General features: G+C 41.8%; 1 protein-coding gene across 4 annotated transcripts; it reads right to left on the bottom strand.

The window, feature by feature from the left end:
* Positions 1–17,552: 17,552 nt before the first annotated feature.
* Positions 17,553–39,723, bottom strand: SH3BGRL2 (SH3 domain binding glutamate rich protein like 2). Of its 4 annotated transcripts, XM_075202685.1 has the most exons (5): positions 39,346–39,721; positions 38,757–38,807; positions 29,940–30,125; positions 19,698–19,772; positions 17,553–17,979 (listed from the first exon to the last, which is right to left on the bottom strand). In XM_075202685.1, exons 2-5 carry the CDS (start codon positions 38,781–38,783, stop codon positions 17,965–17,967), a joined length of 303 nt encoding a protein of 100 aa, XP_075058786.1. In that variant the 5' UTR covers positions 38,784–38,807; positions 39,346–39,721; the 3' UTR covers positions 17,553–17,964. The 4 variants fall into 4 exon arrangements, with proteins under 4 accessions (XP_075058786.1, XP_075058784.1, XP_075058785.1 ...); XM_075202683.1 differs by lacking the exon at positions 38,757–38,807 and having other exon boundaries at positions 39,337–39,723; XM_075202684.1 differs by lacking the exon at positions 38,757–38,807 and having other exon boundaries at positions 39,346–39,713.
* Between the last annotated feature and the right edge of the window lie 24,105 nt (positions 39,724–63,828).

Below are 63,828 nucleotides of genomic sequence, written 5' to 3'. Positions count from 1 at the left end.
TAGTGGACTGGAGTAAAATTTTTAGTATCCAGCAAAAAGATAGGGAAAATGCAACAGACTATTTTTGCAGAGCTCTGATAGCAATGGGCAAATATACTGGGGTACCAGACATAAAAGATAATGTATATTACAGAGAGGTTGCTGTTAAAGTTCTAATGGATGGCCTCAGGGAAAACTTAAAAAGAAGGGTGCAAACTTCATTACCATACTGGAAAGGAACCACTGTAAGTGCTCTCAGGGAGTCAGCTATAGAACATGATAAAAGTATAAATAAACAGAAAGAGACACTAAGTGATAGGGTAATAATGGTAAGTATCCCAGCACTAGAGGGACTGCACACACGACCACCAGCATACAACCCACATAACAGGAAACCCAGAATAGTGAGATGTTACAATTGCAGAAAGAAGGACACATTAGGAGAAATTGTAAAAAGGAAGAGAAACAACATGAGTTGAGGAAGTGTTTTCAAGGCAATAAAATAGGACACCTAGCAAAACATTGTGTAGACATGACAGGGACGTGCTTCTACTGCCATAAGAAGGGACACATGAGTAGGAACTGTGTAGAGAGAAGAATGGATACCTGGGTTGGAAATCACATAGACATCCACAAAGGAGGCGTACACTTCTCTCAGAGGTTCCCCTACAATTGATTGCACACTCTGTAACAACTAATTTTCTGGGGGAGAAATATAGCCGACTCTAGAGTTAAACTGTGGTAAGTATTAGTGTGCAGGGAACGGATTTAAAAAGGTAATCTTTGTTGATTTTGTTTGTTCGTTTTATGTTGTCACATGTTTGTCTCCCTAAATCGCTAGCCGATGGCAAAGAATAGAAATGTTTGTTTTGTTCGCTGTTTTAAGATAACTATCTTGTTTTTCTTCTCACAGGTAAAGGGGACACAAAAGGAGCATAGACTTAGTGATCAAAAGGGGAGATAGGGAAATAGAAGAATCACTCTTGAAAGACAAATTAACAATAGACAATTGGAACACTCTTTTGTTTTAGGCTGCAGTGTCTCGTGATAATTTGTTTGGCTGAGAATCATTATCCAACAATGAAGTATGTACATACTTAGCTCCAAAATATAGTTTTATGTATTTCAGAGAAAATATGAGTCACTAAGAGTACATTTTGACATTTCTCTATCATAAGTTAGAAAAGTCCGTTGAAAAGGTATGTAGTCAATGAGATACCGAGTTCTTAATGAACAAATGACGGACGACACTGGATTGCACTGTTAAGACCCCCTAGTCAAGTATGGGGAGGTGTCATAGTTAGCAAATAGCTAAGGGGAACAGTGGAATGAATACAGCCATTTCCCCATAGAGTCAGAGTCCAATCCAGCTGTCATTTTGTTGTAAAAATCTCCCTTTCTACATGTATGTTTGTATTCAAACCTTTGTATTCCCATCATTCATTGCTTTCCTATTTCCCATTCTTTACACAAATGCTAGTCTCTCTCTTCTCTCTCTCTCTCTCTCTCTACCCTCTCTCTCTCTCTCTCTACTCTCTCTCTCTCTCTACTCTCTCTCTCTCTGCTCTGGTAGAGATAAAATCAGACACAGTCTCAACAATGGGGCTAAAACATATTTTTTTTTTTTACATAAGACAAATTCAGAGATACACACACTAGATTGACATGAGTTACAGAAACAGTCAGGGGTTTTGTTTTCATGTGTATAGAAACTGCTGATTTTTAAGCAGAAAGGTTCTGTTGTGGAAATACGATTCATGTGTTATAGATTGCATATCTGTTTTGTTTTTTTTTTGTTTTGGTTCGTGCCTCCTGTACAAAAATGTGCCTTTATATGGATGCACAAAGGGTGGGGAGGACAGAAGAATGCTAGAGTTTAGGCATACAGATATGCATCTCTGTATAGAAAATTGGAGTAGGATTTTTACTACAAGATACGACATAATGGGAAACCCTAGAAAATGTAGAATTTTCATGTTTTATATTTTTCACTGTTAGACAGGCATGTACTGGATACTGTTATATTTGAAGAAAGCGTTATAGAAAGAGACCTCTTTGCCTTTCCCACTTAGTCAAGTAGCTGAATATGAGGTACTGAGAATGACATGTGAGTTGGCAGAGGGAAAATCGATTGATATACATTGGTCTTTAGCATTTTTCTAGTCTAGAGGGCGATGTTGAGGTGACTGAGAAATCGTTTTATAGCAATACCAGCACATGATTAGGACACTACATAGAGGACTTTATACAGTGACACAGTTACCAACTGAAGTAGCTGCTAGTAAGGTCCACACTTACACGCACAACCATACATGGCTGTCACACCAGGGAGAACATAGCTGTCAAATAGACAGCAGGGTTTTATGTGACAGCTAACAAATCTATGTTTTGTTTTGTTTTTCGTTGTATTGTTTAGTTTAAAAATGTGAACACACACACATGCACGCATACACATATTGGTTAATATAGGAAGATTTGTGTTACCTGAGGGATAAACTGTCTAGAAGGTGAAGAGATGTGGTGAGGAGTCTGGTGGACTCTGGAGAGATGGACAAGGTAGATCAATAGAGCCATCCCATATCCCTCCTGCTGATGGGTTTTCCTCCAGGTAAAACAAATACACGTCATCCAATTACCACCATGCAGGATCCTCAAGTATACACAGGTGTACCAATGAAAAATGTCTGGGTAGAGGTGTATTGAAATGTGTCTAATGTATTACTGTATCATACTCAAAGCTTTTGTTATTTAATGTGATAGTCCTAGAGTTATAATAGATGATAGGGGTATTCATGTTATTGATAATAGATGTATAATGTATGAGTAGTGGTAACAAATCACATACTTTCAGTTAGCCATAAACCAGTGTGAACATAAAGTAATGGTACTCGGTAGAACGAATTGAATAGATTAAGAGTTGGAACTTGATTGATGTGACTGATAGCTTTGGACACTAGTCATTTCCCGCTACCAAAAGATCACTCCTGGGCAGACTCCTAACCTGTCAGTTTTTGAAATGTTCTTGACCCCTCATGAGATGAGATTGTAACTGGGAGGCTAGGTTAGACCTTGAGAGAAGGTAAATAGTGAGACAGCAACCGAGAACGTCCAAAACACTGTTTCCTGAAAAGTCACACTAACTGTCAGGATGTTGGATCAGGAGAGTAAGTTGTGGAGCAGTAATTTCTTAAGCTTAGGTTATTTGACAGACCGGTACCAGGTGTAGGCTACCAGCATCACGGCTTCAAGGGTAGCAGAGACACACTGGTGCCCATTCCACCCACTGCAGAGGGGCCAACACTCAGAGAAGGGTCCAAGGGCACTCATGAGTTTGTACTGGAAGGCCTCGAATGCAGTTAGTAGCACCTGAGCCAAAGGCTAAGACTGTTGTCCAGCATGAAGTTGTAGTTTTTCCTCTTTTGTGTTCTCTCATTTCATTCTCTTCTCAGGACGGTTAATTCTTTTGATTATTGGCTGGTGACAGAGACTGGTTCAGGTAATGATAAGGAGGTATTGGGGAGGAAGAAGTTAGTAGCATAATGAGTCCGGCCAATTACTCTATTCAATTCAGGGGTAAAGGAAAATTTAGAAACCTTGGAGCTTGGAGAAAGTGCGAGGGGCTATTGTCTGAGTAGCATTACGCCCGTAAGTACGGCTACCCCATGGTTAGAAAAGAGACACACCCATCGATGCCAGTCCAGTAATATTCGGACTTGAGCAGGCATCCTTGAGAATGATTATCATTCTTGGGAGGGTAAGGTTTTAGACCAAACAAAGTGCTGGGCGTGCTCACACATGCCTCAGTGATTATATCAAGTAGGATTAGTTCTCTTTCCACTAAATATTCTTGAGGTACCCGAACTATGGGTGGGAGGTAACTAGGGGAAAAAGTAGGACACCTAGGTCCCTTAGTCGGAAGTCTCCCAATGCTTTGCAAACCGATCACTGTTAAATCTGAGTATTGAGAGACTGGGAAGAACGAACAGACAATAGCCCACCCACAAGTGTTGATGAAAAGAACTGGTGACATTATTAGATGTGTGTATATTAATGCAAGCTGAAGGAGATCCTGCATATAACATCTTTAAGGTGATAGTTTATTGTACTATCAAAGGGCGTGATGCGATCGCACGGTAAAATACGCACGCACACACTCGCATTACAACAGTTAGTTATTTATATAATTTCATATTGGTTCTGTTACTCTGTAATTCAGGAGCAGATAGTATTCGGTTTATTATTAGTCTATATATATATATATATATATATATATATATATATGCATGCATGCGGGCGGCAGTTGGAGAAGGCTGCACGTTAGATCAGCTCTGTGTCTTTCCTCCCACACAATTATCTGTCCACAATTATAAAACATCTAAAAACTTGTGAAGACAGTGGGAAATTATTGTGGGGGTACAAAGGAGTGTCATCATCACTCCAAAGACAAGGCCATACCATCTATCCCTGGCTTATCTGCATCAACTGACCTACTGTGTACCGAACCCCGGTTTGTCAGTTGGCCCTTCTCCTGCTGAATCCCTGGTTTATCTGCATCAACTGATCTACTGTGTACCGACCCGGCTTGTCAATTAACCCTTCTCCTGCTGAATCCCTGGCTTATCTGCATCAACTGATCTACTGTGTACCGACCCGGCTTGTCAGTTAACCCTTCTCCTGCTGAATCACTGGCTTATCTGCATCAACTGATCTACTGTGTACCAACCCGGCTTGTCAGTTAACCCTTCTCCTGCTAAATCCCTGGCTTATCTGCATCAACTGATCTACTGTGTACCGACCCGGCTTTTCAGTTAACCCTTCTCCTGCTGAATTCCTGGCTTATCTACATCAACTGATCTACTGTGTACCGACCCGGCTTGTCAATTAACCCTTCTCCTGCTGAGTCCCTGGCTTATCTGTATCAACTGATCTACTGTGTACCGACCCGGCTTGTCAATTAACCCTTCTCCTGCTGAATTCCTGGCTTATCTGCACCCACTGATCTACTGTGTACCGACCCGGCTTTTCAGTTAACCCTTCTCCTGCTGAATCCCTGGCTTATCTACATCAACTGATCTACTGTGTACCGACCCGGCTTGTCAATTAACCCTTCTCCTGCTGAGTCCCTGGCTTATCTGTTTCAACTGATCTACTGTGTACCGACTCGGCTTGTCAATTAACCCTTCTCCTGCTGAATCCCTGGCTTATCTGCACCAACTGATCTATTGTGTACCGACCCGGCTTGTCAGTTAACCCTTCTCCTGCTGAATCCCTGGCTTATCTACATCAACTGATCTACTGTGTACCGACCCGGTTTGTCAATTAACCCTTCTCCTGCTGAGTCCCTGGCTTATCTGTATCAACTGATCTACTGTGTACCGACCCGGCTTGTCAATTAACCCTTCTCCTGCTGAATCCCTGGCTTATCTGCAACAACTGATCTACTGTGTACCGACCCGGCTTGTCAATTAACCCTTCTCCTGCTGAATCCCTGGCTTATCTGCACCAACTGATCTACTGTGTACCGACCCGGCTTGTCAATTAACCCTTCTCCTGCTGAATCTCTGGCTTATCTGCATCAACTGATCTACTGTGTACCGACCCGGCTTGTCAATTAACCCTTCTCCTGCTGAATCCCTGGCTTACCTCCATCAACTGATCTACTGTGTATCGACCCGACTTGTCAGTTAACCCTTCTCCTGCTGAATCCCTGGCTTAACTGCATCAACTGCATATAAAACATTATTTTATATGCCATTATTTTGTTTTTCCTGATTGTACATTTACAAGTTTCTACTTTTTACCTGTTATTATTCTACTATTTATATGCCTTTATCTTGTTTTTCCTGATTTTATATTTACCAGCAACTAGTTTTACCTGTTATTATTCTTGCCTATTTCCATTGTCCTTATTACCTCTCCTTCTATTATTCTTTGCCTTCCATGCCCTAATTGGTTATTGTCCTCCATCTTGCTATTGTCTCCCTGCTTATTCTTACCTGTTATCCGCTGTCCTTACTATCTTACTGTTCTGCTATCATTCTTACCTGTCTTCATTGTCCTTATTATCTCACTGTACTGTTGTTCCATGCCCTCCACGCCCTAATTCGTTATTATCTTCCACCTTTTCATTGTCTTCCTGCCTTTGTTCTTACCTGTTTTTCACTGTCCCCACTATCTCACTGTTCTGTTACTCTCTCTCCCTACTATGCCTCCCCGCTCTCACTCCATACCCATACTCTCCCCCCGCCCTACCTCTCCCGTTCCTCCCCGCCATTCCCCGCGCGCTGCTCATCTTGCTAACCTCATCCCCATTTCCCCCCTCTCCTCTCCCCCTTTCTTCGGTGCCCTCTGGAATGCCAGATCCGTCCGCAACAAGCTGACTGCTATCCACGACCTCTTTCTATCCAACTCCTTTAACCTTCTTGCCGGTACTGAAACCTGGCTCTCCGATTCTGATACTACTTCCCCCGCTGCCCTCTCCTATGGTGGCCTCTCCTTCACCCACTCCGCCAGGCCTGGTGCCCGCCCTGGCGGTGGAGTTGGCCTCCTCCTCTCCTCCACCTGTACTTTTCGTGTCATTCCCCCTGAACCCTCCCTCTCCTTCTCCTCTTTTGAAGCTCACTCCATCCGCCTCTTCTACCCCATCCATCTCCGCGTCACTGTCATCTATCGCCCCCCTGGCCCCACCTCCCTCTTCCTTGACAACTTTGCTAGCTGGCTTCCTCACTACCTCTCCTCCGATCTCCCCTCGATCATTCTCGGTGACTTTAATATCCCTATCGACAACCCCACCTACCCTGCTTCCAGCAAACTGCTCACCCTCTCTTCCTCCCTTGGTCTCACCCAATGGACCTCCTCCTCTACCCACTGCCTTGGTCACTCCCTTGATCTTGTCTTCTCCTACCTATGTAATCTCTCCGACTTCTCCATCTCTCCCTTTACTCTATCTGACCACCATCTTCTCTCCTTCTCTCTCTCCTCTTCTCCTGCTCCCCTCCCCCTGCCCAAACCTACTCTGTCCATACGCAACCTCGATGCTCTTGACCCTGCCTCTCTGTCCTCCTCTCTCGATACCCTCCTTTCTCCCCTTTCCTCCCAGGCCTGCCCCAACCAGGCGGTCTCCCTCTACAATCACACCCTCACCTCCGCTCTGGACGCGGACGCCCCTGCCCACTCCGTCCACCCCCGCTGCTCCAAACCCCAACCCTGGCACTCCAAATTTACCCGCTTCCTCCAAAAATGCTCCCGTTCCGCCGAATGTCACTGGAGAAAATCCCGCTCCCTGGCTGACTTCCTCCACTTTAAATTCATCCTTTCATCCTACAGCTCTGCCCTCTCACTCGCTAAACAATCTTTCTTTAAATCCCTCATCTCTTCCCAGTCCTCTAACCCCCGCCGCCTCTTTGCCACCTTCAGCACTCTCTTGGCCCCCTCCCCTCCCCTCCCCCCCACCCCCTCCTCCCTGACTGCCTCTGATTTCGCCTCCTTCTTCTCCTCTAAAATCGAGGCAATCCGACTTGAAATCTCCTCCTCCACTCTCTCTTCCACCCCTCCCACTCTTCTGTCCTCCCCCCCAACCACCTTCCCCTCCACTCCTTCCGTCCCACCACCGGCGAGGAAGTCCACTCTCTCATTTTATCCTCCCCCCCACTACCTGCCACCTGGATCCCATCCCCTCCCACCTTCTTCGCTCCCTTTCCCCCACCACCTGCTCCCACCTCGCTCACCTCTTTAATCTCTCCCTCTCCACTGGCATCTTCCCCTCCTCCTTCAAACATGCTCTCGTATCCCCCATTCTTAAGAAACCTAATCTCGACCCCACTTCTCTCTCGAACTATCGCCCCATATCTCTTCTCCCTTTTGCCTCCAAAATTCTCGAGAGGCTCGTCTGCAGCCGTCTCACCTCCTACCTTTCTGAATACTCCCTCCTTGATCCTCTCCAGTCTGGTTTCCGCCCCCTCCACTCCACTGAAACTGCCCTGGCTAAAGTCACCAATGACCTCCTCTCTGCAAAAGCCAGGGGCCACTTCTCCCTTCTCATCCTCCTTGACCTCTCTGCAGCCTTTGACACCATTGACCACCCCCTCCTCCTTCACACCCTCCAGTCTTTCGGCCTCTCCGGCCCAGTCCTGTCCTGGTTCACCTCTTACCTTACTCACCATTCCTTCTCTGTCACCACCTCTGGGTCTCTCTCCCCCCCATCCACCCTTCCAGTCGGGGTCCCTCAGGGCTCTGTTCTGGGACCCTTACTCTTCTCTCTATACACCTCCTCCCTGGGTGAACTCATCAGCTCCTTCGGCTTCAGCTACCACCTTTACGCTGACGACACTCAACTATACCTCTCCTCTCTAGGGTGTCCGCCTGCCTCTCTGCCATCTCCTCCTGGATGTCCTCTCGATTCCTCAAACTTAACCTTGCCAAAACTGAGCTCATAGTTTTTCCTCCCTCTCATACCCCATCCCCTTTTGACCTCTCCATCACTGTCGACAACACCTCTATCTCCCCTGTCCCCCAACTTCGCTGCCTTGGTGTCATCCTCGACTCCTCTCTCTTGCTAAATCCTGCCGCTTCCAGCTGCGCAACATCGCTCGCATCCGGCCCTTCCTCTCCCAAGATGCCACCAAATGCCTTATCCACTCTCTGATCATCTCCCGCCTGGACTACTGCAACCTCCTCCTCACTGGCCTCCCCCACTCTCATCTCGATCCCCTTCGATCCGTCCTTAACGCTGCAGCTAGGCTTATTTTCCTCTCTCGCCGCTCCTCTTTTGTCTCCCCCCTCTACCTAGCCCTTCACTGGCTCCCATTCCCCTTCAGAATCCTCTTTAAGCTCCTCACACTCACCTACAAGGCCCTCGCCAACTCCACTGCGCCCTACATCTCAACCCTCCTCTCTATTCATGCTCCATCCCGCCCTCTCCGTTCTGCCTCTGACCGTCGCCTCTCTTCCCCCCTTATAACCTCCTCCCACGCGCGTATCCAAAACTTCGCCCGCGCTGCCCCCCTCCACTGGAACAAGCTCCCTCCCTCCATCAGAACTTCCCCTAATCTGTCCAGCTTCAAACGGGCCCTAAAAACCCACCTTTTTCTTAAAGCCTTTCTGTCTCCCACTTAACTTCCTACCTTATCTTCTGCCTCTGTCCCCCTACTCTCTCTCTCTCCCCTGCGTCTCTCTGTCTGTCCACATCTCCCCTTAGATTGTACGCTCCTCTGAGCAGGGCCATCTCTCCTCCTGTTTCCACCTCTTCTAACTCTGCTCTCCAGCTACTTAGCCCTCCTCCTCGAGGGTCCTCCACCCCACGTCCACTCTCGCTCCCTCCTCCCCCCTGGGGGTCTCCCTGTATTCCGCGCCCTTCTTCTTGGGCCCCGTCATTTGCGGATCCTCCCTCCCCTTTCCCCGCCCTCTCTAGCTGTGCATTGAGCGAACTGAGTTGCTGTGTTTACTGTACTGTGCTGTCTCCCATTGTATTGTGATTTTGTTTGTCTCTGTACGGCGCTGCGGATGCCTTGTGGCGCCTTATAAATAAATATTAATAATAATAAATATATATATATATATATATATATAGTGATTATATGTACATTGTAGTGTTATTAAAGGTTTAGGTAATAGGAAAGGTGTCATGCCTGATATCATATTGAAGCCCTAATCATCAGCAGCTGTCCGATGCAGTCGGCGAAGAGATCGCACATTGCATACTTTAGTTATTGATATTAGAGAGTAAACCTTTATATGATACTGGCTATGAAAAGGAGCAGACCCCCTGGAGAGAAGACCCCCACCTTTGGATTCCATAGATTGAATCAACCTATTACCTGTCTGGCCTGGACCCACCCAACGTCTGGACCTATAGAAACAATCTACGTAATCTCTATTGTTCACAATGAAACACTGACTGTATATATATTAGCTGCATCTCACTGGGGCCTCAGTCAACTCTGACACAATATTCTAAACAGAATATTGTCCATCGGGTCCCGTGGTGGCGCAGCGTGCGCAAGCGATTGCATTTGGTATGTATTATCTTTTGGTATTGGCTGTGCTATACTGTACTTTATCATGATATAATAATGTATTGAATTGTTGACTATTTACATCTGCTAAAATAAATCACTTGTGCTTTGGACACACATACAATTGATTGGGCAATGCTTATTTTAAAACGATAGAATTACTTTAATAACATGTACATAATGATGGTCATTGACCGCAGTATAATAGGTAGAACACTGATAAGTACAAAGATCAATGTCCAGAATAGAACTGCATGAACAGATCGATATTGACTTGGTTACAATCCTGGAAGATGTCACGGTCCATTGTAACTTGACTATATGTCCAAGATGTAAAGTGGGTTACAATACTTGCGCTTAGTAGCGGTCCATAGATCCTGGGGTTGTCCTGTAAATCCAATGTATAAAGTTGATGGTGAGCGGGCGGTCCGAACGATGGTTAGTATATAATGTCCAAAGTAGCGATATTTAGAATAACGGAGTCACGGTTAATCGAATCTTAAGGGCGGCGTGTGTCCTAGCTTGGAACACACGCCTGACCGGATGTGACGTATCGGGTGTGAAAAATCCGGAAGTGGATGCTGATTGGCCGACGCGTTTCGTCACCTAGGTGACTTTCTCAAACTGCCTTGAGAAAGTCACCTAGGTGACGAAACGCGTCGGCCAATCAGCATCCACTTATGGATTTTTCACACTCCGTTATTCTAAATATCGCTACACTGGATTTTGGACATTATATACTAACCATCGTTCGGACCGCCCGCTCACCATCAACTTTATATATTGGATTTACAGGACAACCCCTGGATCTATGGACCGCTACTAAGCGCAAGTATTGTAACCCACTTTACATCTTGGACATATAGTCAAGTTACAATGGACCGTGACATCTTCCAGGATTGTAACCAAGTCAATATCGATCTGTTCATGCAGTTCTATTCTGGACATTGATCTTTGTACTTATCAGTGTTCTACCTATTATACTGCGGTCAATGACCATCATTATGTACATGTCTTAATCAACATATGGATTTATGTATTTTATTGCTTATGTTTGCGCATTTCAACACATGACATATTGTTGTATTTTCTTATCAATGGATTAATTTGATATAGCACATTTACACTGCAGTTATGATTAGGCCTTATTCCCCACAATTATGTTATTGGTTAATACTTCTAGCTGTAACTCGTCTCTGTTCAATACACTGTTCAAAGTGGACAACACCTTTAAAACTTATAGGTATATATGTGGCCTTTTCTTAGAGATGACCTGTGACTGTAAATTACATGCACAGCTTGATGTATTCCCCACCTAGTGCTGCAGAGAAGCTAATAACTAGTAAGTACATTATAATACAAAGCAGCAAACGGATTTTGCCAAAGTAAAATTAATGCTTGTGTTTCTAAAAATACCATATAGGAACATGTTTCTATCACCATTCTGTTTGCACACAGTTTGGTTAATGCTGAACGTTGTTAATGGTGCCCAGAGTTTTAACTAGTACAAGGGCTTAACATTGCACACAAGGTTTTTTTTGTGCTTTTTTTTTACCAAATTGTTCTCTTGAATACCATTGAAGACACAAATAATTTTACTGAATGGGGGTAGCTGGGACTTAAACAGGACTTGTCACATGTCTAGCAATAACATATAAATTTTTTTTCAACTGTATACCATATATTACTGCTGAAGTCTGGCTGTTAGCACGTGCCCACAGTCATAGAACCTGTGCTGTCCTAGAAGGAGAGCAGCCAATGTTAAGAGCTCTATTTATCTTACCAGTATATGGAAGAGAGATACCAATACACAAAGAATTGCTGTCACTCATCTGCAGTAGCCCTTACTCTGCCCACTCATGCATACAGATCAACTCACCGAGGGTTGAAAAGAGGAGGGCATGGAGTTTGCAAACAAAAAACATTTTCTGCTATTTTTTTAATGTAGAATTATACTATATTATTGCTGAATATGCTATAGGTACAGTAGCAGTGTGTTTAATAGTATTGGGGAATAGCATCTAGTATACAGCTTTATACTTATGCATAGTGTGATGCTGCTTCAAGGGTCACATTTAACACAAAAAAACAAAACAAAAAACCTTTTACCTACTAAAACATGTTCTCATATAACTTATATGAAAACAATGCATCTGTCTATTATCTTGTCAAGTCTGCATCTAAAATACAAAGCAAAAACACAATAAACCCCCCCGGCAACCTCCTGAAGCTGCACAAAAGCTAGTCTATGAGAGTCAACTTTTTGTGGGGCTTATTTTACAGTACAGAAACCCCAACCAACTAGCTTTAAAAAAGTGGTGTTGCGACGATTCCAATTTGAAAGCCTCGCTACTTTTAATGCTGGAATCAGAAAATAGATTATAAAAAAGTTACAAAGGGAACATTGTTATTATTCATAAATATTTCACCCATTATGCACATTGCTGGTTTACTTGTTCCTTTTTCTTAATTCGTGGCTCAAAATTGCTTAAAAAAGGATTCCATTTCTGTTGTACCACTGATTCTTATAGATGTTTTAATCTATTTTGGTTTGCACAAGACTACACTTAATTTAATATAAATCTATAAAGAATAACCCAGTAAAATCAAAATATAATGGTTGCATTATATTTCAAAATACCTCTAGGTTACACAGATACTGTAAACTGCTAATGAGCGAAACACAGGGCCATCTTAACAACATTATGGGCCCCCGGGCAAAGTATTGCACCGGGGCCTATAGATATAGATATATAGATAGATACAGATATAGATATATACAGTTACAGATATATAGAGATAGAGATAGATAGATGTACTTGCTCAGTGACCCTTGTAGGTTTTTTTTCAGGTTTTTTTCTTTTGTAGGATTATTTATTCTCATTAAGAGACATACCTATGGGGCCCTCTTGCCCGTGGGCCCCCCGGGCAGCTGCCCATCGTGCCCAATGGAAAAGATAGCCCTGGCGAAACATACTGCCACTGCTCATTTTGCCCTGCGAAGTGCACAACTTATTAAAACGAAAAGCTCATTCACTAGCGTCTATTACAGTATAAATGAGCTGGTTATTGAAACCAGTGAACATTAGTGGGTTTAAAAATAAAAAGTAAATCAAACCAACAATTTGCAAGTGGGTTGTTTCAAAATAAGTAACGCCCTTCCTGCTCTTAAATGTGCACTTTAGAAATAAGCCCACCTGGGTAAGACTTTTTAAAATGCTTTCACATACATATGAATCTTGGAAAACACTTGGGCTTAAGGGGGATTCTGAAAGAGTTTCCCAATTGTCCATTCCTCTTACGTACAGTGTCCTGTTTATAACATGCACATATTATATCACACAGTCCTTCCCTTAAAGGACCAATGAGTCTAGTTTTTTTACACCATTATAACAAATCTAAAAATATCTGAGAAAAAGTGTTTTTGTTTTTTACCCAATGCATTTTGTCTGCTCAGCTTGTTGTGGTTGCTAACAGAACAATTACAATTGGCTGCTTAGCAAATATATAAAATGCCAACATTTTCCAACTGTCAAGGTAAGGAAAGTAACTGACTTAAAAATATTTTTTGTATGATACAAGTTTATTTCAGTATTGAATAAACATGTATATTGCAGGCTTAATTACATTCAGAATGTCTTTCCAAACTTGCTCAGCAGGTTTTTATGTTTCGCTTGTTTGCATTGTAATGTCAAGTTTCCCACAAGTGCTTAATGTGCACTAACACTGCTGTATACACAGACACAACACTATAACCACTGACAAGTGAAATGAACAACAATGATTGTGTTACAATTACACCTGTTAAGGGGTTTGAAATATTAGGCAGCAAGTGAACAGTCAGTTCTTGAAGTTGATGTGTTTTAAGCAGGATAACTGGTTAACTGTAAGGATCTGAGCGGCTTTGACAAGGGTCAAATTGTCATGGCTAGACTGGGTCAGAGCATCTCCAAAATAGCAGGTCTTGTGGGTACCAAAAACGGTACAAAGAAAGCCATAGTCATGGGTGTCCAATACTCATTGATGTGCAAGCGAAATCTAGGCAGTCTGGTACAATCCCACAGAAGAGCTCCTGTGGCACAAATTGCTGAAAAAGTTAATGTGGGCTATTATAGAAAGGTGTCAGAAAACACTGCATTGCAGCTTGCTACGTATGTGGCTGCATAGTCCCAGACTGGTCAGAGTGCCCATGCTGACCGCTGTCCACCGCCTACAATGGGCAAGTGAGCGCCAAAACCGTGACCATGGAGCAATGGAAGAAGGTGGCCTGGTCTGAAGAATCAGTTTCTTTTATATTATGTGGATGGCTGGGTGCTTTGTTAAGCTGGAAAAAAGATAGCACCAGGATGCACTATGGGAAAAAGGCAAGCCGGCAGAGTGCAGTGTGGTGGTCTGTGCAATGTTCTGCTGCCTCCTGGAATTCATGTGGATGTTACTTTGACATTTACTACCTATCTAAATATTGTTGCAGACCAAAGTACACTTCTTCATGGCAACAGTATTCCCTGATGACATAAGCCTCATTCAGTGGTAGAATGCACCCTCCCACACTGCAAAAATATTTCAGGAATGGTTTGCGGAACATAAGCGTTCAAAGTGTTGACTTGTCCTCCAAATTCCCCAGACCTCAATCCGATCGAACATGTGTGAGATATGCTGGAGAACCAAGTCTGAGCCATTAAGGCCCCACCTCGCAGCTTACAGGACTTAAAGGATCTGCTAACTTCTAGGTGCCAGATACCACAGGACACATTCAGGGGTCTTGTGGATTCCTCCATGGCTCACAGCTGTTTTAGTGGCAGGAGGAGGCCTACACAATATTAGACAGGTGATTTTAATGCTGTGACTGATCAGAGTATGTATGTGACCATTTCATTGAAACAAAAGTATATGCCCCACTAAAATTTGTGGTGTCCTAAAAGCTAAAATAAAATCTAATTTTGAACAACATAAAAATGGAACCACACGTCATAGCGTGAAAGATAAACTGTCCATTTACAAAAAGATAAGGATCACCACCTCATGTGGTATGCAATTGTACCGCTTTACTACCCGTACAATAAAGAATCCCTTTCTATGCTGCTGAAACCTTCCTGCTTCCATTCCCATCTGATAACCCTTTGTCCTCTATGTATGGTTCTTGGTTGAAAACATTAATCAAAAATTTGTATTGATCTTGGATATTTTTATAGATTTTAATTACAGCACTTCATAGAAATCTAGCATTATTAACCTCTATAATTTAGTGCTAGTAGTCCCTTTATAAAGTAGGTTGACCATTTCTGGACTCTAAAGTTATCCTATACCAGTGATGGCTAACCTGTGACACTCCAGGTGTTGTGAAACTAAAAGCCCCAGCATGCTTTGCCAGTAGATAACTAGCTGATAGCTGGCAAAGCATGCTGGGGCTTGTAGTTTCACAACACCTGGAATGTCACAGGGTAGCCATCACTGTCCTATACGCTTACAGTGACTTACCCAAAGCTATATCCCATATTCAAGATGCGATCTCACTAGTGCATTTGGTAATATGTTTGCATCATTTTCATTGCTTTACAGTTCTACAGTTATTAACACGGGCTCAGTGCTGATAACTACTTTTATTTTCATTAAGTTATTGCTAGTTATATTTTATGCCCAGGTTTGCCATTTTGTCTAAATCAGTGTTTCCCCAAACCAAGTCCTCAGGGACCCCTAACAGTGCAGGTTTTCCAGGTGACAAGGTACATGATCCGCCCGCCGCCCCCCACGCTTACTATTATTAATCTCACTAGAGATGCCCCCGGCCCGATCAATGCTGCTGAGCCTGTCACTGTAGTCCTTCTGCGGCGCGCTGTAAGCTCCTTACTGAGATCTTGTGAGAGTGAAACTCACGAGATCTCCTCAGTAAGGAGACTACTGAGCACCGAGGAAAGACTACAGTAACAGGCTCAGCAGCATTGATCGGGCCGGGGGCATCTCTGGTGAGATTAATAATAAATATATTGTAGGAATGTAAAACAGTCATTTATGCTATATAAATTTAATTGAACACATGTAGGAGAATAAGTGTATATTCCAAAATATATGCCTTATGGATAGAACCCATACACCTAACCCAGCTTTAAACACTTAAATTCTTTTTTGCTTTACTTTCCTGTATGAATCAGGCCCACTATCTCTAGAAACCTGTTTTTTCAGCTTCAGTGTTTGCTAAATCAATTTCCTTTTTACATTAATTTTACAACATTCCTTGTATTTCCATAATTAATTTTCAGTCTTATCTCGTCTCCCCATTTTGACTTGATTTTATTTAATAGTAAAAGTATTTAAAAGCTAAATAAAAATCAATTATCCAATAATAAATAAATATTTGACCAAATTGGTTAAGATAATGTTGTTTCTGTATGGCATGAACTTTTATCAGCATTGAAAATATATATTTATATTCTCCAGTTGGTTTCTGTGCTTTTATTTAAGACTGTACTTTCCCAGTGTACAAGCTTCTATAATTTTTTTTGAGCAGATTAAACTTTGCCCTCCTAGAATTAATGCTATAGCTACATGACAAAACATTTTAATGAAACTCGGGTCAACAATTACCATGTGGTCATCCCTTTTGCCTACATTTCTAAATTACAACCTGGGATATAAACACAACATTTGGTTACATTTCACAAGCTCGTCAATTTCCAGTATAAAATATGGGAATACAATGTTCCTTTGCTGAATAAAAGAAATTGTTTATTTGAAAAATAATTTACAGTCATATGGCATTTGTAGTTTCTCATCCAGAGCAAGATAATGCAGATTGTTATTCAATACAACTAAAAAATATTCACTTAATAGGGTGGTAAAACTATATATTATATACACAAACACAATTGTCGAAGTGGGGGTGTATACGGTTGTATGTCATACTACCCCACTTCTACTGCCTTCATTGGAAAACTATTAAATTCCATTCACTTGCATTCCCATTACATTTTTCATACGCTACTTCTAAATTTCCATATCGCCACTTCAACCTATATAAGTTTTATTTTTTTCTCTTTATTCTAACTAATCTAGCAATTAGGAGTTGCTAATATTTATAAAATCTACTTTTGGAAAATTAACTTGCTCCAAATTAATTTGGTCAACGGTTCCTTTTTTCACAGTGCAATCTTCAGACAAATATTTCACAGGGACTGCGATTGAGGTTGAGCTGCAGTGATGAGTCACATAAACATGAAGTAGTTTCACTAGGATAAATTTATGAGAAGAAACTGTAGGGATTATCTTCTAACATGCAAATGTGTTGAGTCATAACGACCAATAAGACGTTTGCAAACACTCATCACTGTACACTAGATTCAGAAGAATGAATTGCTGAGATGTTACCATGGGTTACCACATATGCACTTTGTTAGTAAATACACAAATTTCCCATTACAATTAAGTGCTCCATGTGGTCCGTTTTACAAACCAACATTTATTAAAAAAAATATATATATATATTTTGTGCCAACATAGCTAAAAACCCATATTGAAGTTAAATTTCTAAAACATTCCATAATCTAAAAATGATCAAAAGAAAGGTAATTTTTCACATTGCTAGATGGTTTTATTAGCATCCACAGTTACCTTGTTATACATAGTTGCAGTATGGCCAATTCATGTCACATACACATCATGTGCTAGGATACCCTAATCTAGAATTAAGTTCAGTAGAAAATCCTTTAGGCAAAGAGTCATCACAGGTTGGCAGTACGTGGAATTGTGATAGACTTTGCCAACATTACAGAAAGAAGACAAGCTGGGATAAGACGTGATCTGTTCCCTGCAGACATGTTCCACACCAAATCATATAATATACAAATGCATACATTAGTAATGCACTACTGCGGTGACATGTAGAATTATGATGGTTGGATCCAAATCACACAGTGCGTGACATGATGTTGGGCTGAACAGTAGTTGTGTGCCTGCTATCTATGGAACACAAATACTTCTAGAATTCTTCACCCTGTGGAAGAAAAACAAACAATCGCTAGCACCAAATATAAAAACAGGTCCAAATTAAAATACACAGTTTACTGTAAATATTAAAACAGAGGAAAAAGTGATCTTGAAGCACTCACGTAGACAAGTAGAATGAATAAAACGAAGTGCGCTCATAGTGTAGTATGTTGTGAAACACCAGACTTCTTCAAGTGAAAAACAGTGCACAATTAGAAATATTTGAAATAAGCTTATTGTAGAAGACTTCTTGGAAACCTGTCTCCCGTTTCAGTGTGGAAAAATCACAACCAGATGTCAACATCTTCTGATTGAGTATTAAGAGACTTTAAAACTTTACTTACTCTGACACTGAGCTGCCATAGTCTCCCTTGTCCGGACTGGGGCTGATAGTGAAGCAAGGACCCAAAGCTCTCCATGTCCTAGTATATAAATGCCAATCATACGCCATGAGGGTAGACCCCCCACGCGTTTCATTCCTCATACTTCCTCAGAGATATGGCCACCCTCACCACTTACTGTTTATATATTCTCTAAAACACTTAACAGAAACAGACCTGCCCCATATGTGAATGTCATATGCGATCTAGAGCCACTAAGCATGGTGAACAATGACATTAGTTGAGACCTGCTGTGTGTTAAACATCCTGCACAGTTACCGTCCAATACAGTGTATATGGAAAAATTACTACATAGTAAAATATGGATGAGGAGCCTTTTGGACTGATGTCAACCTTAATGAATTTAATAACATTTCATGGCTCCATTAAAAAAGAGTCAGGATTATAAAATCACATATTGGACTGTTTAGTAATGAAAACTAGCTACTGAAGCTACATATTTGATCAAGAATGACAGGTCATACAGAGTAGTTAACACAAAACAAATATTTTCGTACAGCAAATAAAAAAAATACTGTTTAAAAAAAACAAAACCCTTGTTGTTAAGTCCCACCAGGGACAGAAGTTAATTCAAAAAACCAAAAGGATTTATGCTTAATTCAAGATAATGATCCCCACCTCTCTCTTTTGCTGGGGCCTGTTCTACAACCTTAAACAGTAAAACAGAATTGTACGTTGGTTTTCATTTGAATAAGTCTATTTCACAACATACTAACACTATGAGCGCCCTTTCCCTTTTTTTTTCCCCCATTCATCTCATTTAGATTCCTCCACACCAGGTTGTGGAATACTGGGGAAAAAGAGCTGCTAAATCCTCAAAGTGGAAATTGTTTGTACTGTGGTTGGAACGTTAATTACTGATTTATATTAATTGTTTACATGTTAAAGTAAAATGTATTGAAATAAAGTATTTCATAAATGAATTATACTCAAAGGATATCAGGCATAATTGCTTACTGACTGCCTGGATCCCTTTACCTCAGGCTGCTACAAAACCTTAGTGACTGAATGACTTTGTGAACATCATATTACAATCTTAAATATATTCAAACTAATAAATGTATTTATTAGGATTATTTAATTGTGTTAATTTTGTGGATCTGAAGCAAAGATTAGAAAAAAAATGTAGGTGGTGTGAAATTGATGCTTTGAGATGTATGAAATCTAGGGAAATTGGCAAGGATGTTTTAGTAGCAACTATAGGCCTGTAGATGTATTTCTATCCTGTTTTCCCTACTGTACGGTGCTGTGCTAAATTTGTTTAACCTGCTGTACTTTTGAAAATAAAAAAAAAATAAAATGCTGAAGTAGTACAAAACAATACCTTTGGCTTTTGTTTTATCCGTAGGAACGAATACACTGAATTACTTTCCTTGGCTTCAAAAAAATCATTAAAATCCTGTTGAAAAACCATATGTACAAATTAGCAAATACAAACCATTTAAGTAATAAATTATGGAAGGTCATGTCAATTTGACATGATTCAGCTGTCCAACCCATTAGGCAGACTGGCATGTTCACTTCTGGCATGACTAAGGCCATTAAGTAAAAGAAAGATCATTGCTTCTAAAACCACACATGGCTGCAATACCATTGCCAATATTGGGCAATTTGTCTGTAAGCGTATGGCCCCAAAAACAAACTGTATAATCAATATCATGCACGGTAGTTCTACTTTAAAGTCACTGTAAACTTAAATGGTCTTAATTGTACAGATGTATATGGCACACAAACAGTTTTATGCTGCCCTGTGTACAAGCTCCCATTTTCCTGCTCTATTATTTCTATGAACCTACAATTTGGCCAAATAAATGGCTATGCAAGTAAATTACAGTTAACTCAGTCAAAAATGTACTGCATAGTTATTCTCCTATATTAATGTAGAGTCAATATAATAAGACTATTTTATTCTATATTCACTGTTTTTAAAACATTTTACATAACACTGTATGTATGGTTTACTGTAAAGGTTTGACCTGCAAAGGACACTAGAACTGTGCACACAACTGGTTACCATTGAGGAAGCTGTTAGTACTGACAGAGAGAAGATGCAAAAAATATATATATATATATATATATATATATGTTACATGCAATAGAGGACTGGATTAAAAAGAAGCCTCATAACCAAGCTTTGCTACTGTGATATTTAAAAAAAAGACTAGGGGGTAAATGTATCAAGCTGAGAGTTTTCCAGCGGGTTTGGAAAGTGGAGATGTTGCCTATAGCAACCAATCAGATTCTAGCTGTCATTTTGTAGAATGCACTAAATAAATGATAGCTAGAATATGATTGGTTTTTCAAACCCGCCGGAAAACTCTCAGCTTGATACATTTACCCCTAGATAAGAAAAAAATTACAGACTCTAAACTAGACCAGCAATTTTTGTCGGAAGGCAAGTCAACAACTATACTCCTGGGCCCCTTCTTTCCCTGGAACTAGAAGACACATCTATATTCCACCAAGTATGGTAAGTGTGGCTTGTACTCCATAGCCTCTCTGCTCTCCCTCTGAGTAACTCAGATATCTGGGGGTGTAAAGTACTTTTCCTCTCTATACTCAGCTGACCACTGGACTAAACCTATTAAGTCACAAACATTTTCCTCTACTGCAATCCAAGGAGAATGAGTGTCAGAGGCTGCAAGCTCAAATTTAGAAAGCTATATAGTTACAATTTTTGATGCTTGTTGTTTGGATCCTTTATGTTCACGCATTGCGACTGGCCCAATTCTCCAGTGAGCATAAAAATTGTTAGCCAAATTGTTGAAAAATTGGTACCGCATATGGAAACTAAGACACCTATGGAAATCTCTAGAATTTGTCAGAGTTGGCCACATCAACTTGCCCATTTCTAGTGCCCAAGATAATATTTTTATTGATAATTAACTGACAGAATTTCTTGCAGAGGAATGGTGTGGTATCCATTCACTGTGGCCAGATTTCTTTTTTTTTGTAGTAATATATAGTTAAGCCCTTATAGAAACTGGGGTAATTTCTACAATATAAAAAGAGTAAAAAAAAAAATCATAAGCCCGAGTCATTAAGGAGAGCAAAGCATAAAAAAGAAGTAACTTTGCATCTGTGGGGGGGAGGGGGCAGATTTATAGTTGGGGTAGGGCATTTCCTAGGTCAACTTCAAACTTCAGTGTGAAAATAAAGCTATCAAGTATTCGTGTGCTACATGAAAATACAGCCAGAATTTAACTTATGAGCAAAATAAACTAATTTGTACCCCTTGCATTGTAACATGGTTTGTCCCAGAGAACAGTTAGTCCTTTTTTTGCCTTACTTTCCTTAATGACTTGGGTCCATAGTGCTTTACTTTGGCAAACCTTGATTTTCATGAATAGGATCCCAAATGTGAACCATTCTTGAAAGCAGATAGGTGAACACAGCCAGGAAACCCACAAAACATGAAATTATATTTTTATACGTGTTAGCCTCCACTGCACTTTTTGTATATTCCGACATTGCAAAATCCATGGTGTATTGAGGGCATTTTTTGTAGGCAGCACAGCAAATCAGAGTCATGAACAGAGCACATAAGCTGCAGTTCACTATGCTAAACGCAGACTTAAGGTAATGGAAAAACTTAGACACCGACCCAGAAGATATGCCCCAGGCCTAGAATCACTCATCTACATCAGTATTGATGAGAAACAAACATTTCCCCCTCAAAAGAGTTGCCAACATAACCCAGTTATGCCAGAAATTATCCGGCCCTCTGTCTGAATGCCAACTGGCTGGATCCCATTCATTTTGGCTACCAAGGTGTATGAACAAATTGGACAGTGATCTTGCTGTTAGGCCTGTGCATTGTCACCTAAAAGATTAAAGAGCCACTCACTAGACCTCCTGTGGCCATGTCTGAATGGTCCCAACGGGGCACCATAAATGCCAGATTATGAGCACATATACAGATGTATATACCGCATACAACACCTGCCCCAATTGACTTTTTTGGGCTGTATAAGCTGCGTTTTGTGGTCAGTTAGGTGTAAACTCTGCTTGATTTGCAGTGTGTAGGGGCACTTTAATGCGAGTGGGCAACTTTTATTAAGAGTATTCACTACTAGGTTTAGGGCAAACACCCATGCTGCTCAGGTGGAGTTTGCTGCTACTTGCAGAAGTACGATTTGTAAAACTGCACTTAGCTGGGAGAGACAACAGCCAGGTCTGGATTTACATTGTGCTGACCTGGGCCACTTTTTGTGCCTGCTTATTCTTTTATACTGTCTTACTCTTCCATTGTACCAATCCAAACATTACCTCATGTAAATAGAATACATGCAAGTAAATTAACTCAAGCAAAATAGAAAACGCACTTAATTATGTGCAATGTGAGCAGTGTGCTGCCGTTGAACTTTTGTAGCCTGAGGTCTGGGACTAAATGTTCTTCCCATAAACCTGGGCCTAGCAATAAGAAAATGGTGAAAATTCAGAATGAATTCTCTCATTTTACAGAAGCTGTACAGGCTCACTTTCACTTTATCCAGCATAAGTGAAAGAAAATCCATAAATATTTCAGGTCTGGAGGAAGCTACATCCTGTCACAAGCTAATGGGTACATGCAGCTCTGAAATCAGAAAGGCAGACTGTATTGGCAGAAGTAAAATAAGGAAAAAACACAATTTGTCTAATTTTCAGGTTGATGAGAATGGATGAGTCAGCAATCGGTCTGTGGTGCATCTATATGGACGAAGTACGAAATACTGATTAGGATCATTTCAACAACACTTAGGAAAACCGGTCCTTTTACTGTCGCTCTGTCAGCATTTATAGCAAGATTGCCGGAAACGTTGTCTGTCACTTTTTCATTAAGTCTCTATTTCTTGCTTGCCGGGATTATACGAATCGGCATTACACTGCCGCTCTAAGTGTTGTTGGAATATCCTATTCGCGATAACAACTACCACCAATCTATATTGCTTGTAGTGGGCATATCCAAGTACTATTACCGAACATTCAGAAACGGGCTGATAATCTTTTATAAAGTGCATCCAGCAACATAAAACAGTTTTATAAAATCAAATATAATATTTTGAGGTCCTCTAGTTTATATATGAAATCTTTAAAAAATAATGCAGAGGAGCAGTACTCATAGCAGATTCCCTGCAATAAGCAACATTGCTATTACAGTGGACCCGACAGCAGTTCTTTATTTTAAAAAAAACAAGTAACTGTTCTAATGCCCACATATTGTACATCTGAGGCTGTCCATACAAGCTATACAAAGCACGGATGGAGAGGGCAAGTAAGGGAAGCAGGGAGAACGTTTGTGTTTTTTGGTCTGTAATTATTTACACAAATGTGAATTTGCCAAGTGCTAGCCCTGTTTACTTCCACAATATTATGATACCGGCCTCCTTCACATGCAGAAGCAGAGCTGTGTGTTTATGCCATGCAAAATGAATATTCACCTCATGCAAATGATTCTCCTACTGATCAGGGGTGTAACGTGATAAGTGAGTGTTAACCCCAAGTGGACCAAATGTTGCCAACATCTGATTGTATAATACAGAGGACATTGTAGTGCAGAAGAGGCAAGTGTAACACAGGAAAACTGCAATATGCAGTCCTGCTCAATACTAGCATTTTGGGATTACTACAGCTTCTAGTGTAACCACATGCAAGGACATTCTACACCTCAGAGTTGCAGGGCTGGTATCCGCCAACAATCATAAAGCTCGTAATTAAGAAAAATACTCAGAGAAGCCACAATAAAAACCACACCTTATTGTTGTAAAAGGTGGATCTGCCCAACTCATACTGCACAATGTTTGCCAAGAACAAACTGTTCTTAAATCATTTCATGTACAGAAGCTGCAGTCATATTGAATGTAGAAACAAGCTATCAAATGTAAACCTGTACAGGCCGAGAAACACTTCTATAAACAAGACAAATGTAAGTGCACTAACAAAAAAGGTGTCCCTCTGAAGCTGGGTACACACCATTGCATTTTACTTCAGATGCGATTTCTGTAACGATTTTACCAACTGAAAGTCCCGATGAGGATGCAGATCCATGTGTACACACCTACACGATTTATCATCAGATCTGTGCTCTTCATCTGTCATAACCATCTGCTGAAGAGATTGTGACTCTGCACACTACAGATATCTGCCTACACTGCTGGTTATCAGTGTATACACTTCCACACTTTCCAGACATCGCACCATCGTTGATCGTGATAGTTAGGAAGTTTAGAAAACCAAATCAACAGATGTGATGTGCTTTGGCATGATAAAACATGATCCAGGGAATGTAGAAACTCTTGAAATATCTGACCAAACGGTAGTTTATCACGTGATCTGCATGATAATTGCATCAATGTATACTCCGCTTAAGTTATCCTTTTACAATTTAAAATAGAACATTAGACATAACAAGTTTCACTTCACACCTATGCTGTAAAAGTAGGAAAGATTTTCCACTTGCAGACTGTCCAAATACTTTAACATTACATAAATACAGTTGAACAATTTTACAAGGGTCCTTTTCTTTTTTGGGAGACTCAGCCTCAAAGATTTATAAAAGAAGTCGAACATTTCTAAAACACTCTAAATTTTGTCACAAATGTATTCACAAAACTAGCTCCCATGGCATGTTTAAGCCCAGCGCAAGATAAACTTCTGGGGCCTAATTCATTAAGGATCTTAACATAAGAAACTTCTTATTTCAGTCTCCTGGACAAAACCATGTTACAATGCAAGGGGTGCAAATTAGTATTCTGTTTTGCACATAAGTTAAATACTGACTTTTTTTTCCATGTAGCACACAAATATCAACTTTAAATTTCAGTGTACAAATAAGCTATTAAGTATTTGTGTGCTACATGAAAAAACAGTCAGTATTTAACTTATGTGCAAAACAGAATACTAATTTGCACCCCTTGCATTGTAACATGGTTTTGTCCAGGAGACTGAAATAAGAAGTTTCTTATGTTAAGATCCTTAATGAATCAGGCCCCTGATTATTATAATTATTTATTTATAAGGTGCCACAGATTTCATAGCACCAGATACAGAAGCAGGTAACAAATAGATGAGGTAATACACATAAGTAGCACAGATGAGTGTGAGTAATGCTATGGGGACTCACACAGAATGCAGCAACAGACATGACCGGACGTACAAGGGAGTCAGACAGCAGACAGGCATGGGACAATAGGTAGAGTGAAGCCTGCCCGTGAGCTTACATTGTAGAGGGAGGGGTGGTGAGACAGTAGGATCAGCTGGGCGAAGATGGATGGCAGGCGAAGGAATGGTAGGTGATGGATCCCTCTTTAATGCTACACCTATGTGTCAAAATTACCTTATAATAATGACAGGAAGATTATATTTGAGAATATATGGATCTAACACTGTGCTATTACAATGCAACCTGCTTCATGAAACAGAATACTCTTGCTAATAATGGACTTATTTGGAAAGATTACAAACGCATTAAGTTGACGTTATAATATTGTCACAATAATTCACCTGTAGGCTACAGTAAGCAAGCCCTGGGGAAGGTGCTGGTGAAAGGGGACAGTGAATGCAGTGGATGTCACAGCCAGCTGGAGAGTGGGACACCACTGCAGAGAGCGAAGCATCTAAGGCAGTGATGCGCCACATGCAGTCATAGAGACTTCACCTGCGACCCCCAGCCCCTTCCTGTTTTATTGTCAGGCTTGTTCGTTATAGCTTGTTACACTTGTTTAAAATGCCGGATGTCATTACAGATAGGTGTCTCTTCGATTAAATGTATGGTTTGCCTGTAATCTAATTCTGACCCAGGGTACTCATCATTGTGGAGTTTGCTCCCCTCCTGTACCCAAAAACAAACAGGTAAGGGGCTCTAGGCTAAACTGACCATAGTGTGTGCTTGTGTAGCTGTAGTGGGGAAGTTAGATGTAAGTAGAGAATGGTGAGCATGAATAAGGTTTCCACATTTTCGACTCTGCTGAACATGTAAATGAAAAGACAGATAATTGGGCAAGCGCCAAACAAAACTTAACACACTCCTGCCCATCTTGCACAAGTGGAGGAACTACTGTAGGTGCAGCAGGTGCCGTGCACCAGGGCCCATGGAGATAAAGGGGCATACTGCATGGCAGATGCAGAGGGTCAGGGGGGCCCGGTCCCAGCCTCCCTGCACCGGGGCCTGCAGCTCGCTAGTTCCGCCTGTCTTGCACACACCAACAGTGACACTTACTGTGACAATATCTTCCTCAAAATTATGGGTTTTGCTCACTGTGTGTAATTAGAACAATTGTTAAGCAATTTAAAAACTTTAAATAAAAGCATTACATTGTTCCATTAGACTGGCCAAGTCTGGTTAGCATGCCTTACATAGTTCTGTCTGTCCCAGACAAAGTATTTATTCAAAGTGCATGTTCAGTGTCTCACATTTTAGGTTGCTTCCTAAAGACATAAAGACAACTAATATTTTCTACTAATGAATACTAAAGCAAGTGAACATATTATATAAAACAACTTGTGTAAAAACGGAGAAAGCTCCTCCATTCTATTTTCTTAAATATAGCATTAATATCATGTTTAAAAATATAGTAATTTCAGAGTATGATATCCTGTGCAAGTAATACATATGTATGTGTTAAAAGGTTTCACCATCAAAAGTGTTTTTTCCCCCCCTTAATATGTGGCACGTTATTCTGAATATAAACAATGTACTGAGCTAATCCCCATCCTCCCGGCCTGCTAATGCTTAGTAAGAATCTAGGTGCATTGACTGGATAACTCCTGTGTCATGGGGATGCGGATAGGGGAGTTCTGTCGAAGGTCATTAAAACTCAGATGGTTTTTGTGCACAAATAAACCAACTGCTTACCGAGCACTGACAGGCAGTACAGAAGGTGACAGGTGCAAATTCTAGCGGTACACCTTTAAATATTAACATTTTACGTTGCCAATTCCTTATTAAATAAGTGCAATTTTTTATTTGTATAGCATGTAACTGCACAACGGCAACTTAAGTTATATAACAAATCATGCTGTTAAGGGACAGGCAACAGTACTACACACTTTCCCACCTATCACAGAGTCCAAAAAAAAAAAGTGTAGCTGTCCCCAAAGGAGATAATTGGTTATAAAAGTTCACCTACAGTCCCAAGAGATCTCTAACACGAATGCACTGCAGCTAACTGGTACAGAATCACCGGCAATATTTCTAGCGTAAATTCTTCCCTAAAGATTTCCAAAACCAAAGAACTCCTTGGTTGCTGCTTATATTGCCGATAAGAGTTCTCTTTTGATTTTATTAGCCACATAATTTACACTATGGTATTTTATCCCATATTTATTTATTTTCATCGAGATAAAGATCCTTTAAGTATGCACTTTTTTATAATTACCTGCACAAATCTTCAAGTCTAACACTTGGGCAGTGGGGTCTTTCAAAACATGAAACAATATGCGTTTGTCTCAATAAAGATGCCACTTGTGTTTAAATAATTGATTGCATGCATCAAGAGATTGCAGTTTGTGATTGGCAACTTAAAATGGTGCTAGAGCATGTGTGAGTGGGAGGCCAAAAGTAAATAGAAATGCTGGAATAAATAATAATAATAATAATAATAATAATAATAAAAGTAATAATAAATAATAATAGCAGGAATTAGAGGTGAATTGACCTTAAGATAGTGGTGCTTAATGGAACTGATGGTATATTTTAGAGAATATGGGGGTAAAACGTATCATACATTTACCCCATGGTGTTTATTTAATTTAAGTTTTGGGGGAGGGGTGATAAAGTGATTATGGAACACAGACAAAACAATGGATCTGTATGTAAGCAGATTTACTACCAACATTATGGAAACTAGGAAAAATCCTGCAACATGAATAGTATAATACATTTTAATATTTATATTAAACACAAAATGGTAAGTAAAACAAAAAAAAGTAAGTCTTTAAATATTTCATTATTACACATTAATAAATGCCACAGGAGAATAGATTAGTCCAGTGTAAGTACAGGATTTTGACATGTCCTATATTACAAAAGTATGATAGTGTGGCTTAATACTGTATCCTGCTAGCACAAAATATACCGTCATCTTTTTTGAAAGAAATGTAAAGTCAATCTAACACGCGAGAGATGACAGCAACTGGGAATAGTAACACGTTTCTGGACCTCATGGTCTCTTATCTGTGGTGTACACATTGCACAGAAAAGTATCCAATGTTTACATTTTTAGCTTCTCGGTGAAGATAAACATACATTATGTTAACTGATGCCATATATTTGCTATGGTATTTAAATAAATTCTCTGCAAATGATCACTTTGGTGCCATAATCCATTATTAAACGTTTTCATAATCTACAGCTGCCTTTCTTGACACTTCCTGATACAAGAAATCACCAGTAGTAATATCTGCCTTGTGCTTTGACCATACGCCCCAGAAAACAAATGCCACAGGTCTCTCTTAATGAGTTGATGTGAGAAATACAACTGCAGCACAGTCTATAGCAAAGGTTGATCTAGAACTAGCACTGAATAGGCTATAGAGATCTGGTGAGAACCTCCATTACTATATTAGTAATGTCATTTATACTTATCAAACTCATACTGCCACAGCTGAATTTGCCAAGCTATGATGACCATTCCCCTGAAAAAAGGGGCCACAAACACTGCTTCAGTTATAACAGTTTCCCTTTTGTTAAATGTGGAATCACTAAGAAAATCCTTTTACAGACCAAAGACAGTTGACCTAAAAGTAATTTTAGGTTAAGGGACAATAGATGAAAGCATCTACCCAGGGCCATTTGTGACCCACATATTACCCAACGCTGTCAATTTTAGCAGCTTTATCAAAATCCAGTATATTTTATTTGCATTTACCCAGGCCCGGCGCTCCCATTAGGCAAGGTTAGGCACTTGCCTAGGGCGCCGGGCTCTGGAGGGCGCCACAGAATACTAAAAGACTTTAAAACTGTGCGGCGACCGCTGACCATACCTGTCACGGCCGCCGCACAGCATTCAGATGCACGGGGAGGGGGGGGGGGGGGGGAAGAAGAGGCTATTTTGCCACCACCGCCGCCTCTCTGCTCCGTCTCCACCCCTCCACTTACTAGTGTCAGTGAGTGGAGGGGAGGAGACGGAGCAGAGAGGCGGCGTTGGTGAGACAAGGTAAGGAGAGAAGGGAGGCGATTTTTGCGGGGGGGGGGGCGCCGCTTTTTTAAAAATGCCTAGGGCGCCGTGGACCCTAGCACCGGCCCTGCATTTACCCCATATTGGCATGCCAACATTACTTGACCACACAAGTGCAGAAACGTTCTATGGCTGGTCCCAAGAGATAGAATCCATAGGGCTACACTTATTATTTGCCTTCCAAAATGAACACACTTAACGTTACAAGTGGCTTTTCTGAATATGTTGGCAAATTTTCTATATTTCCAATTAACACTAATTATCATTAGTTATTTTATGGACACTAAATATTACATTGTATCCTATAAAATGTATTCAGCTGTCAGTAATATAAGTTTCATAATATTATAATTATTGCATGGCCTTACTACTTATTTTCACATTGCATTAGATAATACAGAAACTCTCACCCCACAGTATGTAGTATCATTAAATATTTGAGGAGGTAGAGGATTGCCGTGTTCAGGCCATTTGTCTTTGGGAATGTTTTGGTACATCCACTGTCTCTGTTCTTCTGACATGGTGATATCCACTATGTCACATTCAATATTGTGGGATTCCAGATACTGCATTACTTCCTGCTGCTGCTTTTTTATCTGTGAGGGCAAATATAACAATGGTTTAGTCATTATGTCACCAGCCCACTTATACTCATCTTAATTATGTTTTTTTGTTAGACTAGATAATCTTAATATACAATATAATACCTCAAATATGTGAATCTTAGTGCACAGTACAGCAAACAACTAAAGAATATGTTGGTGCTATATAAATAATATTCATTATTATTATTAATAATGAGAACAAACACGTGAGACTATCAGCACCACTTAATGAACAACAGAAAAAGGGGATTGGGATTCCCCCCCCTTTTACTTTTTATCCGTTTGCTATTTCGTTTCATCTTTCCTTCTTCAACAGGTGCTGAGAAAAAAAAAACAAAAAAAACTGTTCCTTGAACACTTTTTATTACTATTAATAATTATGTATTTATATAGTGCCACCAGTGGTTGAAGTGGGTTGGCATACAGTCGTATGCCATACTGACAGTTCTCCTACATTCTGCATTGTACAACTATCAAATTCCGTTCACTTACATTTTCCATAGTTCCACGTCTAAATTTCCTCTTCGACCCCTGAGCGCCACCATATTACACAGCACTGTACAGAGAATATTTAATCCTTCAGTTCTTGCCCCACCAGAGCTCATAGTCAAAATCCTCTGCCACACATACACATAATGCTCTATTTCTGTTATCAGCCAGTTAACCTACCAATATGTTTTTTGTACTGTGGAAGGAAACAAACACCAAAAAAGTAATTAACGCAAACATGGGGTAAATAGACAAACTCCACAAGAATACGACCTTGGACGGAGTTGATGCTGTAAGGCAGCAATGCTAACCACTGTGCCACAGTGCTGAAAGATATTAAGCCAAAAGTTTTAATCCTTTTTGATACCTTTCCCTTCCAACACCACAGAAACATCCTTTAGACTAATTCATGACCAAACACTTAGCAAAGTACGTGGAGAATGCTGACCTTATTCAAAAAAAAAAAAAAAAAAAAAAAAAAAAAAAAAGAGAGAGACTTAAGTAGAGCAAGAGAGAAAACACGTGCAAGGGTGTTTCATTTTTTTAACCAATATGCATTTGACTAAACACAGTCCCTTTTAAAGAGCAATACTTCCATCAGGGGGTTACAGGGAGTACAGCAGTATGGGGCCCAACAGCAGGGTGGGGCTCCACCAGCCCTGGGGGTAAACGTATCAAGCTGAGAGTTTTAAGGCAGTTTGGAAAACCAATCAAATTCTAATTATCATTAATTTAGTACATTTTACAAAATAACAGCTAGAATCTGATTGGTTGCTATAGGCTACATCTCCACTTTTCAAACCCGCCAGAAAACTCTCAGCTTGATACATTTACCCCCTGGTCTCACACAAATTTATTAGGGGAGGGGGCCATCACAGTGAATTAAGGCAGGTAGTGGCGCCATTTCTAGGCAGCAGCTGCTCCTGGGATGTCAGAGACCTTTACATGTAATTATGGATGTCGGGGTCTCACAGCTGCCGCCATTTACAAGGCAACAAGGCAGAAAGGCTCCCTGTAGCATCACTAACATCATGTAATTAATAATGTTGCAGCGCTGTCATTGGAGGGGAGCTGAAAGGAGACAAGAAAAAGCAGAGGGGTAAGTAACCTACTGCAGGGAAACTGGAGATGGGGGGGGGGGGTGACTGTAGAGAACAGGGGGCAAATGTTGGGTAGAGAATAAGTTAAAAATGAGGATGAGAGAAGGAAGTGGGGGGCCCTGTGTTACATTTGTACAGGGCCATGCAATTCCTGGTGGCAGCCCTGCTTCCAATGGACCACCACAATTTGCTTTACGTAGCATCATCCTGGCACTGACACATAGCTGGGACCTTTGATGACCTTTGGTGCTGCTTATATCTCTGGAGAGAATTCAGAAAGGTGTCTTCAGGCTGATCTCTCCTCCTATTTAGCGAACTGAGCAGTGCTGAAGGTGATCGCACTTTTGTCCCGACTGTATGCAAGTGCTGGGATGATGCTACTACAGCAAATGATGGTATATTGGTAAGAAAGGGTATTATGAAAAATATTTAAAGTGGAAAATCCCTTTAGGAGGAAACAACTAGTCCAGAATGAGCACAATGAAGCCCCTTATTGGAGCGCCAATGCTCTACCCCAGTGTTGGCTAACCTGTGACACTCCAGGTGTTGTGAAACTACAAGTCCCAGCATACCCTTCCAGCAATAAGCTGCTATATATTTGCAAAGCATGCTGGGACTTGCAGTTTCACAACACCTGGAGTGTCACAGGTTAGCCAGCACTGCTCTACCCCTCACCCTGACAAGTCATTTACAGAATGCAAACAAAACAACTGGAAAACTGTATATTACTGAGTGGAATAATATTTCTGAAATAACTGGAGTGTTTTTTATATATAACTAAACATGTCCAACATGTTCATTCACTCATCTGTAGCAGGTGGTCATAAACTGGAGATTAAGTGGCAGAGATGATATTCACAAATGCACTGTGTAGATTGGTGGAGTCATATTCATAATCAGGGGCAGGTACTGAGATGTTACAGTCAGGGCCGCCTTCAGCAATCATGGGGCCCAGGCGGGTCCCCCGGGCCCCCCCAATGAGCGCACCCCCCCATAAGCAACAGCAACACATACTTACCTGGGGCCCCGGTGGTCTCCGCTACTCTGTCTTCAGCCTGGCTGTGGCAGCCAGGCACCAGGATGCGCTCGCAGGGGTGGAGGAATCATTCCCCCTGCGATCATGTGATCTGCCTGTGACAGCCAGATCGCAGGGGGAATGAATCCTCCACCCCTGCGATCGCATCCTGGTGCCTGGCTGTCATGGTGACAGCCAGGCTGCAGACAGTAGCGGAGACCACCGGGGCCCCAGGTAAGTCTGTGCTGCACTGTTGTACCGGGCCCCCTGGTGAGCCCGGGCTCGGTACAACAGTACCCCCCTGATGGCGGCACTGGTTACAGTAATACAGATAACTATATTCTCAGGTATTTGACCTGTATGAGATTATAGCACACTTAGGGGGAGATTCAATTCAGCGCGTGTGCCACATGTTCGGATGCACAGATTTCCGCCATTTATGGTAAGGAATCTCCGCTCATTTTTATGCACATCTCGATGGGACGTGAGGGGGAGGGACAATTGGAGATTTCATTCAGAGCATCAAGGTGATACGTCTCCGAAACAGTCTGCGCATACTCATCATGACGATTTGAATCTCTCCCTTAGTTACAAGTGTTAATCCGCTACTGTTAATAGCTGACTTTCATGCTGAAACAATAGTTGCACTCACATCACGGCAGTTTAAATTTTGTTTTGCAAATCCTCAGCAGTATGATTAACTGATTAAAGCTTCAGACAGACTACTCTGCTATAAATCTGTAAATTTGTACCATGGCTATGCCACATCCACATTAATAGCAGTGATCACCATATAATAAATCCATAACTGTACAAAATGTAATACAGCCCGATTAACATTACACAGCCGGAAGGTAACAAAGTAAAAGCTCTCTATTGTAAACAAAGTGCTTTTGCTTCCAGGACACAGCAGTTGAGACATAGAAAAGCAGGGTTGCTTAGAAGGCATGTATACACTGGGAAGTCAGAACAACTCTAACCACTTCTCCCTGCTATAGCTTAAACTGGGCACACACCACAGGTTTTTCAACCAAATATTGTGTTAAATCACACAATAAATGATTGTTAGATCTGATATTATTATTATCGTTTATTTATAAGGCGCCACAAGGTTTCTGCAGCGCCGTACACGATACAAACAATGGACAGTACAGGGAATAACAGTACAATACAATAAACGAGTAGTACCAAGACTTCAGAGGCTCCAGGCAAGGCAAGTGTATGGAGGTTGGAGCAGAAGAGAAGGGCGCGAGACAGGAGGGAGGAGGTCCCTGCTCATACGAGCTTACATCCTATAGGGAGGGTAGACAGACGACAGGCACAGAGGATGTCGGAGGAGGGGAGCAAGCGCTCCCCTCTACTGAGAAGTGAAGTGGAGTGAGGAGAGTGAGCATGGAGAGAGGGTTAGGTGGAAGGCTGGTAGGCAATGCGGAAGAGATGAGTTTTGAAAGCCCGTTTGAAGGAGCACAGGTTAGGGGACAAATGGATGGACCGCAGGAGGTCATTCCAGTGCAGGGGGCAGCTCGGGAGAAGTCTTGAATTCTGGAGTGGGATGAGGTGATCAGAGTGGAGGAGAGGCGACGGTCATTGGCTGAACGCAGGGGCCGGGCGGGAGTGTGGATGGAGAGGAGATTGGAGATGTAAGGGGCAGTGGAGTGGGAGAGAGCCTTGTATGTGAGGGTAAGAAGTTTAAAAAGGATTCTGTAAGGGAAGGGGAGCCAGTGTAGGGCAAGGCAGAGAGGGGAGGCAGAAGAGGAGCGGCGAGAAAGGAAGATAAGCCTCGCAGCCGCATTGAGTATAGAACGAAGGGGGGCGAGGCGAGAGCGGGGGAGGCCGGTGAGGAGAAGGTTACAGTAGTCCTGTTAATTTTGAGAAAGCGTGAGGACATCCAAGAGGAGATGGCAGAGAGGCAGTCAGATACACGAGAGAGGAGGGCGGGGGAAAGATCGGGAGAGGAGATGTAAAGTTGAATATCATCGGCGTATAGGTGATACTGAAGACCGAATGAGGTGATGAGAGCACCGAGGGAGGTAGTGTAGAGGGCCAAGAACAGAGCCCTGAGGGACTCCTACAGGGAGGGCGGAGGGGGGGGAGCAAGATCCAGAGATGGAAACAGAGAAGGAGCGTTTGGCGAGGTTAGATGTGAACCAAGTGAGGTCAGAGCCAGAGAGACCGAGAGAGTGAAGGGTCTGCAAGAGGAGGGGGTGGTCAACGGTGTCAAAGGCTGCAGATAGGTCAAGGAGGATGAGGAGGGAGAACTGACCCCTGGATTTAGCAGAGAGGAGATCATTAGTTACGTTGGTGAGTGCGGTTTCGGTGGAGTGGAGGGGGCGGAAACCAGATTGGAGGGGGTCAAGGAGGGAATTGTCCGAGAGGTGACAGGTGAGGCGGTTGCAGACAATTCGCTCGAGAAGTTTAGAGGCATAGGGGAGAAGTGAAATGGGGAGTCCCACTCCCCCTCCTGGACCGTCGTCCGGTCTGGTGGAGTGGGTGAAGGAGAGACCACCATGGGAGAGAGCGGCAGTGGAAGCAGTGTCAGCAGAGGAGAGCCAGGTTTCGGTGATAGCAAGGAGGTTAAAGGAGTTGGAGATGAAGAGGTCATGGATAGCCGGCAGTTTGTTGCGGATAGATCTGGAGTTCCAGAGGGCACAGGAGAAGGGGAGGGAGGGAAGGGGAGTGATGTGGAGGAGAGAGGCAGGGTTGGAGCGAGGGGGAGCATTAAGGTAGAGGCGGGGAGGGGGAGAGGGGAGAGGATGGGGATATAACAGGAGCGTGGAGGCATGGTGATATACAGGAGATGAGGGGTGGTGGAGGGGCAAGAGAACCAAGGTGGAAGAAGCAGGGGGAGGGATCCGAGAGAAGAGGCAGAGGTGTGGACAACAATAGGCAAACAGTGGTGCAAAACAATAGTGCAGTAAGCTGGTAATAAAATGAGCAAGAGTGATAAAAGTAAAGTAGTAGACTGGTAATAAGAAGAACAAAAGCAATAAAAATAAAGTGAGTAGAATTTCCAGGCAAAACAATTAGGAAGCAGTAAGAAAAAGACAAAGTAGAATACTAGGCAAATACCAGGCAAAGACAGTGGGTGAAACAAAAACAAGTAGGCAAAGCTGGGGGAACAAAACCAGGCAGGGAGGACAGGGAACACTAGATGTAGGATCCTGGCGTGGGTTCACTGGTAGTCCAGAGCAGGGTAGTCCTCAGGAGCTGGTGCCTTCAGGGTGATGAGCAGGAGCGCTGGCAAGTCCAGGGGGGAGGGATTCAGTGGATCCAAGGCAAATGCGAGTAAGTCCAGTAAAGTGTCCAGGGGAAAAGGGAGAGTCCTGGGGTGGAGGGAGAACAATGAGGACCAGAGAGAGGAATGCGGCAGGAGAAGAAACAGAGAGGGGGGGGTTCACTGGGCATCCGTGGGGACAGGCCACGGCAGCAGAGGGAGACACAGGGCCAGGGAGTGGATGGAGAGGAGGAGAGCAGGCCCGAGCCGCGTCCTGTCGTGGCCGATTCCGGATGGGCGGGGGAGGTGCAGAAACCGGAGGCAGCATCAGGAGCTAGGTCGACAAGAGGCAGCATGACATCAGAGCACGAGGCAGCAGGAACGGCTTGAGGAGGAAGAAGGCCGAGTACGCTTCCAGGAGAGGCAGCGTCGTTGGGATGACCAGACCGTGTCCTGGAGTGGCAGCACCGTCGGTATTGGAGCGGGAGGCGGCAGAGCAAAGGGCTGCAGGAGGTCATCGGGCAACGGACAGCAGGCAGAGACCGTGGAGTAGAGGTGAGAAGATCGCCCGGAGAATAGGCCTGAAGCCAGGGGTTGTGGTAGATGGCATCCGATGCACGGAGCACTCAAGAGCACCACAATTACCACCCATGGATAGGTAGGCTAGCAGCAGAGGCAGGCAGCACAGAAGGCATGATACTACATTAGTGTGGGCATCCCACGATCATGTTTTATCAAAACACATCATATTGTTTGATTTTATAAAGACTAAAAAGCATGATCAACGATGTTGGGCAATGTGGAAGTGTGTACAAACACACAACCAGCAGCGAATGCAGATTTCTAGAGTGTGCAGAGTCACAATCTTTTCAGCAGATGGTTATGAGAGATGATGAGCACAGATCTGAAGGTAAAACGTGTATAGTGTGTACATATAAACAGTACCCTCCCCAGTAAATTTTACCAGCCGGGTGGCATTAAGAAGCAACCGGGTGGGGGCAGTTGTAATATTTTACAATAATATTGAAACATTTTGAAGGTTATTGCCCACACCAGCCAGGACTGGTCAGACTGGTGGTCAGTGGTCCAACACACACTGCTGGCTGTAGTGCTCACATAGTGCCTGTTCTAAAAGGAGAAACAATGTTTATTCTATTATAATAGGACTCTGTTGGGCTCCAAGAGGCGGATGGCAAGTAAAAACAGCCAGATGGAGCACCCAGGAAATAGGTGCTGGGGAGAGCACTGCATAAATCTGCATGCTCATCTGGACATTCAGTCTTTGGTAAAATCGTTACAGAAATCGCATCTGCAGTAATTTTATGTAGTGTGTACCCAGCTGTATCTTGCTCCTCATAAAACAGCCCTACTTACCAATCACCATGATCTTCTTCTGTCAGTTACATCTCATCTAAGAGAATATAATCCTGCTCTGCTTCTACTAAATTGTTTTATAAAAGAGAAATATATATATATATATATATATATATATATATATATATATATATATATATATATATATATATATATATATATATATATATATACACATACACTGCTATCTGCACTGATGTTGCATTTTTTCTGTGCCCAAATGAAAGAAATTATAAGTCATGATGCTGGAAAATGTTTTAAGGGACTGTATCGGTTTATGAAAGACTATTTGTTATTGTAATTATTTTGGCGACAACTTGTCGTGCCATACCTCAGTACACTGTTTGGACTATTCTCCAATCAGAGTATAGAGACTTGGGTTTAGAAATAGCAGTTCAAAGAGTGCCAGGAGTTTGACATTGTATTATTGTCTCTTAAGGCATGAGAGGGTCCAAGGGAAGAATTCTGTTTAGGACAGTTTTGTATTCCTTAGGCTGGACTGTCAGATCATCCACCTTCAGCCCTCTTTCAGTACTATGAATATACTATCAGGGCCGGATTAACCATAGGGCTAACTGGGCTACAGCCCAGGGGCCTATGGCATCCAGGGGGCCCTTGAAAGTGCTCAGCAGCAGTATTGATCGGTCGGGGGCGCCCCCGGCGCGATCAGTGCTGCTGAGCACTTTCACTGCGGTCCTTCTCCGGCGCGCTGTAGTCTCCTTACTGACGAGATCTCGTGACTCTAACGAGATCTCCTCAGTAAAGAGCGTACATCGCGCCGGAGAAGGAGGTAAGTGCGGGGGGGGGGGGGGTCTCATTGGGGAATGGAGGCCCCCTTAGCCCAGGGGCCTCCATTACCTTAATCCGGCCCTGTATATTTTACAGCTCAGCTAGTCGGTGTCTGACTGCTCTACATCTTCTATCCTAGGTTGGGAGGTCAGAACCAGTCTATAACCACCAACAGGAAGGTAGTGTTATACAGGCTTGTACACACTGCTGTTGGAAAAACAATGCTAGTTAAAGCAATGACAAAATCAACCTACTACTCTGTCTTCACGTTAAAGCATTGGATATGTGTTTATAAATTAATGTGTGTTTAAAGTTTCCCTCCATCATATTATACCAAGTAAAAAAGCATTCCCATAGAGCTTCACTGCATTAACTATACAGTACTACATATACTATTTGCACCATTATAAATTATCTGGTCAACAAAATTACATTACAAAAATAAGTTAGCAGGATTTCAGTATAAGTAGGCAACAAAGCTAAAATTCAGCCAAGATATATTAGAACAGTAAGATTATAAACAAATAAATTAAAGGATAAGAAGCAGATCGTCAACCTTATATGAAATTCACTTTGAAAATTACAATAAACAAGAAACAAGTAAGCAGTCCCTCATATACATACACAGGTCTCTTACTTACCAGGTTTGACCATTGCTCTTTTGACATTTAGCATTCATTACTGTTCAGTGCCTAACAAAAGTTATCGAATGTGTAATACATGTTGCTAGAAAGTTATTACTTGGAGTTAGTCAGTATACATTTAAAAATAAAGTGAAAAATTAAAAACTGCAAGTGGCCATATGCAAAGACATGCAATGATTGTTCTTATTATATTATATTGTTGGAGGGGGGGGGGGTCAGAAAGCTGCTAAAATTCTGTTGGCAAAAAATAAAATCTACATATTTATCACTGACCTTGTACTGAAAAATGATGAGAAATTCAAAAATACAGACACTTTCTATGCAATGCAATAAATGGTTACGTTTTCCACTTGCATTGGCTATTCAATAAAGTAGTACGGTCATCGCACACACTGTTCAAATATTTACCAATGCTCTGAGAAATTCCGACAATGTTTCACCATAATAGCAGATAAAATAAAAGGCTTCTATTTGCTTCCAACTGTCCAAGTCACCACTAATCACAATGCATTAATTAAAGAGTCGCTCGCAAAGCTGCGTAAGAGAATTAACACAGCAAGGTGTAATATAAACCTACCCCACTTACCGTCGTGGAGCAGGATGAAGATGCTGTGTAAACCCTAGTGACCATTCTCACTTTTTTTTTATCAATCAGACGAGCTCAGGAGAGATTCAGTTTATGCTTCCAGCAAGTGAGATAGCAGGTCCCAGGAATCCTGGATGCTGTCTGCGTTCTCCTTCTGTATAACCCAGATTACACAGTAACAGGCTCAGGGCGCAGGGGTGCGCGTCTCTCCAATACGGGAAGACTCAACACTAACCTAAGTATCTAAGTGTAATCAGTTACCTCCCTCTGCACCGCCCAGACTGGGAAGGAGGCGCTCCGGCCAATGGGCGCCGGGATTGGGATTTCACAGCTTCAAGCAAACCTTAGGAACATAAAATCAATATTATTTTTTTCACCCAACTCTGACAAGTGTCTGTGTATCACCCACAGAAGGCTGTACTGTACAGTTCATATGTCGTTTGACAATGACGCTTTAACAAGTTAGACGTTGTACAGCACTACCTCCACCTTCTGTATTTACACGGTATTACACCATACTATTTAGTGCTTCTGTTTACTCTTGTAGCAATATATTTACAAATATGTTTGCGTAATCATTGTATAATGATGAACAATTGGCATAAATCCTTCCCAATCTGTTATATTGTAAGTTAATGTGGTGAAAACACAGACTAAGATGTCTAAATACACTAGAGGTTGTAAATACTATACAGTGTATGCATCTATCCAATAATGTGAGCGTGTCAAGGTAGTAGATAAACCTGATAAATAATTTTAATAAAGCTTGAGAGGCCTGATTTATGTATCTAATAATGAATTGTTTTCATGCGATCATCTCAAAAATATGATTGTCACAATCGCTAGCTGATCTGGTTCAATATGGACCAGTTCAGTTATAAAGAATGTATCATCTGCCTCCCTGTCAACATCAATTCTGGCAACTCTTCCATTCATATTACAACCACACACTCCTCTACAGTCTGTCAGATGCAAACCATAACATTTCTGCATATATATTCTGAGAGTGTAGACATGGCAGTAAGTACCAAGATTTAATAGCACCTCTCATAGCATTGGACAGAAAATTGAAAAACTACAAATTCCTTCCCTTTTATGGTTTACTGATTTCGTTGCTATGAACTGAACAAGAGTTTTAAAAAGGGGTGGTTAAAAATGGAACCCACTGTCATGTTTGCAGTCAAGGAAAATAAAATAACTATCACCAGGATTATAGTTAAGAGGAGAGTAGCTTCCTGTGTACCTCTCTCAAACATTGAGGACAGGATACTTGCAAGAGTGGCAAAAGAAGGGTCCATTCTAAATCAAGGCAGGCAATTCAGGACAGTGTTACCACTTTCTGTTTTTTTTTCCTTCACACCCCCTGTGCTTGCATCACATAAAGTTTCAGAAGTACAGTGGTGGTCTTGATTTTTTTATTTTATTTAAGTTAAGACATTTCAGTAAGTTAGAATTAATAGCGTTTTCAGATTTCTTGTAATTTGGTTGTGAAACAGATTTATCTTTATAGTGATTACTTTGTGAGCTTTCAAAATGCCTGGATAAGGCAGTCTTTCTATTGCTGGACCAGACCAGTATGTTAAAATAAAATTGAACCCAGGGGAAAAAACGGTGCTCATCTGGCTTGGCAAGAGGAGAACTTGCAGCACTGTCCAGAAGATGTCTACATTCTTTTAAAGCTAAGCAAGTTCACCAGGTTTAGCAGGAACAGAAGCACAAGGATGTAAGACCTGACTATCTCTCTGCCTCTGATATAATACAACCCCAACCACAGTTTCTGAGGCATCCACCTCCAAGAAAATTGCTTGAGTGGGGTCAGAATGTGCCAACACTGGGTCAGTTTGAAAAGTTCTTTTTAACAACAGAAAGCCTTAATAGGTCAAAACAGAAACCAGTTGTAAGATCTTAGAACAGTCTTTAATGAATGTCTGGTAATAATATACAAACCCTAGGAAGCGTTGCCCAGCTTTTACGTCTTTAGGGACTGTCCATTCATAAATAGCCAGAGTTGTAACAGGATCCATCTTAATTCCCTTTCAAGAAGTGATATGTTCCAGAAATTCGATAGATTCTGTTTCAAAAATACTTTTTTCAAGCTTGTATATAAACAATGATTCTGCAAATGTTCCAAGACCGTCTGCAAATGGCATCTGCATTTAGAAAGTCTGTGAATAACTAAGGATATCATCCAAATAAATTATCACAAACGGATCCAGGATGTCCAATAATATATCTTTAACAAAACATTGAAAGGTTGCAAGGGCATTAGTGAGACCAAATGGCATCATACGGTACTCAAAATGTTAAAATCTTGTTCTAACGGCTGTTTTCCATTCATCCCATGGGCATATTTGAACCGGATTGTAAGCCTGTTAGATTTACCAGCTTGGAAAAAAACTTGGCAGTACTTAGTCTCTCAAACATTTCAGGGATGAGGGGTAGAGAGGATCTATTTTGTATGGTGATGTCATTCAAGGTTCTATAATCCACACAATGACAAGATTCCATACTTCTCATTTACTAGGAAGAAGGTTGCACCTGTAGGTGAAATTGAAGGACAAATTAAAACCCAATTTACTCATTAACAGTAATAATTGTAAAATAAAGATGCCCCAGGTATGAGGGCCATCTGACAATTATTAGGCCAATGAGGTGGCGATATTTTGGCTTGTCTTTTATCAAACACATCCTGAAATTCTTGATACTGGCTAGGGACCACATCCAAAACAAGTGGCTCATGAAGACCCACAGAAGTTTGTGATAACATAGACACCCAAAACTCCAATATGTAAGTGACCTATACTTTATGTCAAGATGTTTAAAGTGATAGGCTTTAAGAGCAAACCTTACATGGCCAAATCTGTTCAGAAGTTGAACCAAAGTTTCTATGGTGTGTGACAGACCTTTACAATGGTAATAATACTGTTAGATAATTCAGTGATAGAAATAGGCAGGAGAGAAGTTCAGACGAGTGTGACTTTAATTGAATTTAACGTAAACATCTACAGAAACCGATGATCGTATAAAGCACAGCTTACTACTCATTTGCAAACACAGAACAACGTCTCTATTAATGACAATCTCTGACAGCTGTACTGAATAAATGATCTCCAGAGATACTGACAGTCAGTAGTGCTTCACACAGAATAATTAGGTCACAGAATTGTAGTAGTAGTGAAGTAGACACAGTACTCACAATATGCAATCTTGATAATGGAGAATATCCAATCTTCCTGATTTTCCCTGAGACAGCAAAAGTCCAAGTGCACCTGAGATGAGCCTAGAGCCCCCTCAGTGCCAAAATCAGCAGGCAAAGTAATATAGAAAGATTTCCTTCCTGAATGGCTGACCAATGTTTAATATGCTGCCCAATGTTCAAAATACTCAAAATGCTGTACACAAATACTTGATAGCTTATTTGTACACTGAAATTTAAGGTTGAAATTTGTGCGCTACATGAACAAACAGTCAGTATTTAAGTTATGTGCAAAACAGAAAACTAATCTGCATCCCTTGCATTGTAACATGATTTTGTCCATGAGACTTAAATAAGAAACTTCTTAATTTAAGATCCTTAATGAATCAGGCCCTTAGTTATCATCAGCCACCGTATGTCTGTACTCTTTAATTATATGGATTTATTTCTGGACATTATAATTGAATTCTGCAAACTCCATACATTTCACAGCACATATAATCTTTCTTTAACATGCTAATAATGCATTCTCATCAGTGTATCCCAAGGGACCATCTCTAGACCCATTCTTGGTTTAGGGAGCTTTTGTATACGATCAATTAGTAACCTATGATCAGAGGCTGTAGGGAGCAGCTTATGAAACAATTCAGACACAAATGTAGAAAGCTAGAAGGCTTGTGTAGATTCAGGAATCTCTCTAATTTTAAGATTATTTCTCCTAGAAAAGTCCTCAATATCAGCGATCTTATCAGTCAAAAGAAGGACCTGTTCTTTCAAACGCTCGTGAGAAGTTATAAGTTCTTTATGCAATGTCCTAAGTTCCTCCATTTTATCTTCCATATTAAAAGTCCTCTCACTCAATACAAAAACTTCCACTTTCACTTGTCGGATTGAGGATCGCATCTGCTACCGAATCAGATTTAAATGATGCCAGTATCTGCTGCATGGGCTGAATGGTGAGGGTGCCATCAAGATCTATATGGGGGGATACCAATTTTAATCGGAGGAGTAGGGGGCTGTTGCTGCTGTTCTTGGTTAATCCCATCTCTAGCCTCTTTACTCTTGGGAATATCTCCAGGTACAGGAAAGGAAGATGAAATGAAGAGGAAGTTTCTACTCTCTTCTTATCTTCCTACTCTACCTTCCACTAGTCTTCAAACTTTCATGCATTCTCTGAAAACCCACCTCTTCAGACAAGCTTATAGTATTACTCTACCACCCTCTTAATCTCCCTAGGTTACCCTATTACCACCCTCTACACAGCTAACACAAGACAACAACCCTCTGACCAACATAGTTGTCACGGGCACTAGGAGTCTTGCCCAGGAAATCACCAGATGTTGGCTTACCAGAGTAATATAGATGGTAATAGGTACTCTGGTAGCAGGGTGACAACGGAACTGGAGGAACAGCAGATGGTGAGAGAATGCTCGAGGAAAGTCTATGACTAGCAGCACTGGTAGAGAGTATATAATTGAACACGAGGAACTGGATGGACAAGGAAACGTGAGGGTAGTCAGTGGTCTGCATATAGCAAGTTGTACCACTGCTATAGTGAGGAGGAATGTCCAGAGGTAGCGAGGAGGTAGTGAGAGTCAGCGGTCTGCGTATAGCAAGTTGTACCGCTGTCTAGGTAAGGAATGGAATCCAGATGAAGGTAGATAACAGGGAAGTCAGTGGTCTGCGTATAGCAAGTTGTACCACTGCTATGTGAGAGTATACTTGAAACTGGTGTCACAGGGAACTGGAATCAGTGGTCTGCATATAGCAAGTTGTACCACTGCAATATATATGTGAGGAGGGCACGAGGAGATGAATGCTATGCAGAGTATACACGGGTACACAGAACTTGATCCCACGATGATATCACAATACAATGATAACAGAGCAGCACTGCTTAAGTATACAAAGTCACAATAACAATCCAGGCAAATAGGAGACAAAGTCAATGGTAGCAATAGTCTCAGTGGATAGAGGACTCCGGAGGAGAACACAACACAGTCCAGCTAGATATGCAATACACAAGCAAAGTCAATGAGAAGTATGCATACCGCGGTTCAGGAGAGCAGGCTGTCAGAGAGGCGTGCAGGGATACCTGAACGGCTGAAGGCCGGCAGGAGGAGAGATCACTGGAAGGTGGAAGCGGTAATCAAGTTGGTGCAGCGCACGGCAGGTAAACCATCATGAACGAGGCAATACTCTGGAAGCAGTAGTAAATGGAACTGGAACTTGAAGAACACGGGAGAGTTGAGGCGGTCTGAACTCCAGTAGCAGAGATGGAAGCAGCAGAGCGCTGACCAGATGAACACAGGAGAGTTGAGATGAGCTGGAACTCTGTAGAAGCAACAGAGGCAGCGGATAGGAATCAGCTGGCTGCAGACACGATGAACACCGGGGAGTTGAGGCGAGCAGGAACTCTGTAGAAGTAGCGGAGGCAGCGGATAGGAATCAGCTGGTGCAGACACGATGAACACAGGAGAGTTGAAGTTAGTAGGAACTCTGTAGAAACAACGGAGGCAGCGGACAGGAATCAGCTGGTGTAGACACGGTGAACACAGGAGAGTTGAAGTGAGTAGGAACTCTGTAGAAACAACGGAGACAGCGGATAGGAATCAGCTGGTGTAGACACGATGAACACAGGAGAGTTGAAGTGGTCTGGAAACCACAGTAGAAATATTAGGAATCAGCAGGAGCTGAATACACGAGGAAACACAGGAACACCTTCAGAGGCTCATGGGAATGAGACTCCAAGATCAGGCCACGAGGTATTGACCACAGGTGCTTTAAATAGGGAGTGTTGCCTGATCAGCCAATTAATGAAAAGCAACAGATACTGAAGGCTTGAAAGGGCTGCACATGCGCAGACCCTCAGGATGGCGGACGGCCACGGTTCCTAAACACACGAGAAGTAGCACTCACAGTACGGTGAGTGACAGTACCCCCCCTTTTAAAGGTGGGCACAGAACACCTGGAACCGGGTTTGTCCGGAAACTTGGAGTAGAACTTCTTAAGAAGAGTTGGAGCGTTGAGATCTTCTGCTTTGATCCATGAACGCTCCTCAGGACCAAAGCCCTTCCAATGAACGAGGAAACTAAGAACTCCTCGCGAAATTTTTGCATCTAATATGTGAGTAATCTCAAAGTCCTCCTCTTGATGAATTTGAGGTGGCCGAGGTGCTGAAGGAGGGACCGAGAAACGGTTGATGATAAGAGGTTTGAGCAAAGACACATGGAAGGCATTGGAAATACGAAGGTTCTTAGGAAGTAGAAGTTTGAAACAAACTGGATTTATCACTTGAATGATCCTATACGGACCAATAAAACGAGGAGCGAACTTCATAGATGGGACCTTCAAACGAATATTTTTGGTTGATAACCAAACACGATCTCCGATTTTCAGTGGTGGAATAGCCCGTCTCTTTTTATCTGCAAAAGACTTATATCTGGCATAAGTCTTCTTTAAACAGGTTTTGACGTGCGACCAAATATTTTTGAAGGTTTGGCAAATAGTCTCTACAGCAGGAACTTGGGTGGGAGGGAGGGCAGGAAATTCCGGAAAAGACGGATGGTGACCGTAACCCACAACGAATGGAGTTTTAGAAGATGACTCATGATAACCATCTTCAACGTCCGAGGACGTCACGAACGCCCGATGAGGAGGAAGGCGTTCTGACAGAACCTTATCGCACAGATCCGTAGATGAAGGATCCTGTGGAGGAAGACCTGGTGGAATAGACGACTGTTGTATTTTAAGTGGAATAACTTGAGAGAGACAACGATGATGACATTCTGTTCCCCAAGACGTAACTTGAGGAGTGTGCCAGTCAATCTGGGGAGAGTGACATTGAAGCCATGGAAGGCCTAATACAATCGGACTTGTAGTAACAGGAAGAATTAAAAATGAAATTTCTTCTTGGTGTAATACACCAATTTGAAGGGTTACTGGAGACGTACTCTGAGTGATGAGACCATTAATAATGCGTGATCCATCGATAGCAGTCACAGTAATGGGTGTCTTCAAAGTAATCACTGGTAGAGACCATTGATTCACGAGGGATTTCGAAATAAAGTTTCCCGCAGCTCCAGAGTCAATAAGTGCTTGGGACTTAAAGGATTTGGTAGCAAAGGAAACTGTAACATCAAAAGCACAAACTTTTAATTTCGAGGAACAAGAAGAGGACTCCAGAAACCCTAACCTTATCTCTCCAGTATTGGTTAGAGCCCGGCATTTCCTGGGACATGAGTTCAGCATGTGAGTAGAGTCAGCGCAATAGATACAGAGTATATTTATCACTCTTCGTTCTCTCTCCTCTGCAGATAATTTGGAGCGACCTATCTCCATAGGTATTACTGGAGATGGAGCTTGATGAACTTGAGGTACCGAGCGAAGAGGCGCTTTGAAAGAAGTAACTCTTTCGGAATCATTCTCACGAAACCTCATGTCTACACCAAGGCAAAGGGAAATCAAATCATCCAAAGAGGAGGGTACTTCTTGTGAGGTCAGTGCGTTTTTAATTTTATCGGAAAGCCCCTGCCAGAAGGCGGCGATCAGTGCCTCAGCGTTCCACTGAAGTTCAGAGGCTAGTATCCGAAATTGAATGACGTACTGAGATACGGTGCGAGATCCTTGGCGTAGACGGAGGATGCTGGATGCAGCGGAAATAACCCGACCAGGTTCATCAAATACACTTCGGAACCTGGAAATAAATTTGGCACTATCCTGTAATAATGGATCATTTCTTTCTCACAGAGGGGAAGCCCATGCGAGAGCTTGTCCGGAAAACAAGGAAATGAGATAGGCCACTCTGGAACGATGAGTAGAGAAATTTTGAGGTTGGAGCTCAAAATGGACGGAGCATTGGGTAAGAAAGCCCCTACAGGTTTTGGGGTCTCCATCATATTTTGAAGGAGTAGGCAGGTGTAGCGTGGAAGCAGTAGACACCTGGGATGGCAAAGGGGAAGAAGAAGAAGACGACACGGGAGGATCAACGGTGGTTGCTACATTTTGCACAGAAGTTACTTGGGCGACTAAAGTCTGATAACATTGCAGCAACTGTTGTTGACGAACATCTTGTTGTTCCATACGGGTAACCAGATACCGCAGCATCTCAATAGCTGTTGGTTCCGATCCTGGGTTTGTCATGGCCTGATCTTACTGTTACGGGCACTAGGAGTCTTGCCCAGGAAATCACCAGATGTTGGCTTACCAGAGTAATATAGATGGCAATAGGTACTCTGGTAGCAGGGTGACAACGGAACTGGAGGAACAGCAGATGGTGAGAGAATGCTCGAGGAAAGTCTATGACTAGCAGCACTGGTAGAGAGTATATAATTGAACACGAGGAACTGGATGGACAAGGAAACGTGAGGGTAGTCAGTGGTCTGCGTATAGCAAGTTGTACCACTGCTATAGTGAGGAGGAATGTCCAGAGGTAGCGAGGAGGTAGTGAGAGTCAGCGGTCTGCGTATAGCAAGTTGTACCGCTGTCTAGGTAAGGAATGGAATCCAGATGAAGGTAGATAACAGGGAAGTCAGTGGTCTGCGTATAGCAAGTTGTACCACTGCTATGTGAGAGGATACTTGAAACTGGTGTCACAGGGAACTGGAATCAGTGGTCTGCATATAGCAAGTTGTACCACTGCAATATATATGTGAGGAGGGCACGAGGAGATGAATGCTATGCAGAGTATACACGGGTACACAGAACTTGATCCCACGATGATATCACAATACAATGATAACAGAGCAGCACTGCTAAAGTATACAAAGTCACAATAACAATCCAGGCAAATAGGAGACAAAGTCAATGGTAGCAATAGTCTCAGTGGATAGAGGACTCCGGAGGAGAACACAACACAGTCCAGCTAGATATGCAATACACAAGCAAAGTCAATGAGAAGTATGCATACCGCGGTTCAGGAGAGCAGGCTGTCAGAGAGGCGTGCAGGGATACCTGAACGGCTGAAGGCCGGCAGGAGGAGAGATCACTGGAAGGTGGAAGCGGTAATCAAGTTGGTGCAGCGCACGGCAGGTAAACCATCATGAACGAGGCAATACTCTGGAAGCAGTAGTGTCACGGGCACTAGGAGTCTTTACCCAGGGATCACCAGGTGATGGACTTACCAGAGCAATATAGGTGGTAATATGGTACTCTGGTAGTGGGGTGATCAAGGAACAGGAAACAGCAGATGGTAGAGAATGCTCGTGGAAAGTCTATGACTAGCAGCACTGGTAATATATAGGTAATAGTACACGAGGAACTGAATGGACAACAGGAAACGTGAGGGTAGTCAGTGGTCTGCGGATAGCAAGTTGTACCACTGCTATAGTGAGGAGGAATGTCCAGAAATAACGAGGAGGTGATGAGAGTCAGTGGTCTGCGTTAGCAAGTTGTACCGCTGTCTAGGTGAAGGAATGGAATCCAGGTGGAGGTATCCGGAGAGTCAGTGGTCTGCGTTAGCAGGTTGTACCACTGCTATGTGGAAGTATACTGGAAACAGGTGACACAGGGAACAGGAATCAGTGGTCTGCCACTAGCAAGTTGTACCACTGAAATATATATGTGAGGAGGAGCACGGGGAGATAAATTTAATGCAGAGTATACACGGGCACACTGAACTTGATCCCACGATGATATGCACAAAGTATAAATAACTGAGCAGCACTGCACAAATATACAAAGTCACAGGAACTATCCAGACTACTAGGTAACACAGTCAAATGATGGCAATAGTCTCAGTGGATAGGCAACTCCAGAGAAGAACAACTCAGTCCAGCATGGTATGCAATACACGAGCACAGTCAATGATAAGTATGCATACCGTGGTTCAGAAGAGCAGGCTGTCAGAAAGGAGGGCAGGGATACCTGAGCGGCAGGAGGCCGGCAGGATGCGAAGTCCCAGGGAAATGGAAGCGGAATCCAAGTAGGTGCAGCGCACAGGTAGGTAGACCAGCAACGATGGAAACAATACTCAGGAAGCAGTAGTATATAGGACTGGTCGCCTGGAGATCACTGAAGAGTAAAAGTGGTAAGGCAGAGAAGACAGCAGCGGAGCATTGATCCAATGCAGACAGGCGAGTTGACACAGGCAGGAACACTGTAGAAGCACGGAGAACGGATCAGCTGGCTGCAGACACGAGGAGTACTGAAGAGTAGCGATAAGCAGGACACTGCAGATACACGGAGGTAGCGGATAGGAATCAGCAGGTGCAGTCACGATGAAACACGAGAGAGTTGAGGTAAGCTGGAACTGTTGAACACGGAGACAGCGGATAGGAATCAGCTGGTGCAGTCTCGATGAAACACGGGAGAGTTGAAGTGAGCTGGTAACTGTAGTGCACGGAGGCAGCGGATAGGAATCAGCTAGAGCAGTCACGATGAAACACGGGAGAGTTGAAGTGAGCTGATAACTGTAGTGCACGGAGGCAGTGGATAGGAATCAGCTGGTGCAGTCTCGATGAAACACGGGAGAGTTGAAGTGAGCTGATAACTGTAGTACACGGAGGCAGTGGATAGGAATCAGCTGGTGCAGTCTCGATGAAACACAGGAGAGTTGAAGTGAGCTGATAACTGTAGTGCACGGAGGCAGCGGATAGGAATCAGCTGGAGTAGTCACGATGAAACAAAGGAGAGTTGAAGTGGTCTGGAAACCACAGGGAGTTGAAGTGGTCTGGAAATCACAAAGGAGTTGAAGTGGTCTGGAAATCACAAAGGAGTTGAAGTGGTCTGGAAACCACAGGAATCAGCTGGGCTGAATACACGAGGAAACACAGGAACACCTTCAGAGGCTCATGGGGAATGAGACTCCAAGACCAGGCAACGAGGTATAGACAGCAGGTGCTTTAAATAGGGAGTGTTGCCTGATCAGCCAATTAACTCAAAGGAACAGATACTGGAGGTTTGAAAGGGCTGCACATGCGCAGACCCTCAGGATGGTGGACGGCCACGGCTCCCAAACATATGGGAAGAAGCACTCACAGTCTGGTGAGTGACAAGTAGTAAATGGAACTGGAACTTGAAGAACACGGGAGAGTTGAGGCGGTCTGAACTCCAGTAGCAGAGATGGAAGCAGCGGAGCGCTGACCCGATGAACACAGGAGAGTTGAGATGAGCTGGAACTCTGTAGAAGCACTGGAGGCAGCGGGTTGGAATCAGCTGGCTGCAGACACGATGAACACCGGGGAGTTGAGGTGAGCAGGAACTCTGTAGAAGCAGCGGAGGCAGCGGATAGGAATCAGCTGGCTGCAGACACGATGAACACCGGGGAGTTGAGGCGAGCAGGAACTCTGTAGAAGTAGCGGAGGCAGCGGATAGGAATCAGCTGGTGCAGACACGATGAACACATGAGAGTTGAAGTGAGTAGGAACTCTGTAGAAACAATGGAGGCAGCGGATAGGAATCAGCTGGTGTAGACACGATGAACACAGGAGAGTTGAAGTGAGTAGGAACTCTGTAGAAACAACGGAGACAGCGGATAGAAATCAGCTGGTGTAGACACGATGAACACAGGAGAGTTGAAGTGAGTAGAAACTCTGTAGAAACAACGGAGACAGCGGATAGGAATCAGCTGGTGTAGACACGATGAACACAGGAGAGTTAAAGTGGTCTGGAAACCACAGTAGAAATAACAGGAATCAGCAGGAGCTGAATACACGAGGAAACACAGGAACACCTTCAGAGGCTCATGGGAATGAGACTCCAAGATCAGGCCACGAGGTATTGACCACAGGTGCTTTAAATAGGGAGTGTTGCCTGATCAGCCAATTAATGAAAAGCAACAGATACTGAAGGCTTGAAAGGGCTGCACATGCGCAGACCCTCAGGATGGCGGACGGCCACGGTTCCTAAACACACGAGAAGTAGCACTCACAGTCCGGTGAGTGACAATAGTTGTGTGACTGAGCATATAACCCACTAAATACTTTGTAACCTTTGCATTCTATCTGGACAAATATGATCAATATGAAGTAGCACTTACCCTTGTGTATCAAACTATTGTCCCATAGAGTGTAAGTTTGCGAGCAGGGCCTTCTTGATTCTACGTATGTATATATTGCCCAGTATTGTTTTATTACTGTTTGCTCCCAATTGTAAAGCGCTACAGAATCTGCCTGCGCTATAAAAATAAATGTTGATGATGATGATGAGGTCTGTTATTTAAAGAATTGACCCGCAAGGACGGGTTTGGTCAGTTTAAACTTTCTCTGAGCCATATGGCCTTTCTACATATGTAGATATCGCTCCGAGCTAAAGACAATTCTTGGTTATTCGAATAAAAAGAGCCTTTGAGGGGGTAAGTAAAAAAAACATCAACTCTGACTACAGTCTGTTGATGATAAGGTTCTTGAGCAAAGTGTCCAGCTATACAGAAATTTCTGACCGCAACCACCATTATTTAGAGGGGATATTCAACAAGATACCATCATAATGAATAATTTGGTGCCTTACAATGCTTCTCCAAAACAAATAGCTTTATCAATAGCTTTGTCAAGAGCACATCCACAAAGAAGCTTTATCACAGGGCAAACCATAGAAACCACCTGATTCCCACAGACCCCTCAAAATAATGCAGTCTCCTTATTTAATATCAGCTTATACCTATCGCAGACATAGCAAAGATGGTATAATTCAAGTTCCAAATCCAATTCCATTTCTAAAATAATCAGAAAATAAATAAAATAATTGTAGTTAGCAGTTAATTTGCCTTTAGCTTACAGTTGCAATTCACTTTCAGTTAGTTTGCTGTTGTTTTAAGAGTTTTATGAGTTGATAACTGGTAGAAATTAGCAGTTAGTTGCAATTGTAATAGCATACACAATCATTGATACTTTTCCAGTTAAATAGTCACTAGTGGTAGTTTGTAGTAATTTATAGTAGTAGTGGCCATGGTAGTGGTAGTAGCAATAATTGGCAGTTGTTAACAGTTAGTTTATAGTTTGTAGTTGTAATTTATAGTTAGATGTAGCTGTAGTTAGTTGCAATTGTAATATTTAGTGATTATAGCAGTAGTTGTCAGTGGTCAGCAGCTAATTTGCAGTTAAAGCTCACGCAACAAGAACAGTGTCAACTTCTTGGGTGCATAGAACTCTGCAAAACAGTTGGATGCTTATTTATTCATACCTTCTCCAGACATTATGGATGTAATGTCATCTGCTGATGAGCAGTTTGGGAGACATTTTCTCTTCACGGCTAATTAATAAAATTGTCTTCATTATGTAGCATACATGAAAAAATCTAGTCGAGCCCAGTTGTGTGTGTGTGTGTGTGTGTGTGTATATATATATTTACATATACATGCGTATGTATATATGACCAACAAATAAAAATTTAAATCATGGCACACAGTAGTACCCTCATATTATGTCAGAGTAGTGCCCCGCAATCAAATTATGCCACAATAGTGCACCCAATTCATATTATGCCAGTTAGTAGAGCCCTCAGTTCATATTATGCCTCATAGTTGTGACCGCAATGCATATCATGCCTCATAGTAGAATCCCAGTTAATATTATGCCAAGTAGTTGTGCCTCCTGTTCACATTATGCCACAGTAATACCCCAATTCATATTATACCACATATAAGTATCCCCAGTACACATTAAGCCTCACATAAGTGTTATGAACTTACCTGATCCCCATTCCGCTGAGCTGTCAGCGTGGTCTAGCAGCTGTATCCGCTCTGTGCAGCGCTTCTCCTAATGGCGTCCCCGCACTTCCGGGTTCTTCCTGCAGCTAGTCAGGTGACTCCTGGGCGGGGAATTAAAATAACTATATCTTCTCTGCTCTGACACGCTGCCTGTGTCAGAGCAATGTGTTTCCTGTTCCTGGCTAACAGTTCCTGTGTTCCTGACTCCTGTGAACCTGCTCCCTGTGTACTCCTTTATTCCTCCTACTCCTGTGTACCAACCTGGCTGTGACCTGACTATTCTTTGGCTTATTCCTGGCACCACGTATTGGACTGTCTTCCCTGTGTACCGACCCGGCTGTGTTATCAACTACTCTCTGGATTTCCCTCTGGCACCGTATACCTGATATCTCCTGTGTACCGACCCGGCTGTGTTATCAACTACTCTCTGGATTTCCCTCTGGCACCGTATACCTGATATCTCCTGTGTACCGACCCGGCTGTGTTCCTGGACCCATCTCCTGCTACGCACTCATTGACTCTGTGCATCTACCGCTTACTGCTCCAGACCTTCAAACCCTGGAATTCACTTAGGCTAACCTGGAGGCCGCGACCTGCGGTTTTTCAGCAGCAATGACCACACTACCTTGCGGTGGTTCTTGGTGAAGATCGGAAGGCCGTTAGACTCCGCGCCCTAGGTAAGCCTGTGCAAATACTGACTAAGGCATTTAAATCGTAACAATAAGTGCCCCCAATTATTGTTAAGCCACACATATGTGCCCCCAATTATTGATAAGCCACACATATATGCCCCCAATTATTGATAAGCCACACATATATGTCCCCAATTATTGATAAACCACACATATATGCCCCCAATTATTCATAAGCCACACATATATGCCCCCAATTATTCATAAGCCACACATATATGCCCCACACATAATGCACACAATTATTTTTAAGCCACACATATATGCCCCACACATAAATGCACACAATTAATTTCATGTAACAGTAGTTGTTTATGCAACTTACCGATTGCAGACACAGCGTGGATCAGTTCCGCAATGGAGCTTGGGAGGAACTGCGCAGCAGTTCAATGTTGTAGAAATGAACTGAACTGCGCATGTGCAGCAGTTCAGTGTCGGTGAGGTAGGTTATTTTGACAGCCAGCCGGCATGTCAGAATGCAGGGAGCTGCGTGCCACCCCTGGTGTAGGATATGTGTCAGAGGACGAAAAACAAGTTTCAGTGATGATGAGGAGCTTAGGAGAGTTAGGGATGAAAAGATTTCATAAGAGATTGAGTAGCTCAGGGGAAGCTTGGAGGGAAAGTGAGGGAAGGTGGAAGCAAGGAGGTAGGGGCTAGTGAAGAGTGGTTGTTCAGGGAGTAAGGTGGATGAGGGGGAACATGTATAACTAGTAAGAAGGAGTTGAAGGTTAAGAGCTACAGGAAGTCCCTTTGGTCGATTAGGTTCTGTGACCTTATTTCTTTATGCTTTTCCTTTTTTTCTGCACAAATGTCAAATTTCCATATCTTCAACATGAACTGAGCTTCTGTGGCACATGCAGGTGTAGAACTGACTGCTGGAAAGTCCTGAGGGATATGAGCTGTGAGGGCTGGATTTGGGAACATGGGACAGGTAAGAAGCTGTGTGGATAAGTAAACAACTCTCTGGTATGTATTGTGTGGTTCCCCCTCATGGTGGAGCCTGAGCAAAGACTGGGTGTGTGTCTGTGAACTATTCTCTGCATTATATGGAGATCACTCGGATGCTCTCTGTATTGTATTGCATTCACTAGGATGCTCCTTTTATTGTTTGGTAGACACTAAGAAGCTCTCTGTATTGAACGATGGTCACTATTGGTGCCTACCATTGTGTGTTGCATTGGCCTCACCTACCACCTGTGTGACTAGGGAGAACAGTCTGCTAACCCTGCCTACTTTTGTGTTGGCCCTGCCTAAATTTGATTTGTTTCGTCTATGTCAGGCACCTTTTAAAATGTTTTCCTTGGACACTTTAACTTTAAATCTGCCGCTGCTTCAGAGAGTGCCTAGGTCTTTGCTTTACTTGAACTTTATTATCTTATGTTTTCACCATTTTGCAAAATATGTGTAAATGATTTTGTTAGGCTTTATATGATTTCTTTGATTTAATGGAGTGTCCCTATTATATTTAGTGAGTACATTATATATTTGAACTGTACAACTGACACATATACTGTGTATTATATTCTACAATATGATATGATTTGGGGGTGACTGTACATTACAACATGGAGTATGTGTTATTAGTATCTACCATGGTAACCAAGTAGCACATCAGTTGCTTGGTTACCACGGTTACCAACTATGATGCTCCGCATTGTGATGTCAGCTCAGTGAGAGTATAGTTAGTGTCTCCTGCCCATTGCACCCAGTCACTTTCTCCACAGCAAGTGAGTTACTTGGTCCATGATTAACTATAGATCAGGAAGGGCTCTGGCTCATCAGGTACAATCAGTAATATCAGGACCCTTCAAGCAAGCACAAACACAACTAGAACAACTTGAAAAATGACCTGGTGGATGTTCTCGGTGAAGAGAAAATATATTGAGGTAAAAAAATGTGTTTATTGTTTACAAATGGGGCAATCACATAACATTTGTAAATTGCCAATACATTGACAATTAATACAAACATAATAAGGTAGTGATAATCATGTTACACATAAACCCAAACAGTTGTTAATGGGGAGTGGCAGTGCACCAGAAATATAAATTGCTAATCTCACATTACTGTATCCAAGTACAATATGATCTTTATTAATTGCAAACAGTGTTAATTTATGAATATGGCAAATGCTGCACTATACATTAGCAAACTAATATACATTATACGCACCTGTTCATTTAGGGTTGATTTAGGTGTAAGTGTATCTGACATATACTTGAAGTAAATTTTGGCGCATATGCGTAAATAAGCTATTTTTATATGCTGCTTTTTTTAGTGTAAATTTTAAGGAATATGTAGCCAGCTCAGGATCAGGCCCACAGTTGCCATACAGTATAGATGTCATTGTGCTAAAAATGTTTTGTATTTTAATTTATTCATTTATTTTAAAAATTAGAACACAAATACCAAAATTTGAATCACTTATTCTGGCCCTAGTCCATCTACAGGAACCACATACATACCCACCAATAAACCCTGATGCCCTAGGCTTGTCTGGGATTCATAACACTATATAGATTTTAATTGTCATCATCATTTATTTATATAGCGCCAGCATATTCTGTAGCACTTTACAATTGAAAACTGAACACATTGAAATGTCACAGTCCTGTTAAAAGGATGGCAATAAATTCACAAATAAGAACAAATCTTAAAAGTGGAGTTAACAAGAGAGAAATGTTAAATAACAGAACTTAAGCTTACTGTGGCCCTGAAGTATAAATATGTTATACCATGTACTATCCTTAGCCTGGTCACGTCCTTGCTTGCAATTGCAGAATATATTATTTCTTTGATTTAATGGAGTGTCCCTATTTATTTAGTGAGTACATTATATTTTTGAACTCTACAACTGACACATATATGTTATGATATGATTTGGGGTGACTGTACATTACAACATGGAGTATGTGATGTTAGTATCTACCATGGTAACCAAGCAGTACATCAGTTGCTTGGTTACCACGGTTACCAACTATGATGCTGCACATTGTGATGTTAGCTCAGTGAGAGTATAGTTAGTGTCTCCTGCCCAGTGCACCCAGTCACTTTCTTCACAGCAAGTGAGTTACTTGGTCCAGGATTAATTATAGATCGGGAAATGCTCTGGCTCATCAGGTACAATCAGAAATATCAGGACCCTTCAAAGAAGCACAAACAAAACTACAACAAAAAATGAACTAGAGAATGTTCTCAGCGAAGAGAAAATATATCCAGGTCTGTTTATTTTATGTATTTATTAGAATTATACTATTTAGCTTAGAATCAAAACTCCACAACTAAAATGACATTTCACACATATTGCTAAGATCACATATAATTTTGCTGTAATTTTTTACACTTAGGGCCTGATTTAGAGTTGACCATAATGTTGTGGACTTCACACGTATATGTTTAGTTCCACTTATCTTAACATACATGCAACTAGAAATACAGTGTATAGATGTGGCCTCAATAAGAGTTGGACGCATTTGAGTCCAAAGCAAAGAGTGAAACACAAAATAGTGACCTAAGCATCAGTACAAATAGGCTTGGCTGGTAGAGGCATTTGCGGGGGATGGATAGCATGGGATCCCTCCTCAATAGCATACAGTACCAGACTATGACAGGCTGGGCTGGTCACATTATAACTGGATAATCTGCAGCATGGGGTCACCCTGTCATAAGGTGACACAATCCCAGCCAGTTCAGAATGGTGGAACTGAGGCTTCTCCCAACAGCTGGAGTTTGGGGTAACAGTGACAAGTATTGTAAAAAGGCATTTTTGTGTGTGGCACTCCTGGTTCCAGCAAGCCCAGGCAGCATAGAACCGCTTAGGTATGGCATATAGGATGGTGATAGTAGATTATATTCATAGAAAAAATGCTTAATGTATACTTCAAAAAAACATTTTTTAATCACAATGTCAGCAAATTAATTAATTACGTTATTTTCTTTTTTTATTAATTTGAAAAATAGAATAAAAATTACAGTTATGTCACACAATATTATTATACAATACATAAGCAACTTAACAAAATACTAAAAATATTATTTAATATTTTTACATATTCAATGCAATATTTTTACTCAATTTTAAATACATTTGTAAATACATTTTTAAATACATATTCCAGGTGCAGTCAATTTATCCAAATGGAGTCTATGCCTATTAAAAAAAAAACACCACATTCTACATAGAACCTACTTCATTTGATAATTGAATGGGGGGGTTATTTAAACCTGTCCTTTTTCCTTTTCTCATACCAACTTGTAAATTTGAAACATGAGAACATTTGTAAGTGTATTAGCTAATAAATCAATAAAGCTTTCCCATATTTCAAAAAAGGAATTTACTTTAATTTCCTATAGCAAAGCAGTCTCCAGCCATTCCGAATGCAAAAAACTATTTTGTCTAAAATGGATCTAAGGATGGCGGTTGTTCATGCTTTTTTTCAATACTTTTTAACAAATGGAACTGATAGCCCAATTCAGGGCTTCCAGTTTCACTGCACATATGTGAGTAGCCAGGTCATGCGGCAAAGCACAAAGATTACTTTAACCATTTCCAGGCAGTATTGTATAAGTGGCCACAGGCACATTGAAAAACGGCCTTTATTCAGACAAATCATCATCATCATCATCATCATCATTTATTTATATAGCGCCACTAATTCCGCAGCGCTGTACAGAGAACTCATTCACATCAGTCCCTGCCCCATTGGAGCTTACAGTCTAAATTCCCTACTATAGACACACACTCACACACAGACAGACAGAAAGACAGACAGAGAGGGAGAGACTAGGGTCAATTTTTTTTTTAATTGCAGCCAATTAACCTACCAGTATGTTTTTGGAGTGTGGGAGGAAACCGGAGCACCCGGAGGAAACCCACGCAAACACAGGGAGAACATACAAACTCCACACAGATAAGGCCATGGTCGGGAATCGAACTCATGACCCCAGTGCTGTGAGGCAGATGTGCTAACCACTACGCCACTGTGCTGCCCACAAAACACCCCTACAGACGGTTGTTTACCAATGTAGTTAGCACTTAAATCCTTGGGGTCTCCTCTTAGTTTTCCAGGCTGTAAATGCTTTTGAAATTAGAACAAACATATAGGATGCTGAGGATATGCTCCGCTACTGCCTGTCAGACTAGTCAATATAGAAAGGCTTTGCTCTGATTGGTCAGAGTGTGGGAAAATTGCTCTGTGTTGCTTAGTGAAACCCAAATTGGCATTCTGATGCTTTAACAACTACAAGCACCAGCCTGCCTTGGTATAAAGTGACTGCTGGGACGAGTAGTGCTTGATAAAAATTTTGGGGAAAAATAGGTATTGTGATAAAACCATTATATAAATTAAAGACTCTCTTTTTCACAAAGTTCTTAATCATTAAAATCAAAAAAGAGCCTCTTATTTCCTCATGCTTTAAATCCTTAACAAACCACAATTACCACATATTTTCTCCTTGTAGAATTCTGCCACGAACACAGAGCGGCATCACTTGGCCAGAGAATTAGAAAACATCTAAGTTGATCTTTGTATTGTAAGACACGCACAAGCTATCTGCATGGTATGGTGATCACAGAATGCTCTAGCCATTGTAAAAAATACCTAGAATGCTCTCTATATTTCAGAGCACACAGTAGGATGCTCTTTATATTGTATATCAGACAGTAAGATGCTTTATGCATACTATGTAACATGCTCTCTGCGGTACATACCAGTTACTAGCACATGACAAATTATAATATGCAAAACAGCATATTACATATTTTTACTTACATGCAATATGTTTTGCATGGCAAATTCATAGTAGTGTTCTTGAAGAATTAGAAGCAATAAAAACCATCTGTTAGTTGTTGTTGATCCTAGAGTTTAAAAGTAAATGTAGTTATATTGGGATGGTGGAACCTCTTCTTGGGGGCAGGTCTAATCCACCTCCAGGACTGGACAACCTATCTTGGTAGCAGGATACAGTCAGTGGCAGTGTGATGTGTGTTTCTCACTGATAGGAGGAGTTTGGACCCATATGTCTAAATGGCGTAAGAGGGGCCCATATGTCTAAATGGCTACTTCACTTGAAGTTGTAGTATATAGTGTATTTAGTTTATATGTTTTAAATGATGATACAATATTACATTTCTAGACTGAATAATAAGCTGGAGAATAATGTTCTGTAGAAATAAGCTGCATCTTGTCTTCTCTTGCTAACATTATTCTCAGGGTGTCCATTACCAGGAAATGAGGGATAATGTTATCTTTGCATTTGCAAATATTGTAAGTCTTATACATATGACGGAATGAAAAAATGTTTGAGAATGTTACATTTTTAATATGTGTTTGTCATTGATGACTTGTTTAACTAAAGACTATCCATGTGTAAATGTGGAAGCCAACACAGTGTTATAGGAAAATACAGATGGAATTTGTAAGAAGATTTGGGGTTCCTGTCTCTATAAGTTTATAGAGGAAATCTTTATGGACCTGCCTACATCACCATCTACAAGCATTGAAGGGGCCTAAAATCTTTACCGAGGAGAGAGAACCCTGTAGCGTTTGGGGTCATAATACAGCTCCTCCAGCCTTCCCCACCTAAGAAGCAATAACCTAGTGGTGACAATGCGTGAAAATGTATTCGATTTTATTGCCTGTCGCTGGTGATCATTTGAAAGGATAACAACGGCAACCACGGGATCGACTACAGAGCAGCCTACAACACCATCACAAGAGAATGAAGACGCCCAAAATGGTTATTGAGGAGAGGAAACCCTATCGATTTTGGTGACATAATAAATCCCTTTGCTCTCTCCTCCACCTAAGACCCAATTGCCTAGTGGCTGCATTGTGTGAACATGTATTTGATGATATTGCTTGTGGGTTTCATGCTTATGGGAGGATAACAAAGTTAAGCAAGCGATCGAATGCAAACGTGTCCACACCAATTTCATCAGAAAATGAAGAAGCCCTAAACCATATCTGAGGAGAGGGAACCCTATAGCTTTTGGGGACATAATAAAGCCCCTTCCTCTTTCCTCCACCTAAGACGCAATAGTCTAGTGGCTACAACGCGTGAATATAAATATGAGGCTATTGCTGTAATGCTCCCCATATATTAGGATTTTCACTATAATGCATGATCTGTAGAGTGTACAAGTAATTGCAGTTATATGTCAAATTATGTATTTTCATGTTTGAACAGAACCCTGTCCCCAAGAAGAGGTACGGAGGGCATTGGAAGGGGGGAACCTCTTCTTAGGGGCAGGGTTTACCCATATCCAGGACTGGACCCCCTAAAATCTTGATAGCAAGAGACAGTCAGTGGCAGTGTGATGTGTGTTTTTCACTGATAGGAGGAGTTTGGACCCCAGTAAGAGGGGCCCATATGTCTAAATGGCTACTTCACTTGAAGTTGTAGTATATAGTGTATTTAGTTTATATGTTTTAAATGATGATACAATATTACATTTCTAGACTGAATAATAAGCTGGAGAATAATGTTCTGTAGAAATAAGCTGAAACCAGTAGCTCATAAGTGGATCTTATCTTCTCTTGCTAACATTATTCTCAGGGTGTCCATTACCAGGAAATGTGGGATAATGTTATCTTTGCATTTGCAAATATTGTAAGTCTTATACATATGACGGAATGTAAAAATGTTTGAGAATGTTAAATTTTTAATATGTGTTTTTCATTGATGACTTGTTTAACTAAAGACTATCCATGTGTAAATGTGGAAGCCAACACAGTGTTATAGGAAAATACAGATGGAATTTGTAAGAAGATTTGGGGTTCCTGTCTCTATAAGTTCATAGAGGAAATCTTTATGGACCTGCCTACATCACCATCTACAAGCATTGAAGGGGCCCAAAATCTTTACCGAGGAGAGAGAACCCTGTAGCGTTTGGGGTCATAATACAGCTCCTCCAGCCTTCCCCACCTAAGAAGCAATAACCTAGTGGTGACAATGCGTGAAAATGTATTCGATTTTATTGCCAGTCACTGGTGATCATTTGAAAGGATAACAAAGGCAACCACGGGATCGACTACAGAGCAGCCTACAACACCATCACAAGAGAAGGAAGACGCCCAAAATTGTTACTGAGGAGAGGAAACCGTTTCGATTTTGGTGACATAATAAATCCTCTTGCTCTCTCCTCCACCTAAGACGCAATTGCCTAGTGGTTGCATTGTGTGAACATGTATTTGATGATATTGCTTGTGGGTTTCGTGCTTATGGGAGGATAATAATGTTAAGCACACGATCGACTGCAAACGTGTCCACACCAATTTCATCAGAAAATGAAGAAGCCCTAAACCTTATCTGAGGAGAGGGAACCCTATAGCTTTTGGGGACATAATAAAGCCCCTCCCTCTTTCCTCCACCTAAGACGCAATAGTCTAGTGGCTACAACGCGTGAATATAAATATGAGGTTATTGCTGTAATGCTCCCCATATATTAGGATTTTCACTATAATGCATTATCTGTAGAGTGTACAAGTAATGGCAGTTATATGTCAAATTATGTATTTTCATGTTTGAAAAGAACCCTGCCCCCAAGAAGTGGTACAGAGGGCATTGGGAGGGTGGAACCTCTTCTTGGGGGCAGGGCTTACCCACCTGCAGGACTGGACACCCTAAAATCTTGATAACAGGAGGAAGTCAGTGGCAGTGTGATGTGTGTTTCTCACTGATAGGAAGAATTTGGACCCCAGTAAGAGGGGCCGATATGTCTAAATGGCAGAACTTCACTTGAAGTTGTAGTATATAGTGTACTTAGTTTATATGCTTTAAATTATGATACAATATTACATTTCTAGAATGAATAATAAGCTGGAGAATAATGTTCTGTAGAAATAAGCTGAAACCAGTAGCTCATAAGTGCATCTTATCTTCTCTTGCTAACATTATTCTCAGGGTGTCCATTACCAGTAAATGTGGGATAATGTTATCTTTGCATTTGCAAATATTGTAAGTCTTATACATATGACGGAATGTCAAAATGTTTAAGAATGTTACATTTTCAATATGTGTTTGTCATTGATGACTTGTTTAACTAAAGCCTATCCATGTGTAAATGTGGAAGCCAACACAGTGTTATAGGAAAATACAGATGGAATTTGTAAGAAGATTTGGGGTTCCTGTCTCTATTAGTTCATAGAGGAAATATTTATGGACCTGCCTACATCACCATCTACAAGCATTGAAAGGGCCCAAAATCTTTACCGAGGAGAGAGAACCCTGTAGCGTTTGGGGTCATAATACAGCTCCTCCAGCCTTCCCCACCTAAGAAGCAATAACCTAGTGGTGACAATGCGTGAAGATCTATTCGATTTTATTGCCTGTCACTGGTGATCATTTGAAAGGATAACAGCGGCAACCATGGGATCGACTACAGAGCAGCCTACAACCCTATCGATTTTGGTGACATAATAAATCCCCTTGCTCTCTCCTCCACCTAAGATGCAATTGGCTAGTGGTTGCATTGTGTGAACATGTATTTGATGATATTGCTTGTGGGTTTCGTGCATATGGGAGGATAACGTTGTTAAGCGCGCGATCGACTGCAAACCTGTTAACACCAATTTCATTAGAAAATGAAGAAGCACTAAACCTTATCTGAGGAGAGGGAACCCTATAGCTTTTGGGGACATAATAAAGCCCCTCCCTCTTTCCTCCACCTAAGACGCAATAGTCTAGTGGCTACAACGCGTGAATATAAATATGAGGATATTGCTGTAATGCTCCCCATATATTAAGATTTTCACTGTAATGCATTATCTGTAGAGTGTACAAGTAATGGCAGTTATATGTCAAATTATGTATTTTCATGTTTGAACAGAACCCTGCCCCCAAGAAGAGGTACAGAGGGCATTGGGAGGGTGGAACCTCTTCTTGGGGGCAGGGCTTACCCACATCCAGGACTGGACACCCTAAAATCTTGATAGCAGGAGGCAGTCAGT

The sequence above is a fragment of the Mixophyes fleayi genome, chromosome 3 (genome assembly GCF_038048845.1).
Source record: "Mixophyes fleayi isolate aMixFle1 chromosome 3, aMixFle1.hap1, whole genome shotgun sequence".
Taxonomy (NCBI): Eukaryota; Metazoa; Chordata; class Amphibia; order Anura; family Limnodynastidae; genus Mixophyes; species Mixophyes fleayi.
The sequence above is the reverse complement of the archived record's forward strand: the minus strand, read 5'-3'. Positions and strand labels throughout refer to the sequence as shown.

Excerpts from the sequence above, each read along its gene's own strand:
- SH3BGRL2 (XM_075202683.1), bottom strand. The coding sequence starts at position 39,390 with ATGGTCACTAGGGTTTACACAGCATCTTCATCCTGCTCCACGACGGTA. Across the intron at positions 30,126-39,336 it reads GCTCCACGACGGTAAGTGGG|ATAAAAAAGCAGCAGCAGGA; the intron begins GTAGGTTTATAT and ends TTGCCCTCACAG. Across the intron at positions 19,773-29,939 it reads ATGATACTACATACTGTGGG|GATTTTAATGATTTTTTTGA; the intron begins GTGAGAGTTTCT and ends GTTTTTCAACAG.